The sequence below is a fragment of the Elephas maximus genome, chromosome 1, assembly GCF_024166365.1.
Source record: "Elephas maximus indicus isolate mEleMax1 chromosome 1, mEleMax1 primary haplotype, whole genome shotgun sequence".
NCBI lineage: Eukaryota > Metazoa > Chordata > Mammalia > Proboscidea > Elephantidae > Elephas > Elephas maximus.
Window position 1 is genome coordinate 115,991,734 of NC_064819.1, and position 72,089 is coordinate 116,063,822.

Below are 72,089 nucleotides of genomic sequence, written 5' to 3' on the forward strand. Positions count from 1 at the left end.
TTTGGCTTGGTTTATATATATATACTCATCTTTCCCCCTTTTCTGAAAAATGGAGTGTTTTCCAGACTCCACTATGAGGCATTGCTTCCATTCTGAATTTTTTTTTTTTTAATCGTACTTTAGATGAAGGTTTATGGAACAAACGAGCTTCTCGTTAAACAGTCAATTGTTTTGTGACATTGTTTACCAACCCCACGACATGTCAACACTCTCCCCTTCTCGACCTCGGGTTCCCTATTACCAGCTTTCCTGTCCTCTCCTGCCTTCTTGTCCTTGTCCCTGGGCTGGCGTGCTCATTTAGTCCCATCTTGTTTTACTGGCCTGTCTAATCTTTAGCTGAAAGGTGAACCTCAGGAGTGACTTCATTACTGAGTTAAAAGGGCATCTGGGGGCCACACTCTCAGTTCTTCTCCAGCCTCTGTCAGGCCTGTAAGTCTGTTTTTTTGTTGTTTTTTTGTGAGTTAGAATTTTGTTCTACATTTTTCTCCAGCTCTGTCCAGGACCCTCTACTGTGATCCCTATTCCATTCTGCATATTTTATCAAAGATTACTGTCCATAGTTTCAAGATCACAACTGGAAACACTTATAATTATATTAGGTTGTAATTCTTCTAGACTTAGATGCTTGAACTCTTTCAAAGTGACTAACTAGGTACTAACAATTAATATGATATCCTCTTCCCCCAAGCTGTATTCTTATCCTTTCTTTGTTTGCTTTCTTCCAAGATCATATTCCTAAAAACTTTTTGTTGTTGTTGTTATTGTTAGCATCTCTCAAAGGATTGAGGTCAATTCTCTAAAACTTACCCCAGAGAGCTGAGATTTGGCTGCAACCTGTTCAGAAAAGAACACTTGCATTTTAAACTTTTCATGAATTATTATTTGATGCTTTCATAAATGTCAGAAAGTCCATTTTTAAGGGACAGATTTGAACCACCCGGGAAAGTCTCCTCTGTTTATAAATGAGAAAACTGAGACCTGGAAAGTTAAAGGACTTGCTCATGGTGACATAGCTGCTAAAGGAAAAAATGGTCCTATGTTAAAGAAATAAAAAAAGCCATAAAATGAATATCATTCTCTATTTTTATTAAGATGTATAAACATGAATTTTAGAAAATAGTTCTATTGTAATGCTAATTTCTCCCAAATGTCCCTTGTACTTAAGAGAAACTTCAGCTCTGATGTTATACATTGTACATGTTTATTCATGCTTTAAAGGTTATATTTCTGCTCTATACCTTTCCAATTCTTTATTTGCAAATTTTTCCTCACAGATATGTATTGGTCTGTTGGCTACATTTTGAAACCAAATTGTTTAGTATTCTCCCTCTTTGAGATTGCTCCTTCTTAAAGCAATAGCATGGAAAATGTCTACAATGATGGAAATACCTGTCCCCCTCCCTGCCCCACACACATTACTCATGGCAGGGAAGACACACACCTCTCACATTTCGTATGAGAAATATCCATTGTATTGGAAACAATTGTTCTGTAGCTGTGTGCATCACTTACTCCAACCCCTCCCCACCTTCCATTCCTAATCCTCTTTACGTTCATGAGATAAAAATTTGAAAAACCATTTTACCATTATGTCCTCTTGTCCACTCCATACCCCCACAATTAAACAAAAGAGGTTAAGACCTTCAGAACATCTAAGATACCTAACGGAATTCCTTACCAGTTACCAGTTGCCATCAGGTTGTTTCCAACTCATGGTGACCTACGTGAGTCAGGGCAGAATTGTGCTCCAGAGGGTTTTTTGGTAGTTGATTTTTTAGAAGTAGATAGCCAGACCTTTCTTCTCAGGTGCTTGTGGGTAGACTTGAACTTCTGACCTTTCAGTTAGCAGCCAAAATTCCTACTGGTCTTCAAAAGTCCAAGAAAAGATAGGAGTTTTCACAACTGGTTATTTTTATTCTCACAATGATTTCAAGTAAATACTGCTTTACATATTCACAAATGTACCACTGATTAAACCTTATGGGTAAAGTAAGAAATGCTGTTTCCTTTTTAGTGTTTGCCTTAATCTATGTAATTACGAAGAGTCAATCTAGAGATATTTCCAATCTCATTTAATTTTTTTGAAAACACTTTTGTGCAAACATGGTGCAAATAGTTAAACCCTGAGCTACTAACCAAATGTTGGTGGTTTGAACCCACCCAAAGGCTCTTCAGAAGAAAAGGCCAGTGGTCTCTTACTGCCAGAGTAAAGGAGAATGAAAAAAACAGAAGACTCAAGGAAGCACTCAGTCCGGTGGACCACATGAACCACAGCCTACAGGACCCTGAGAGCAGAAAAACTATAAATGTGCCCAGCTACTGCTACTGACCACCCTGACTAAGATCACAGCAGAGGGTCCCAGACAGAGCGGGAGAAAAATTGTAAAACAAAAAATCAAATTCACACAAAAGATCAGACTTATCGGCCTGACAGACTGGAGGAACCCAGAGACTATCGCCCTAAGACACCCTTCTGAATAGGAACTGAAGCCATTCCAGGAGACCACCTTTCAGCCAAACCATAGACAGCCCCACAAACTAAACAATAACATCTGAAAGAAACATGTTCCTTAGAACAACCAATTATATGAGATCAAAAGGGCGATATTTGCCCAATAGCAAAGATGAGAGGCAGAAAGGGATAGAAAATCAGGAGAAAGGAAACAGGGAACCTAGGAGGGAGATAGAGTACTGACACATTGTGGGGAATGAAACCAATGCCACAAAACACTTTATGTATGAACGATGGAATGAGAAACTAATTTGCTCTGTAGACGTTCACCTAACGCACGATAAAAATTAAAATAAATAAAGAGAAGAACAAAGGCTTGGCAATTGCTTTCAAAAGGTCACAGCCATAAAAACCCTGTGGCACTCAGTTCTACTCTGAAACACTTGGGGTTGCCATGAGTTGGAATCAATTTAATAGCAATTGGTTTGGTTTGGAATTTTTATAGTGTAAACATTAGGACTTCTGATTTTGTTTCCCCGTACCAAGATCACTAACACTTAGCCGGTATCAACGTGTATAAATTTGAGAGCATATGCATGAACTGAAATCCCACACAGCCAACAGTAGTTTTTGTTTTTCCAATCTGGTGTTAAAAATACCTAACTCAGCTTCTCAAAAAATATGATCATGAGAAAGCTTCAAGACGGAACGATGTTAGGAGAATAAGAAGTTGGTCTGTCACAGCAAAAATTTGAAAGGTTGTGTTATATCAATCAACCAGGTCAACAATGATGGGCAAGAGGTGGGGGCAGTTCGATATATAGAATCAGTCAGGGCCCCTTTTCCTCTCTTCCTTCACCTGCGTATGGAGTCCCTAGGTGGCATACACAGTTAAGAACTCCACTAATAACTGAAAAGCCTATCAAGAGGTGCCTTGTAAGAAAGGCCTGGTGATCTGCTTCTGAAAGGTCACAGCCTTGAAAACTCTATGGAGTACAGCTCTGCTGTGGCACACAAAGGGTCACCATGAGTCGAAGTCAACTCAATAGCAACAGGTTTAGGTTTTGTTTTGGCTTTGCCTGTTTGTAAATTCAGATTAAAGATAACCCTGGAAAAGCTGAATAATTCAAAAATACTGTCTTCTTAATTTCAGAAGGAAAGAAGAGGGCATCATGGTAGTGCAAAGAAAGCCCTGAGTTCTAGTCAGAAGACCTAATTTAGGATTCCCACCTCTACTTTCTAATCAGGCACTTATGAAAGGCCCCAATTGATGGAGACCTCCACTTCCCTGACTCTCAGCTCAAAATGCCTCAAGGCATTTCCCTGTATCCAAAGCAAAAGATGTTTGTTGCTTTGTAAACAACAAAATTTCTCTGTTTACAGAGGAACATTATCACATATATCCTTCCACCAGGCTTATTTTAATGAATTCTCACCATCATTCCCATTTCATAGCTCAGGACATCGAGGTGCAGGCAATTAAATAGCTCGCCCAACCATCCAAAACCGAGAAGGTCAGGACCAGGACTTGAATTAGCATTATTGAATCCTAATTCAAAGTCTTGGTTTTTCTACTTTATTATTTTTGTGTTTGGGGAAGAGGAGAAAGGGAAACCCAGGCCAACCGTGTAAAGGAAAAAGAAAAAACGGTCTGTCAGGCAGTTGCAGAGATAGCTGTAAAGCCTTAAATCATAGGTGCCAAAGTGGAGGATAAGGGAAGGAATAAGGAATAAAGGAAAGGCCTAAGAAATTGTGATAATTCTTCATTATATTTTGAGAGTAATAATTATATTTTGAGAGTGCTAATAGTTGGCTTTAATTTAATGTAGTATTTTTCCAAATATTAAAAGGGGGGGACCCTGGTGGCACAGCGGTTAAGCGTTTGACTGCTAACCAAAAGGTCAGAAGTTCGAATCCACCAGAAGCTCCTTGAAATCCCTATGGCGAGACTCAAGGGCAAAGGTTCCGTTTTTTGGGCTTATTTAAAAAAAAAAAAAAAAAGTTTTAAACCTACTCCGCCAATCGCCAGCAGAGGGCTCTGTGCTAGATGCATTTGCTTTCGATTACAGGCTCCTACATTTATCCTAAAATATTCTGAGGCTGAGAAAATGAGGATATCATTAACCTTCTTATTTGCTGTTATAAATCGAAATAAATATGAGCGACAGGGGAAAATACTACGAATATAACTATCTGGAACGCCGCCGCTGCACTTCCACCTCGGACCGTGTGCGCGTGTCCTGAAAGAGACAAATGGACGTAAGGCAAGACGAAATAAAACATAAAATGATGATGAAAACGCGTGTTTTGCCTCGTTTAGCTTCCCTTCGGAATCCAAAGTTTGTTTTGCATGTGCGTTTGCATTTATTGAGCTTTTGTGGAAATCTTTTCCTAAAACACGCGATGGAGGTTACTGTGAAAACGCAAATAGGAGCTAAGCAAGAGTCCGGAGCAAGTTAGGGACATGTTCTTAGTAGAGGAAGAGCTTTTATTTGTACATTTTTTTGAGGCGTTTGAATATTTTATATACGTGGATAGTGTCACAGATTAGCAGTAATAATAACAGCTGAATTTTAAAAATGCTCTCAGCAGATTTTCAAGAACCTAAAGAAATCTCCGAACACTAAATCGAGCGGTCGTGCAGGGTTTGCTTGTACAAAATCCCGACAGAGGGCGCCGTTGCCCGTTCAATGGCTTACGGAAGGCTGCTTGGACAGGTTTCCCTTGCAATTTCTAGGATTTTTCGAATAATGCCCAAGCTGAAAAATTGACTCCGGTTTAAATTATTGTTACATATTTATTTGGATATGTGTATAATATTTTAAATTTTATGCTTCATTCTTAATAAAACCAGATAAATCAGATGTTATTTTTCAGTTTTCCTAAAGAATTTAAATAAAATGTAACCAATATTTCAAGATGTTTCCAATTTCCAAAAATACTTAACATTAGCACAAAATAAAATTACATATGCTAAATTTTAAATTATACATGTATAAAAGGCTTTAAAATCTACTGTCACAATATATGATACGTTTTAAATAGTTTTGTATACAAAATTATCCCTCATGAGTTTTTGGGGAGGTTTTGTTTGTTTTGTAATTCGTTAAGCCTTAAACTTTATTTACTTTAGACTAATCAATAGTATACCAAAAAGATTTGAAAAAAAGATGTTAAAAGCTTTTGGCAAAATGTATATATATATATATATATATATATAAGATTTTCCGAATGCTTTTTATTGGGGTGGGAATGATTTTTGGGTAACAAAGATAATGGAGTTATTGATTTAAAGGAAAAGGACAATTATTGCCATTAATAAATTTGTGTCTGGAGAATCTGAATTTACAAGTCTATAATATTTATCTTGCGGAAGTAATGACCTGGAACCGATTTTAGTGGTGGTGGTGGAGGGGGATACCGTATGTTTCCATATCCCGCCGCACAATAAGGTTAGGAAGAATGCCTTGTCAGTCATTTCCCGACTCCAGACTAGCTCTCCGGGCAACAAGGAACATGTTTGCTAGTGCTCATAGTGGAAAACCTGTATAGATTCTGTACGGTTTAAGGTGTTAATATTTAAAAGAAAGAAAGGGAGAGTGGGAAGGAAGGAAGGAAGGAAGGAAGGGACCAAGGAAGGATGAAAAGAAGGAAGGAAGGAAATGGGGGAAAGAAAGAAGGATGGAAGAAGGGAAGGAAAGGGAAAACAAAAATTACAAGAACTGGAGATGAAGAAAGGAATTATTTCTGAAGTTTCTTCTGAAGCGCCTTCTTTGTGTTCCTTTGATTTGACTTCTTGGAGGAAATTTTTAAAACCTGCAGAATTTTTCATTCTACAATATATGAAGCATGTCCTCGATTTTCATGGACTCGCTATCCACCGCGGTTGTCCGGAACCCTCTGCCCCTGCAAGGGCGTCCGGCACTGTTAGCACACCGAGCGCACAGAAGTCGTGGGTTTAAAGGCAATCACCCTTTGCTGACTCCCTCTTATCAGGTTTAATAACGTCCACCCCAGATTGCCCCAGTCCCTCCTATTATTTATTTTCTGCCCCTGGGGCAAGGATCCTCCTCTGGGCTACCCTTCAGGCTGCAGGGGACTCTTCTGCAACTCTGAAAAGGGGTAGAAAAAGCAGAGGATGTGCGAAAAAAAGGAAAGAGGTGAATATTCCCTTCGTGATAAAATTCACAAACCCTGTGCCTTCAGGGAGCCCATGTTCAAGGTTTGGTTAACTTTGTTCCTGTTGTTAATATGTTTTCCTTTTTAAAAAAAGAGAATTATAAAAAAAAAAAACATATTGTTAAGAAAAAAGGAATTTCAAAAAAAAAAAAAAGCCTTGCACATCCTAAACCATTTTTCACTATCTCTTTGCAGAAGTCCATTTTGCTGAAATCTGCCAAGGATTTGGGTGACCATTTCCTGACTCTCCGTGATTAAAGGCTCTTACAAGTTACAGACAACAGATGCAAATATAAAATCTCCTATGCCTTTGCAAAGGAGGTTCAAAGTTAACACTGTGTGAATGTATGTATGTGCTCTCAACATCCAATATAACTTCATAAAATGGAGACCTCAGTCAAGAAGAAATACATGGAGCCCACTGAAAACCCACACAACTACTCCTAAAATGACAAATAATACAGACTGAGGTGTTCAGACAGTATTTAAGTTCCCAATTGTGTTTGGCAAAATGGCCAGAAAACATTAGAACTGGTCGCTGTGATGAGGTGGCTTTTTTTTGTTCTGCAATGATAGAGGTACAATTAAAAAAAAAAAAAAAAAGTCATGTAGCCATCAACAGAGAGATTGCCCTTAAAATTCCAAAATCCAGCTTTCAAAACACCCTCCCCCTAAACACACATGAATAGGAGCTTTTGTGTTTAAAAATCTCAGTAATGGTCCCCTTTTTAAAATCTCCATAGAAAAGAGAGGACTAATGGCCCCCTGGTCTTTCAATATAAACAGTAAAGACTTTAGTCAGTGGCTGCAATGATTCATCATTTTCAATATAGAGGTTTTAAAATGTGTGTGTGTGTATAGATACATGTATATGTATTAATCACCCTGAACAACTCTCTCTCTTTCAAATGCTCCTTTAGAGCCTATAGACGCTGTTGGACTCAGGGGTGCTTATATAACTAAATGTGGGTGTATGGGAGTAAATACATGTTTATCGTTTTTATAATATATATGTCTGTGGGTTGCATCTAACTCCTGTGTGTGCAATAATGTTTTTCTCTCTGCTGAGGCTTACTTCTCCAGCCTATTGTTTGAGACAACAGATATAAGTTGCGATGGGAGAGGAGCGTCGGATTTGGTGTGTATCCCCCATTTCCAATTATAGATGGATCATTACAGACAGCGGAGTCCTGAGAAGCCAGACATCTGCTCCTCACATGAATGCACTCACCTCCTAGAGACCAGGCTGCCATCATGCTCTGGAAGCTCGTGGAGAATGTCAAGTACGAAGATATCTATGAGGTGAGCCGACACCCCCAGACGCATCTTAGGGCTTTGCAGATAGAGAATTTGAGCTTCTTGACACCCCAGCTGATACCTATTTTTAAGCTATTTACTCGCAGTTTTCCGGTCGGTTTTCTCAGCTTTCTCTAACTTTAAGAAAAGCTGGCTTGGGGAGATTTCGCTACTCTGAGGGAAAAAAAAAGACTTTAAGGTTGAAACCTGGCAACTTTAACTTAGGAGATTTCTTTTTTTTTTTTTTCTTTTATTTTTCACTTTCCCTCGACACTCCCCTCCCCTTTAGGCTCTGGTAGGGAAAGTGGGCAGACTGCTAGAGAAAATAAGACTAGGGTTAAGGCAGTGGCACTCCCCGTTTCGAGTGTGAGAGAATTGGGTTTTCAAGACTAATCCGTAACAGTCTCGGGCTTTTAATTTTCAACAAAATTTCCGAAATCAGTAACAAACGGATCCAAGTAGAGAACAGAAAATTAGAGGAAAAGGGTTAGATAAATAGATACAGAGTAGATAGATAGATAGATAGATAGATAGATAGATAGATAGATAGATAGATAGATAGATAGATAGATAGATAGATAGATAGATAGATAGATTAGATAGATAGATAGATAGATAATAGATAGATGGATGATAGGTAGATAGATAGGTAGGTAGATAGATGATAGATAGATGGATGGATGAACGTAGAGGGGGCACAAGCTAAGGAGCCATAGAAGACAATTTATTATTTTCTGTTTTCGTGTGTTTTGCTCTTTTGAGGGCTAGTGCGTCCAAACAGAGATCTCAGTCCCCCGATGTTTTGGCATTTTTAACGAAATTTTCTGCCCACGTTTAGTGCGCAAGTTCTCCAGGGCTGAAGCTGGCGCAACTCTTCCTTGGGCGAGAGAAGTGGCGCCCAGCCCTGCGGAGGCCTGCCGCCTGGTCGGGGCCGGGGACCGCGCAAGGAGCGGGCTTCCGTCTCCCGCGCGGACAGACGCGGCGGCCAGGCGGCTCCGCTAGTAGCCGGCGAGGCAGGCGCCGGGCGGGGCGCGCCGCGCGACGGGGAGGGGACGGCCCGCAGGCTCCGCGGAACCTCGCTTGTGAGCCGAGTGGCCTGGGAGAACGCGAATTAGGTGCATGGGGAGCAGGGGAAGCGAAGGCTCGGAAGAGACGGCGAGGGAGGGGGGGAAAAAAAGGAAGAAAAGCTTCAAGAAAAGAGAAAGAAAAGGCGAAGAGGAGTTAGGCAAGTGGGGAGAGGTCGAAGCGGGCAAGCGAGGTAAAGAAGACGGTAAAGACGAAAAGTTGGAGACGCGGGAGGGAAGCAAAGAAAAGTCCTGGGGCGCCGGGCGCAGGCAGCGCTGGGTCGCACGAAACAGTGGCGCTGGGGACGCAGAGAGGCTCCCCAAACCGGCCGGGGAGGACGCGCTACCCCGCGGCTCCTGAGCAACTCCAAAAAGCCCGGCAGGAAGCCGTCTTGCAGATATTAGGAGATCCGCTAGGAGATACTAGGACTGGGCAACACTCAGAGCGGCCGGCAAGGTCCTGCCGGACGCCGCGGGCCCACCTACAGGACAAATTGGGGCTCCACGGAGCTGGCGCAGGTCCCGCCGCCTCCTGGCAGCGTCCCGCAGGCAGCGCTCGGGCCCAGGGTCCCCCGGCGGCCCGAATTTGGCTCTTAATTTTGGAGTGTGTGTGTGTGTGTGTGTGTGTGTGTGTGTTAGAGAGAGACAGATTCGTCTTTCTGTGGAATGATAGTTGGGGTTTTCCTTCCTCTTTGTGGCAATGTATTGACTGTAACGAAAAGCCGCGCCTCCCCGCCTGGTGGGGTTTGTTTCGGTTCTGCCTCCTTTTCTTTCCTTAACTAGCAGGATAATGGTAAAGTCGAAGGCGCTAGAATTACCCTAAAGAATGTGTGAGCGCCCGAAGTGGGCACAACACTGGTGGGGATGAGGCCACTGTGTAAATAGCTCAGGGAGGGTGTTTGGGTGTTTTTTTTTTTTTTAATACATAGAGGAATTTCGGGGTTCTAAAATTAATCAGGATAAAACTCGTTCTTTGATTAAGAAAAGTAAACTGGCCAAAAGAGAAAGGAGGGAGGAGAGAGGGGAGGGAGAAGAGGAGGGAGAAAAGGAGGGAGAGAGGAAGAGGGAGGGGTAGAGTGGCGAGGAAGAGAAAAAGGGGAGGGAGGAAACAGAGAGAGAAAGAATATTACAGGTATTCCTATCTTGCCTAAATTTTCTGCTCAGAAAACAGGAGAACCGGTGGAAGGAGCCTATTAAAGTCGGGAGGAAGGTTGAACTTTAACAGAAATGGCAGTCAGGCCAGTTGAACGGGTTCCTGAAACATCCAAAAAGGTTTTCTGTTGCCTCTGGCTTTGCCTGGAAAGGATAAGTTTAGTGGACATGAAGATTGATTACATACATTTTAAATCGAGGTAAAAATCTCAGGCTGCGTGAGCACTAAAGATGGAAAGTCTCCGCCAGGGATGACAAGCCCCGGTCTCGGCCCTGTCCTTTAATAAATATGTGCAATCTCCACCTTCAGGAAAAGTCTGCAAACGTCAGTGTAAGCCACGGGGCCCCACCGGTTTACTTTTCTCTCCCCTCGAAATGATAAGGCAACGCCTTTTTAATTTTGTTTTCTTAACCTGCACACAAAACACCCAGGGCAATCAATTCTTCCCATGAGGAAAGTCCCACTGCAGGTTTGAGAAGGACGTCTCCGTTCTGTCCAAGCCCCTAGCGCTGCTCTCGCTCCCTGCCTGGTCCAAAGGAGCAGGGGCATATGCTCTACGGGTGTCCCCAGCCCAGTTAATTCAAGTTCTGCCTCTTTCCTGCTAAACTTTTTCCCCAGTCTGCCTTTGCCAGCCCCCTCGTCTGATTACATCTAGTAATTCTCCACTGAATGAACGCCATTTACAATAGTAGGGAGCTCGGCGCTGGCTGCTGCTTCACGCTCCATTTGTCCTCCATTCTCCCTTTAAAGTACTCGTGTAATATTAATAGTCATGAATATCAATTATTATGAGGCGGTGTAGGCAAGCGGAGGGAGGAAGGGGCGCCTGAGCAGTCTGAGCCCAGCTTCGGGTGGAAGAGGACTGCATCTGGAGCCCCGAAGAACCGCAGAAGAAAAGAGGCCAAAAAGACAGCAAGAGACAGTCAATGAATAGCTCTGTGTGTGACAGGCATCACCAATCTTGTGGGGGGGGGGGGTATTTTTTTTTTTTTTTTTTTTGATGGCTTGTCCTGGAAACACCTCAAGCTCAGCTCCTGTGTCCAGCTCGCTTTTCTGCTGGACTCCTTGATTTTTTTTTTTTAATCATTGTTTGATTTTGAGCAGTAACCAGGCTTTTTTTTCCAGATGTTAGTCCACACCTATTCATCCATGGTGAGTTTGGATTCACGTTGTACCAGAATTGCATGCTACCTCCTCTCACTGTCTCTCTGTGTGTGTCTCCTTCTCTCCCTCTGTCTTCCTTTGAGTGCCTTTGGCTTGGTAATTTAGCACCATAATTGGACGAGGCTGCAGCTGCTTCTCTCTGCATTGTGTTCTCCGTCTGAGCTCCAGGAGTCAGCTGGGGAAGGGGGAGGTCCGGCAGAAAACTTTTTGTGTGTGTGTGCCATTGTAGTTGGGAAGTTTAGGTTTCTGCACAGAGAACTTTGGGGACTTTACCACGGCATTTCCACAGAGGAGAGGGAGAAATTTAAAACATGCAACATCCCTCTCCCTTCTCCTTTCACTTAGTTACCCACTCCAGATAGGTACAAAAATAAGTTGTCTGGGGCTTTTTCCTCCTCCCAATCTCTCGTCCTTCATTTTCACACCCTGGAGTGTAATAATGCTGGCTCTAGAAAACCAGTATTAGAAATAACTCCTAGAAACATCAATCCAACTTGATTTAACACGAGCTCAGGATATGATTTCGAATGAGATCCGTTTCAATCAAACACTACTCATTTAATTCTTTTCCGGGAGGGAGGTGTGATGGAGCACTCAGGTCAGGCCGACTCGTCTGAGCTCCTGGAGTTACTGGGTTATGTGCGGGAGCCTGGGCAGTGGGCTGCCTGGCCAGTGACTGGCAGAAGTTGGGCTTTAAGCAGGAGTAGGACTTGGGAGACTATGGAGTTTTGTTTCACTTGGGCCTCTGGAAGAGTTAGAAGAAATGGTTTAAAACATCCAGAAGAGCAAACACCCTATGTAAAAGTCCTTAATTTTTAATTAAGGCATTTAGACTCTCCCCCCATACACACTCACCTCCTTTCCCCTCACTCCTTTGGCCGGCTTTGCATTTCCAATAGAAGGCTCAGATATTGGTTAAGTGGGTGATCCTCCCCCCGCCCCCATTTTCTTTCTCCCCCAAATCTTGCCTTTGGAATTGCTGAAATCATGTGGCCCTCGGAGCCAACTTGGGGTCTAAATTTCAGACTCTGATCTCCCCTTTCTCGGGAAGCGTGTACGGAAGTCGGGCTTCTCCATTTGTCGCCTGTATTTTTTTTTCTTCCTCTTCTCTCTCTCTCCGCTTCCCAGGACCGTCACGATGGCGTCCCGAGCCACAGCTCGCGGCTCTCCCAGCTGGGCTCGGTGTCCCAGGGACCCTACTCGAGCGCCCCACCGCTGTCCCACACGCCTTCGTCGGATTTCCAGCCGCCCTACTTCCCGCCCCCCTACCAGCCGCTCCCCTACCACCAGAGCCAGGACCCCTACTCCCACGTCAACGACCCCTACTCCCTGAACCCACTGCACCAGCCCCAGCAGCACCCCTGGGGGCAACGGCAGCGGCAAGAAGTGGGCTCGGAAGCCGGTTCTCTCCTGCCCCAACCTCGGGCCGCCCTGCCCCAGCTCTCAGGCCTCGATCCCCGGAGGGACTACCACTCGGTCCGCCGGCCGGACGTGCTGCTGCACTCCGCGCACCATGGCCTGGACGCCGGCATGGGGGACAGCCTCTCGCTGCACGGCCTAGGCCACCCCGGCATGGAAGACGTTCAGGTAACCGCAAACAAACAAACAAATGAAACAGACAATAAATAAACCAGGAATGCCCCGGGAGGGGGGAGGGGCGAGGGGCGACAGAGGGGCAGCTCTCCTCTTTGGGGGAGTTCCCATCTTTCGAACAGGACCAGTTGGACATTACATATATAACCGTGTACGTGTCTAGGTGTATATGGCTCTATAGTCGTGACTTCTGGGGGGTCCAACTGGGAAAGCCAGAAAGGTCAGAAATTAAATCATGAAGGAAAAAATTACGTATGTGTGTTTGGCTAGTTTAGGATCATCAGAATCAAGGCTAGATGTTTTTGCCTTGCCTTGGCTACCCGACTCCGGGGTATTCTCCAGCGCGTTGTGGTACCCTGATCCCCCTCCCCCCAGCATTCACACCCACAGTGGGCCTGCCCCGCTGACAGGGCAGGTGAAGACCCGGCTGCCTGGAGGCAGCGGCTCCAGCATAGAGCGCCAGGTCCTCCTTGAGTTCCAGAGGTTTCTGCTAGATTTGAAAATATTTTGCTAAGCGTGACAGTGCACAATGGAGGAAAAAAAAAAAAAAAAAAAGGACCAGCGCTGTGTTCGTCCAAGCCAGGTCTTGGTTTGAACGTCGGACAGGCCACAGAGCCCTTTTCCAAGATAACTGAGTTCCAGAATCGCCACCTAGGAAATGGAATATATGTGGGGGAAGAGACTCATAAAACCATAACTGGGGTCGAAAATCCATGAGGAACATACTATTCTGGAAATTTTTAAAAACTATTTTTGGTCCATTAAATGACTGTGTAGCAATATTCTCCAGTCTTCCCCCTCGGTTAACACTTGTCCCTCCCCAGGGCCACCATCCGGGTTGTAGAGGAATCACGTGTTTATTTCTTAAAACAAAAGGCTCAAAACACTCCCCCACCCACACATACACACACTATCCCATCTGCAACCTGCACAATGGAGCCCGATTTGGTTGAGAATACTTTGTTAAACTAAACAAAGAAACATCAAAGAATTGATTCCTAAAAACTGTCTGGGTGATTCTGAGCAGGTCTCCTTTTTTCCTCTAATTTAAATTGTCTCCAGAAAGATAAATATGGTTGAAAGCTATTTAATTGACACTTCAGTCTCATTGGCATAGTTGTGTATATTATGCATCATTTTAAACATGCTTCTGAAGAAAAGGAAAATGAAATAAGAAAGAAAACAGTGCACAAGTCCTTCTTCTTTACCTTGCTGGGAAATATATTTTTAAACAGTTAAAATGTAGTGACAGCATCAAGTGCTGTCTGTGTGTGGTCTATGGTGGTTTATTGTTTTAAAGGAAATTCACAGTTATTTATTATTTTTAAAGAAAATGAATCATTTTATTTTTGGCCAGATTTACCCATAATCAGAGTGATAGTTTTGTTGATTTACCTAAGCATGACTCTTCCTGTCTAGAGAGATTGCTCATTTTGGAATATCATAAAAGAAATGATTAATAGTATTTTTAATGCATTGGGGTAATATGTGTGGGGGGGGGTTAAGTCAGCCTTTCTGATTAAGGCTGTAAGTGCTGTGTAATGAAGGTGGGTCAACTTCTCACCAATACTATAACAAACAAACAAAACTATAGATGAAGCTAGTATCAGCCCTGATACCACCCTGCAGGCCAGTGGCTCAGGCAGCCAATCCAGGAATTCCCCTAAAAAGAGGTGGCAGATTTTTTTAAAAAATCAGTTTTAGTTGCTTTTGTTTGTTTGCTGAGATATAATTGTGAGGGTTTTTAAGTGTTTGGCCAAAAGTGGAGGATGAAGAGAATCAGGACCAGGTTAGTCAGCGTTTGAGAGGACACCCTGGTCAAAGCATCGGAAAGGATTCAGTGTTAGTGTGAGCAGAGCGTGGCAGGCTGAGTTGTTGCCGTCAGGAATATAGACAACGAAGGTGAAGAGAGCCAAGAGAGAATAGTAGCCGTCGGGCCCTGACACGTCTCCCCGCCCCACTGTCCCCCGAATTGCCGCCCCCCCTCCACCGTATCCCAGGCAAGTTGCCTGGTGAAGTGGGGGGTGGGGGGGAGGCCCGCTGGAAGGGTCGCAGAGGATACACCAGGCGGTTATCCCAGTAGGGAGACAACTGGAGACTGTATATCTCAGCCTCAATGACAGGCTTGCTTAGATCAGGATGTGCTTGACGTGACACAGGGCAGGTGACAAAGGGAGGGAGGTGGAGATGTACCTAGGACCAAACCCCGAATCCAGAGGCTGCGCTTCATCTGCTGTGTCGGGAGGATTCAAGCCTGAGTTAGGGAGCTGGAGCGTCGGGCTAAAGTTACGAAAGACGGCCTGGGTGGTTTCGACGTTCCAGGCATCTATGCTGGGTTGATTGCCTCCATCCCGTCCTTAAAAGGGATCAGAGAGTGCCTCTGCCTGGGCGTCCGATCTCAAGGGCCTGCCTGGTGTATCACTGTTCCGAATCCACTTGAGCCGCGGATCAGAGTCCGAGGGTGTTGCGGGGTCTGTGGGCCACCCAAGCGTGGGGCAGTCACCTTGCCGGGGGCGAGGGGGATGCTATGCGACCCAGACACACACTCTCGGGGCCACCGCCCGGACCGTGAAAGAAGGAGAGCTAATTAACCAAATGCTTCTAATATTTTTTTAAATGAAACTATAAAACCCTGTCAATTTCTATTTCAATTTACTCACAGGGGCTATTAAACTAGAAAATCGCTGTTTGGGTTCTGGGTATGCTACATTTCACCCATTTGTGTGTGTGTGTGTGTGTGTGTGTGTGTGGAGAAAGTTGAAAACTCAGAAAAACAGCATCAGAAAGACGGAAAGATAGATGACAACTAGTTAGGGATTTGTTTAGTTACTGTGTACACGTCTTCTTCCAATCTTTGCTCTCTAACCTCCCATCACCGCTACCAGCTATGAGTATAAGCCTTTAAAGATGTTAAGTCAACCCCCCAACACAGATACACACACACACACACTCAAATACGCCCTAGTGTCTTAAAGCAACCCCTGGTATCACTTTTAACTAAAGAAGTCTAGTAATTACGAGTCTGAGTTGTTTTTCTGCGCTTCCGCATGAAGTCCTAATTAAATCTTTACGATCCTCTCTGTGACGATTAAGCGCCAGCATGCTGCGTGAATATCCTGTACAAAAACCCAGCAGGCGGCCGTAATTAGATAGAAAATCAGACAAGAGCCTTCTCATTAACTACCACAACTACCCCACGTCGCTGATGAGGCGTATATACATATTTACGTACGGACGTGAGGGTGAGGCGTGGGGGCGCGTGGGCCCAGGACCGGGTGAGGGCCGGTCTGCCCGCCCACACACAGAGGCCAATGCTTCTGTCCTGAGTGGACACAGCGCCACTGTAGACACGTGAGCAAAGAAAGGTGTGAATGTGGGTGTGTGCCCCTGGGGAGTTTCGAACATGAAGTTGTTGTTGTTATTGTTTTTTTTTTATAACTTTTTACCCATTTCTTAAGGTATACCTGGCATGTTGCAACATGGAAAACGGTTCTTATGGAGAATAACAAATTTGCTCACCTTTCCGAAGGCAAAAGTGACTATTAAAAATAAAAAGTAATAAATTATCATGGCTCTTCTGTGATTAGATCATCTCATTTCGAATGTGCTGCTTGTTTGGGGTAGACAGTCTCTTTCTTGTGATGAACACACACCCTGTCTGGCGATGCAGTACAAGTGGGTGGGAGGCGCTGTGAAAATACCACCTTCCTCTCAGGTCCTTGGCTTTTCACTTCTCTATAGAGTGGGTGACAAATTGGAAAGCCGAGAGACCTAGCCTTTTCATGGGCACCGCTGTCTGTATGTCCTGGAATGCACAAGCAGAACTCTGTGCGTGCGCAGCCTGACAGTAAGTTTCGCGCTCCAACAGCTATTTTCCCTCAGAAGTGCCGCCAGGGCCGGGGGTTGAAACTTAAAGCGCAGGGTTGAAACTCTCCTCTGAGAAGAAACTGTAGCCCAGAAGATAAACGCTTCTTGCAATTGCCTGGGAGGATCCGGGTGTGTGTGTGTGTGTGTCTGCGGTTACTGCCTTCCTAACAGGTGTGCTCCTTGCTGGGAGGAGGGGGAGTAAACCGTGCAGACTCGGAGGCCTCGCCGTTGTGCAGTGAAACGCTCACACGCGCCCAGGAACGTGTATGACTGCAGTGGGTGTGCGGTCCTGGCTGCTTGCAAACGTGTTCCTATGTGTTGCTGTTTGCATTCCATTCAAGACTGCTCAGACTTTAATTAAAATCCCATAATGTAAACTATTATGTATATATAAAATGGCTTTGGGGTTAAGACGCGCTGGGTTAGAATAGAAAAGAGAATTGCTCTTAGGAATATTCATGAAAATCTTTTCAGCGGTTGCCAAATTTTCACAATTCATAAGAGCAAATAATATAAAAGTTTATATGTCTGTGTTATATATGTGTTTTAGATAACAACTAAACCAATATTGCATCCCAGATGCCTCAGACAGTTTCCTTTTCCCCTCTCTTCCACTGGAAGAATTTACAATTTGGGTGAATTTCATTTCTATGTCGATTTGGAGGTAATAATGATAATAATAAAACCTCCCTTTGTGAATGAATATAAATGGAAATAACAGAAACCCCAGTTTGGAATGACATGATTTATGTGTGCTATTCTTTAATATCCAGTCAATTTGAATAGTGATGTTTTTATATTCACAGTCAGTTGAAGATGCCAATAACAGCGGCATGAATCTATTGGACCAGTCTGTCATTAAGAAAGGTATGGATTATTCACTCTAAAAGTAAGCAAAGTTTTATTGTGCATTAACATCTTTATAGTGAGTTTTCAGTTTAGGGGAATTCATTATTTTCTAAGACACGAATGTTTGTTCACAGTCATAGGACAGCAGCTGTTGGACTGGGTGAAAGGGTATGCCATGTTTGGAAGAAGGAAATGGGGTTAGAAAGGGAGAATTGCAGATGGAAACCCAGATGAGAGACACAGAGGGACGGAGACTGTTGCCATTTTCCTCATGGTACATTTGGTAGTCCGTCTAGGTACATCTTACGTAATTGTACCAGCATCATGTGTGGAACTGGCTGGGGAAAATGGGTTTTGAAAATGTGTTATGATTATTTCGTTAATAACGAGAGTTTGCAGAGCTAACCCCTCTATCGCTGATAGCCCCTTCTCTTCTTGATTTTGTGGGGTTTTTTAGTGGTAATTTTGTTCCCGGTCCTCTGTGTTTTATGAGTTGTTTCTTACTATTTTTTTTTGTGTGTGTGTCAAATGTGTTGCTAAATATGCGCATCCCAAGAAGCTGAGGCAGCCTATGCACATTTCTAGATCTTCCTACATATGCATTCATGATTTAGTGTGACTGTGGAATCACCCCATACTGTTAAAGGGCATGTGATATTAACAAATGTTTGCAGTCTCTTGTACAGCTGTAAGCAAAATAATTAACTAATTAAACTAATTAAATGTAATTACAATAACTCATTTCGGGCGTATTGCAGCTGCTGAATTTTTCCCCCCTTCTTTGACAGTCACTGAGAGAATGTTTGGCGATTAGCGTGTCTGCTGAAAGGCCTGAATGTCACTCACATGCCACAGACTTAGGAGCTTCCCTATGTAAGCAGTACAGTCTTCAGTTGTCACAGGACTGGTGTTTGGAGATACAGTTTTAACTACTGTACCTCTTCCTTAGCAATGCTGGAGAAGGCCTGTCCTTATACTCGATGTCAGTAATCCCCACCTTCAGTCATTTATGATTCATTTGAGCCCAATGACATTGATGAAAATAATGAAAAGATGTTTTGGAAAGTGATCCACAATCAGGCTGGGATAGTAAGAGGGCTGTGGAGTAAGGATTCCAAACAGGGTGGGGTATTCTAAATTTCCTTATTTTACCAAGCGAGAAAGATTAGCTTTGCGGATGGATGGAGGGGGAGGAGGGTCTCAACTTGAAATTATGTCGTTTGGCTTTGGAATGTGAGGTTTGCTATGAAACTACTCATTTTATGTATTGCTCCAAACATCTCTCCCTCTCTTCTTTAGATAGTATCTTTTTGGGTTTTAATGTCAGCTAAAACTGCTGGGCCAGCCATGGTCAGTGCTTAGACTTTCAACTGTGCTCACAGCTCACTTTCCCCATTTCCTCATGGGTCTTCTCTATTGGTTAATTGCTGGGTAATTTGGGATAAGGGGTGGGGGAAGCTTCTCCATTGTCTTGATGGTGGTGTTTTTTTGTTTTAGTTCCCCTCCCTTTTCATGGAAAGCTAGAACTCCATAGCTCAGAGTTCTACATCCTAGCAACATCATCTGGACTAGCAGTGGGATATACCCAATCAATGAGCCCCCAAAAGCTTTTCGGAAAAAAAAATGTGCAGCTTAAAACATCTAAGTGGCACATAGTCACTTCAAATGATTCAGGGGGTATGGTATGAATGTGAAATGTTAGGTCAACTCTGCTAGTGAATATTTGAGATGTTTGCTTTATTACCTGGAGAAAAGATCCTAATATCACGTTTTTATCTTTAGAGAGCCATGGGCAAAATGGGAATAAATGGTTGATTTTGTTTTTCTAAATCACCGTGAACCACTTAAAATAAGGTTCTGCGTTCATTAGCCCCTTCCCTGCCCTCCAATCCCACATCTTTGTCCCTTCCCTCCAGCCTTTAAGAGGGATGTTTCCAAGAGATTAATTGTGTAAAGGAGGAGGTGAGAAACTTTTCTGAACTAAATATTCTACACTTCAACAACTGGCAGGAGACTGTTGCTTCTTTATTTTCTAATGGACTTTTAGATAGGTTTTCTTTTTCCTTTTTTTTTTTAAATTCTACCTTATTAATAAAAGGCCAGCAATTAGCTGGGCTTTGAGAGTCTCTGCCCCTGGTTATGAAGCCAGAAGACTTGGCCATAAAGGGTATACATCTCTATCTCTCTGTCTCTCTCTTCAATTGTGGCAGGATGCCCCTTTTAAAATTTAACCGGTCCAATTTTTCACCCACATTGATATCACCCCATAGATTATAGACTCCCACTCTTGTTATGTTTGCTATCTGGGCTTAGCTGACATTTCTGAAGTAATTTAGTTAAGAGGAAATGAGTTGTTCCCAGTAGAGAGAGCAAACGAGTGGAGTGAAGGTAGCCAGCGTGATAAATGGCTCTTTCATTTGAAGATCTCCAGAGCTCGTTTACGGCTAATTTTCTGTATTGGCCCCCTTTGAGCTATTAATGCAATCGGCGGGGACCGTGGCCCCTCTCCTCTTAGCTGCCCCATTAGAGCTCCCATTAAGCTGCCGAGTCTCAACTCCATGGCAGAAGTGAGGGGGGGGGTAGTAATGAAAGGTGCTTTTTAAACTCTCCTAATCTAAACCGGCAGAGGGTGGTTAATACGATTTGAAGGGGGCTGGTCAATGAGCAATCAATAAAGTAATAATGAGAAGGATGCGGTACATTAACAGTCTAAAAATCCAACGAGACATTAAAAAATCATTCTTAACTCTCAGTTCCATTAAGATTAGGAATCTTGCAGGGCGGGGGGGGGGTTGCCCAGCTAATATAAATGATCACTGCCACCATCATACAGCCTAACTCAAACAAAACAAAAAAGGCTCACCTAGACTTTAAGGAAACGTTGTTGGTGCTGTCAGAGGCCAGTGTGCAATCCGTTTGACACCTTAGACAGCAGAAAATATGCTGGGATTTCTTGGAAAGGCTAGCGTGGCTGAAGTCCAAGGTTCAAATGTTGTGACTGTGGGGCATTTTCATTGGTCTTAGGGATATCCTGTTTGGTTAGTTTCAGTTCAACCTCTGTTCTCTCCTACTCCCCCTCCACCCCTTAGTTCTGGCCCCTTCCCCACATAAACACTTTGATTGGTGTGGATGTTCTTTCCGGGGAAATAAAGAAATTGCCAAATTTCAATTACACTGGGTTCTGTGGGAGTCTTCCTTCTGACTTAGGTTAAAGAAAAAAAAAGAAAAAAGACCCTGAGATACATTCCAGCCACCCAGGGGGTAATCAGAGTTCATAGAATTTGGAAACTGGAAAGGTTAGACACTATTCTCCAATTCCCCCAAGTTTAGAAACTGAGGCAGACAGAAGATAAATGATGTTCTCAAGGTTCTACCCAGCAAGTAAATGACGAAATGCAACTCAGTTTCCACTCTTAAGACATTTGCGCTAAAGGATGCCAACACTAGATGTTTGTAGTTTGATTTTTACATTTTACCTTTCTTTGTGGGAATTATTTTTCATTCCAGTATCTCAATGCTCACTTTTATACATATGCTATGAATGTGATATAAAATTTATCGTTCAGATAGATGAGAAATTATGCAGTTGTGAGGAAAGGGGTACTCTGGTGGTGAAAATAATTATTTCAATTTTGGAGACCACTCTGAACCAATGTTAAACCTCTCGATGGCTTTCCAATGTAGTTGATGTATTTATTTTGAAGTCTGTGTGCATTTCAGAGAAACGTACCCCTTGAATGTATAAGGTGGGCTCACTTCTTCCCTTTTCTCCACAAGCAACTCAGACCCACAGTCAAACACAAAGATCTCAAAGCTACAATTTCACACTTGAAGTTTAAAGAGTAGAAATTAAAAGCTATTTGGATTTATAGTTCACTAATGAATAATATTTTCTTAATCATTTTCCTTCCTTTCTCTTAAATAAAACTCCAGTCACTGTAATGAAATATTGATCGGTTGTTAAACCTTTTTTTCTTTTTTATCCTTCTCCCCAACGTGACACAGAGAAAAGGGGAGGGGAGTAAGTTTTGTGGGTGTTTTACATCCAGAAGTTGGCCATGCCATCCAACTGAGAACTGAAGGGGGGGGAGCCACCCAGTTTTAATGTATGCACAGAAAATTGTAAACATGTAAAGAACTGAAAGCTTCACGCTGAGTTTCGCCATGCTCCATTTCCTTACCATTTCCTGCTGTCGCTTTAAACCTATCTCCGTCATCTCTGGGTTCTGTGAGCAGGAACAGTGTGCTCATAATTACTAACAAATCAACCGGGCCCTGTTGCGTCCTCGGTTTATTGATAAGCTGGAGAAAAGCAGAAGGGGAAAGACAAAGAGAATAAAATTTGGGGTTAATCAGCTGAGCTAAGGAGGTGTGCGAGTGGAAGGGAGAATAGAGAATAGTGGAGCAATGGACTTAAAGTGAAGTTGGAACAAGAAATGTGTAGGGTCTAGTCTAGGGGATCCATACCAGGGCTGGAGTAGGAGAGAGGTTTAGAACCTGAGATGAGAGGGTAGAGAGTGTGACCAGGGTTGTGACACTTAAATTAGAAAATGGAAATAAAATCAGAAGTGCATCTGCTCTAATAATAATCAAAGAAACAAACAAACAAACAAAAAAAAAAACCCCACAGAACTCCCCCCAGACTGCAGTGTGCTGACAGAACCTGACTGGATTGGTGGTATCTAGGTGATAACGTGCAGAGAGGTACAGCTCCTGGGAGTGGGCAAAAGGAAACAGCTCTTCAGCTCTTGTCAGGTAAATCAGGCAATTAACAATTGTGAAATGAGAAGGCAGGTTATAAAGTGTCTCAAAAGGCCTGGCTTTTCAAGAGATTTGGCATCTGGGACTGTGAGAAGCAGGTAGAATTCCAACCCTCAGGGAAGCAGGAAGTGAATTTAGTATTTTCAGCTTATTAGGATTTTTTGCTATCGTTATTAAAATATTCTCTCTAAATCATTTTCTAAAGATAAAGAAAAATTTTTAGAGTATCAAGGATGAGATTTTTTTTTTTTTTACAATTGATTTCTATAGTTCACTTCATGTCGAAACTAAAAAGGACCATCTACATCTTGGGGAAAGTTTCTCCAAGGCTACCTAATGCCAGTTCGCAAGATCTTAAGTTATTTGTTTATGGTGCCTTGAATATGAATCTGAAATATGGAAATCAGGACTGCTGTGAAGAATACTACTGATTAAAATAGATGTGGGTCTTGTGTTCTCACCCCAACACTGTCTATTAAGTGACTTTAACTCCAGTGCCTTTGATTCTCAAATCTGCCTAAGACGCACACTGAAACTTTTCTTTGGTTCACTCTTAAATGTGAAGCAGCTTTATTGATAAAAAAAAATATGATGAAGGGAATCAGAAAGAAAAAAGCTCCCTCTTAGCACCCCCATGAGACTGCAGAAGATACACTTGTCATTCATCTGCCTGGGACAAGGGCTTGGGTTCCCTGGACAGATCCAGAGACCTGAAAATATCTACCAAGAAGTAGCAAAAGGGAGTGCTTCAGTCCCCCCATCCACTCCCCTAGGAAAGCCTTTTTCCACAAGGTGTTTGTAAAGGGCCAATTGCAATTCATATAAAATTCATATAAGATTTGGGGCCTATCTGTCTTTTAGGAGTCTCTTTAAACTATCTTGGAGGTTTGAATGCTGAAATCTGTAGTAAAGAGAATAAGCCGTTAAAAATATACTCAGCATTGGTTAGTGTTCCGCACAAAATGCAATTAGCAATTTGACACAGGGTTACAGCTGCTAACCAAAAGGTTGGCAGTTCGAATCTACCAGGCGCTCATTGGAAACTGTGGGGCAGTTCTACTCTGTCCTATAGGGTCACTACGAGTAGGAATCGACTTGACAGCAATGGGTTTATTTGTTTTTGGTTTTATAGGGTTCTTGGCCCCAGATGGTATGAAAAGCATATCTTTGTACTACCAGAGTTATAGGGTGGGACAGAGTGTTTATTAAATGGGCAGGGACAACAGCATTATTTTTCACACCAGATGCATGTTTCAGTAGGTTCCCTGGACTGATGATCAACAAACACTGAAGATTTGGGGGCTACATATCCCAATGGAAGAAACTAAGATGTAGGGCAAGTCAGGAGGAGAAGTCACCTTCCCAGTGTCTTTAGAGCCTACAGAAAGAAAATGGGTTTCAGCAGTATAGAAATCTAAAAGGGAAGATCGCCAGGGAATTGGGAGGTTGACTGATCACTGTTTCTCATTCCCAGCTTTCTGGTTCCATTGAGCCCCGCCTCTTCCTGACGTGCAGATGACACTGAAACACAATTAAACAGAAATACAGGCTGGAGAGGCTGAATGCGCCTGGGTAGCAGTGGCAACCAGCTGTCAGCTCTTATTAACTTCTGCATAAAACATACCTTGAGTGCGGTTTGTTATCAATTACTTGCCGAAATGAAACAACTGGGGCAAGGCAAGAGCACCGCTCATATGAATTAAAGTGATTGCTTGATTGATCAGGGCACCTGTTGTAAATCATAACTGCTCCAAACAATCACCAGCCGGTACTTTACGTTAATTTGTAAACAAAATTCATGTCACTGCAGAATTGCTTTCACTGGAGACAAGTGTTTTGGTTAATTTCTAAACGAATCTGTTGTTACTATGCAGGAAAGAAAGAGACTCACTTTAATGAACAACTCTTTGGAGCCCAACTTCCCAGCTCAATGGTATTACTTGGCTTGATCATAGCATCTGATGGAACCCACCCTCCTAGTCTTCTCTGTTAAGAGGAGGACCACAGATTTTGGTGCAATAGGAGAGGAGGAGGGGTTTCCATAAAGAAAATTGTTATTACCGTTTTATATCACTGAATAATCACCTTTGGGCTTCTGCACCAAATGAGAAAGACATTATTATTACCCTCAGGGGACAGATAAGGGAACCAAGATTGAGAAAGGTTGAGTGACGTGTCCAAGGTCACACAGCTACCAGGTGATGGGCTGGAATTTGTCTGGCTTTGCAGCACAATCCAAGGTCTGGGTTGTTGTTGTCTTGACTTGTGTAGTGAGTGGGGCTGTGGCCAGCGACACTCATAGGCCTGCACACATGGAGTAAGTTTCCAGAGCAGTGATGGCTTTTCCGTTTGTTTGTACCCAGCGCTCTGAACGCGCCGCAGCCCCGTGGGAACAAACAGCTTCCTCCCTCAGCTTTCCACCTGGCGCCTGTCCCGAGGCCTCGCCCTGCGCACGCACTGACACATTCTATCAGCCGGTCACCGGGATCGAAACTCGGTCACCTTTACGGTATATTTTTTATTTTTTTTTCCTCTAGTTCCGGTTCCTCCCAAATCTGTGACTTCTCTGATGATGAATAAAGACGGCTTCCTCGGAGGGATGTCCGTCAACACTGGAGAGGTGTTTTGCTCAGTCCCGGGCCGCTTGTCACTGCTTAGTTCAACTTCAAAGTACAAAGTAACTGTGGGGGAAGTTCAGAGACGGCTCTCGCCCCCAGAATGCCTCAATGCGTCTCTCCTCGGCGGCGTCCTTAGAAGGTAATAACCTCCAAACCGGCTCCAGTTTTACTCGGGGAGGGGGCGACGGGGAGGGAATGGCTCGGGCGGAACCCAATTCTAAACCCGATGCGGTTGCCTAGCAACCGGGCAACAAGCGCCTAGCCCCGGCGCAGCGCGTGCGGGGCGCTGCCGCCGCCACGTGCTCGGAGCCGCGTGCGCAAACGCCGCCGCCCTCGGACCTACGCCCTGCAGGCCTGCGTCGCGCACGCGCAGCCTTGCTCTGCTGCTGTTTTTCCGGACCTGAGCCGATTCCACACTCCTTACCCAGCTCCCTCCAACCCCCGGGACACGTTGAGTGTGTTCTCTAGCCCACAGGGCTTGACACTTTTTTTTTTTTGTTGTAACCACAGTTTTGAACCCAAGAGTGCGTTCCAGACCTTGCACACTCATATACCTAAGATAGAATTTTCTTGAAACAGCCCCTTTATACACCTTCAGTGCACTCTTTAAAAAAAAAAAGTTTTCTCTAACTTATGTTTTAAAATCAGTGAGCAACTAAGTTGATCTCACCATCGACTAATGTATTGTGCCCACGGTTTGAGAAACTCTGTTCTAGACCTGTGGCCTCCTTTCTTTAATAACACAACCACCATCACTAATAATACCAATAATACCATTGTATAAGCATTAATAGTAATTACTTGGGACCATTCAGGTGTCCCCCAATATTGGAGGAGGACAAGCCATTGATTCCTCTGGGGAAATGGGGAAGGACCTGGCTTTTAATTTAGGATTTAAAGCCTCTCAAAAAGTCCCTTCCAGCGCTTGAGCCTTTTGTCAGTGTTTCTGATGTGAAGGTGACTTTACATGGAGCAAACTGTCAAAGATCACCCATCCAAGCTTGGGGATTAAAAGTTGCCTTCTTTCCTAAGAGTGGTTGTGTGAATAGTACCACGAGAAAGGACACAGGGACTGTTCCCACCCGCTTGTATTTTGCCCAGATTTTGTCATTTTGAATCTTCTTGCTCCCCTCTTCTTCGGTTCAGTTTTCAACTCTGTTGAGCCTAGACTATGGAAGTTCCTTTCTATCATCCCCTGGGTGTTTAACTGAACTATATTATATGGTGACTCTTGGCCCCTTTTCCAAAGATCCCACCTGTTTCAGCAAGTGCCTTGTTTTCTCAGTGCCACCAGCTCCTTTTTTCTGCTGGGCTGTGCTTCCGGTTTTTGCTCTTCACACTCACTGCATTGCAAAAAAGTGTATGTGTGTGTTTTTCTGCATGTGCAAATTTTACCTTCTCTGGACTCAAAACCTATACCCTAATTATTCCCATCTGGTATCATTTTTTTTCCTCAGGAGATAAAAAAAAGAAAATGACTCTTTTTTGTTTGTTTATGCTCTGTATTGCAGAAATTAAGCAAACCTCAGCAAACTATCAGCAAATAACCAAAAGGAAGAGGGGAAAATGTGCTAACCTCAAGTTAAAACCTCTTCAAGCTCCACTGGGCTTTAGATTGCTAAGTCTAAACTTTGTTTCAGGAACACTCTGAGGTTAATCAGAATGTTAATTCTTGCAATTTCAGAGCCAAATCGAAAAATGGGGGGAGATCTTTGCGAGAAAGGCTAGAAAAAATCGGTTTGAATTTACCCGCGGGCAGGCGCAAAGCTGCAAATGTCACGTTACTCACCTCCCTGGTGGAAGGTAAGCAAGACACATGGCCATTTCATGAAGGAGCTGAGCTTAACTGTCGGCTGAAGGCTGACATTTTACACATTTCATGATTAACAGGAAATCATTGCAATTGTTGTGCCCTTATGAGTTGGATGTCAAGCGGCTGCTTGAGAGAAGTTCAAAGGTCCTTTTATATACTTAGAGGGAGCCAGCAGTTATAGGGGGACTAAGGGACATGTGCAATGGTCCTTATGCTCTGAAGAGTGCTCAGGTCCAGACTCTGAGCCCATTCAGGGGTCACTTCTACCCCGATACACCCTCTGTATGAACTTTTGCAAGGATAACTCTGTAAGCAACAATCCATTCTGTACCCTTCCCCTCCCAGATTTCACTTCTGAATCATCAGTGCTAGAAAACACACTGTGCATTTATAAAACTATTATTGTAGAATGATAATTTTAAAACTCATGTCATTCCCTGGGCTCTATCAGCTGATTACTTGGGTCTTACTGAGATATAGCTTAATAAAGCCAGTGACGCCTGGGAGAAAATTGGGGTGGTAGCAGTTAGGAAAACAGGGAGGAGAGCCAGGTATGATCTTTAATGTAGATTCATTAGTTGTGAATTAAAGGGCCATAATTATAATAAGCACATTCTAATTTGCTGATCAGTTTTGGGCTGGGGATGATATTTATGGTTTGTAGTAAACAAGACTGACTACACAGTTTAGAACAAGAAGATCTGCAGGTGAATTTGTGGAATGGGGAAGGGATAGGAAATGCAGCCAGATGGTCCTAATGGAGAAAGTTGTAGAATTATTTCTAGGGGCATGTAGGTCTTTTTTTCTTTCTTCCTTTCTTTTTCCGTCCATTTTTATGAACGTGATGTTATGGCACTCTTGTGCAGAGTTGGTTTTAGAGGAGGGAATCTTGAATATTTAAATAGCAACTATAAAGTCATCACAGTTAAAGGCCTTGTACTTTGCCATTTTTAAGGCAGAGTTACCAGGCCCAAAGCTACTCTCCAGAAGCAGCAAAGAATTTCCAGACCATGCTTATTAATGGTTGACTGTTAGCCTGGAGTTTTCACTTTTTGCCCTTCAGGGAATTGCTAATATTCCAGTCCTCATTTTGAAAAGAAGTAAAAGTAATCTCAGCCCAAGACAGAGATTTGGGGTGAAAAGTAAAGAAACTGGAAAATGCACTGAAATTCCAATATTTGGTTGGCAGTTTTCAGCTTGATAAATCATTATAAGCCTGGAGTCTTTTGTTGTTATTGTGATAATGATGATTAAAAAGTAAGTCATCCTCCTTAAAAGTAATGTATCTATAGGATAATTCAAGATACCTATTTTTCATGTTTAGGATCTTCCCCCACGCCCCTAGGGCTGTGCTTTAAAGGGTTATAATTCCTTATCGAAAGGAGTTTCCACATAAGCTAAGGAATCCTTCAAATGCTCAGGTTTTCAATAGCTGCTGTGTCATCTTTGTGTTATAGGAAGTCCTTAACTGGGAGGAGGATGACAGGAACCTCTGAAGGGAGAAACCCGAAACCTGACTAGCAGGAAAACTGACAAGGAGAATCATTTCAGTGCTGGCTAGTCTTTAATATATGTGGACATATACACACATGGATTTGTGTTTATACATATTAGTTATTAATAAGATATTTTTCTTAATACAAATATAGGAAAATGGGGATAATGTCTAAATTTCATTTAAAGCAGGTATAACAGATGCTTTCAAAAGGAGGAGGATCTGGCTTGAACATCCAGCTCAAAGTCTAGGTTTAATTGTAAGGGGGCTCCTAAATTTATCAGCTTACCTTCCCCTTAAAACAAAGCTTGGGGTGAGGGAGACCCGAAAGCTATTCAGGGAATGCCAAACTATGACTTGGCTAGAAGGACGGTCAGGGAGAGGCTGTGAAGAAGGGCAGGTGGTTTGTCCCTTCAACTTGAATTACAGCCTCAGAGCCATTTTTCATTTGGGCATCTGTCCCACCTTTGCCTCTCTGTAAATACTAAGAAAGTGGGCCAGGGAGGGTTGCCTGCCCTGGGGTGTTTAGAGACTGAGTGCTGGTTATCACCTCCACTGCTGTCTTTTCAGGAGAAGCTGTTCACTTAGCTCGGGATTTTGGGTACATTTGTGAAACAGAGTTTCCTGCCAAAGCTGTTTCTGAATATTTAAACCGGCAGCACACGGACCCCAGCGACCTGCATTCCCGAAAGAATATGCTGCTGGCCACCAAGTGAGTGCCCCAGACCCTTGGTGCTCCTCCCTGCCTCCCACCACGCTGGGCCACACCACTTGGGAGGAGGCGGGCTGGAAGGAACCACGTAGGCTTCCCTTGTGGGGCAGAGAAAGGGCACCAGCTCAGTGGGGTGCCTAGCGATAGTTCACCTCCTCAAATCCGGGAATGTTGGGCAGACGTTTTTGGGGTGGCTTTCTTGTTCTAGCTCTTCTCTGAACCCCTAGGTGCATATTTCTGCCTGGGTTTCACACCTGCCTCCCTATCATAGCCACACAGGCCTGTGTGTACGCTCAGAGTATCTATATGTCATCCACATGCACCCATCTCAACCCACAGCTCTAATTACTCCGTTTATAACGTTGCTGTTTGTCATCTTCCACAGACTTGCAAAATTTACTACAACTCCAGAAGGGAAAATAGTAAATCTCTGGCTAAATTTAGGTCTAGAGCTCATTTGAACTTTTACAGTGGGTTTTCTATTTATTTGATTTACTCCTGTCTTTGGCTTCCCTGTCATATTGTTGGTGTTTTATGGCCGGCTCAGGCCTGCAGTGGGAGGCGCTGCGTGCACCCGCACGTTTCTCTCGCGGGCACGGCCCAAAGAGCGGCGCTCATTTATTTAGTGCTCGAGGACCCGGTTTGTTCCATTGACAGCGTAATTTAAAGAAATATATGGAAGGCTGAAAAATCATTTGCTCAAATTTGTCCAGATGTTTTTGAGACGTGATTGGAATTTGATTGCCCCTTTCCGCAGGGTCAAAAAATATTAATGTCCCAGAACTTTAATTGCTTACAGACCCTGGTTTGGGCTTTGAAGATTTAAAATGTTTGACTCTAAGCATTTGTTCTCTCCAGTTCAGAATTTCCTTTTTTGGCACTTTGGTAATGAGTACAAACTTAAGGGAAGACTTTATCCATCTCTTCCAATGATCAAAACCCAATACCCACCCTCTTTTTAGAAGGTTTTCCTCTGATGCACCAACTAGCAATAAAATAGATCTTTGTCAGTAGATTGCTCTTCTACCCTCACTCTGGTGGCTGGGGACCTGTTGGTGTTTTATAGAAGAGAAAGGGGAATTTGGAAACAACAGGAACAACAAAATATATAAATCAGATAACAGGGTTCCACAAATTACTCTGTCATTTCCCTAAGGGATGCTTATAACTGCACCCTGTCCCTTTGAAACCTTGGGGCTTCTCTAAGGCAAGCACTTCTTAACCTGAAATGCGTGTCAGCATCACCTAGGGAACTTTTTCAAAGTATCTACCTGTGGTTTTAGCCAGCCCCAAATCTCCTGAATCTAGATCACTGGAGGTGGGGCCTGGGTATGTGCATTTGAACACCTCTCCCCCTTGCCCCGGTAATGCCACAGTTGAATCTGAAGTACCCTCTGACTAAGAACTGCCCTACTTGGGTCCAAACTAGTACCCCTATTTCTTCCTGGTTGGGAGCATGTGTGCATTTCAAATGAGAAACCAGAGGGTGGACAGAAGGTACCTGTTAGTGTTCTCTGCTCAGCAGCCCTAAAACCAACAACCTTTCAGCTGTTAGGGGCCTGGGGGAGGAAGGAGGTATTTCCCATCTGGTTTAGCCACTACTGCTCCCTAAAGTGTCAGAGCCATTGGAATGCACACCCATAGTATCCCACATTTGCCTTTAGGCACATGCCCTGTTTACTTATTGGATAGGCCAAGTGTTGCCATGTGTCTGCAGGCCATCCTATCAGGGGTCTGGGGCTGGAATGGTTCACCCCTTAGGCCTGGAGAGAGGCAGGCTGATAGGAGATATCAGCTGTGGTCTTTGTGATGCTCTGCCCGCCAGCAGAGCCAAGCTGTTTGACCTTCAGGGCTAAAACTCTTCCCTCCCTCTCCTATATTAAAAATTCTCAAATAAGCCCAGTCTTTTTTTTTTTTTTATAGCTAGGCAGGCGGGATTTCTAAGGCTGGGAGATTCCTCTAAATTCTAGGTGCCTTGAGGAAATAAAAACCTTCAACAAATAAAGATCTACCCTCCCCAGTGTCTTAACCATCTATCGTTAGGTTTTATTTAAACAATCATGGGAATCCTTTTATATTGACAACAACCGCTGTTGTACAAAGATTTTCCAGTAGCTTAGGCTTTTTTTAGGCTTAGAAGAAAGAAGACACCCCCACCCCCAAATACTGCAGGTAAAGGGATATTTGCTTTGAATGGACTCAGCATTCTCTCCCGGAATAAACAGTCGCTTGCCCTAGGCTATGCAAAGCTCAAACAATCTGCTCTAGTGCCAGGGACAGGCTTGTGGCCGAAGGGCCTAAATCTTTCAGGGCTTTTTGCCTCTGATGACCGTGAGGCTGGAGAGAAAGGGGAGAGAAGAAAGGGGCTTTAAAAAGAAAATGCAGGGTAAAAGATCAAAATTATTAAATATTCAAAATCAAACTCTAAAGCCTGGCAAATTTCCCAAAGCGGAGTCTATGCGGCCCTAGAACAGAGAGGAAAATAATGGCAAGAGGTGGAGGGGGGAGGAGGAGAGGAAAGGTTTTGAGGTGAAAGGCTGCGTTACCTCCCCACCCCCGCTTTCCTTCCAGTCCCAGCTGCTCTGGAAAGGAGAGCGCTGGGAAAGGAAACAGAGCGGAATCGCCCACATTAGCCTCGCTCTTCGGTGACCGGTCGCCTCTGGGCTTGTGTGAGTGTCTCCTTTCTAATGCCAATGACAACGGCAACGAGGGTGATTTTCTGTTTCTCCCTCACTCTCCTTGCAGGCAACTTTGTAAAGAATTTACGGATCTGCTGGCGCAGGACCGGACACCTATCGGGAACAGCCGGCCCAGCCCTATTCTGGAGCCGGGGATCCAGAGCTGCCTCACGCACTTCAGCCTCATCACGCATGGCTTCGGCGCCCCGGCCATTTGCGCCGCGCTCACTGCCCTGCAGAACTATCTCACCGAGGCGCTCAAAGGCATGGACAAGATGTTCTTGAACAACACCACCACTAACAGGCACACGTCTGGGGAAGGCCCAGGTAGTAAAACTGGCGACAAGGAGGAGAAACACAGGAAATGAAAAAAATTAAAACAAACAATAAATAAATGAGATGGAAAAAAATGTTTTAAATACAAAAGGAAAAAAATTAATTTTAGCTTTAAAATATTGGATTGGCTTTGGAAGAATTATATTAGGTAGAATACACATACAATCGAAATTTAAAAAAAAGGAAAGCTAAATAACATTAAAAAAAAAAACTGAGGCGTACAACGGAGCAACAATATCTGTTCTCAGTGTCTATTTCAAGATACACTTGGAGACAACAGCCCGGATTTTCCACTTCGGTTCTTTCGAGCTTAGTAATACTGATAATAAAAGAAAACCATGGTTTTTCCCCCCTTTGGAAAATAAACATAAGACTAAACATGAGAAAACACTAACTTATTGGAAGAAAATCGGAGAAACATTGTTGGTGTCAGTGCTTTGAGAGCTGTTTGACTGAGACGCACGAACTTTTTAATTTTTAATATTTTTTTAGGAAACTCTCTCGCAGTCCCCGCCCTTCCACCCCACCTCACTCCTCTCCCAGCCCCCTTTTTCTACGTTGCCTTCCCTTCCAGACGCTGTTACGGGAATCTTCCGGGATGCAATGAGTGTGGTTAGGCCCTTTTGTACTGTTTCAGTCCCCTCGGTACCCCCTCCCACGCCCCGCCCCGCCCTTCCATCTTAACTCACTGGTGCCCAACTCCCTGGCCATTTGAATAATTAGGGATGGCAAGGGCGGGCGGGGCGGGCGGTCCGCGCAGATGCAGGCGGTGGTTTCAGCTTTTGGTGCGGACCAAACAGAGGCTCCCGCGGCTGAGGAAAATCCGGACCAAATAAGTTGATTCAGACTCATCATCAGTACCTTTCAGAAATGTTACTAGTTCCCAACCTTGCCAGCATCTGCATACAGAGAATCTTGCATTTGTTATAATATTTGTGTCATCTACCAATTTTAAGAACTATAGTAAAAAAAACAAAAAACAAAAAACCACAATATGAAAACGTTGATTAGTATGTAATTCCTTCGGAGGGGTATGTACCATTTCATTCTCTTCTGTTTTCCAAAGCTTTTCCCGCATGGTTTATGAGCTTCTTCAAAGAGGACTTGGGCTTCCTACACAATCTATAAGGTACAGAGAAAAAAAAAAACTGATCCCTTTTTAATCAAAGCCTACGTGTCAGAATTCTGCAGGTGCACTTCTTTAAAGAAGCTCAAAGGGAATAATTTAGAAAGTGGCCAATATGAGATGGAAGGAGCTTTGAATCTAGTTGGTAACTTGACGTCAACACCGAAATTACGGGTGGGGGAGGGGGAGGGGGCTGCAAAGTGAATTTGGAGGGAGAAGAGGAATGGTTCTTGGAGCCCAATACTCTTAATAGTATTGTCTTACCTTTAACACGGATTCGATTTCCGTGAGCTCTCTGGTGAATGCTGTTTTCACGGAGAAAGAAACAGCTTTGGGAGTGGGCAATGGGGAGGAGGGTGGTGCAAGCTCCTGTGTTAATGCAATAATTGCTTTCTTACAAGATGCTTTATGAATGAGGCATTTTTTTCCCTCCCAGACGTGCACTTGTTTTGGCATATAATGGTAAAATAATGCAAAGTGAAAGGAGATGTATTGGAGCTTTGAATTTTACCGTCTGGATACACTGAGGCTATTCCCAGTGGATAAAGTTCCATGCATTTAATATCTCTTCTGGCAGTCAAGCTCCTTTTTCGGGCTCCATCTGAGCATTATTATGAAATAAGATCTGGAGCCCATTGCCCACCCCTCGCCCTGCAAAAAAAAAAAAAAAACAGTGGGAAGTAGAAAATCGTTGAGCGTAGTTAGAGGCACCTCCTTAAACAAAGTAGACGGTAAGGATCTTTGCAACATGCCTTAAAAGACCCTGATGTTCTGCAAGATTTGCTATTAGGACCCGCTCAGACCCCGCAGCTCTGCCCCCTTGGATGGGCCTTGATCTTGGAGTGGGGGTGGGGGTGGGATTTAGAAACCGGCTGAAGTCATTGCGCAGACATTTGGAGTGAGGGGCTGAGGTTTTGGGACCTGGTTTCAGGTCACCAAGTGGGTTCCGTTGAGGATATGCCCCACCCCATTACTTATGCCCGGCTCCTTTGGGGCCTGTGGGTCTGCAGGACCCAGGCTCTAGATGTTTGGTGAGCAGTGCAAAGGCGGAGGACTGGGCTTTATGCAGCGTATAGACACCCATCTCTCCCCAGCTTAGACGCCCTCACCTTTGTCCAAGGGCCTGGCCGCTTGCATTAGGTGTATTCTGATTGCACAGGCCGGGAGAAACCACACTGAAAACGATCGTCTCCTTTCCTTGCAGGGCAACGCGCCCCACGCGTGTGACGTGCGAGAGGCGTGATGGACGCGCCTTGCTCTTACTGTGCAGGTCCTGTGAGCGTGTGGGCCACTCGGGCCCAGTCGTGTTGAGGACATAGAATCAGCAGCTGGAGGGGCCGCTGGCCGCTCGGGCCCTTCCCGCTCTCGGTCTCACCCTAAGGGCTAAGGCGACCGAGAAAGCCCCATCCTCCAGTAGGTAACGGGGCGGCGCCCCGGGGCCGCAGGCGGGGAGGGGTCCCAGCGTTGTCAAGGCCCTAGGCTACCAGCCGCCGCCCCGGGCGCCTGTTTCCGCAGCGCGGCCGGGAAATGTTCAGGGTACCCACTGGAAGCTCTCTCCGCCTCTGCCAAGACCGCAACTCTCTCAACCCTCACGCTCCTAAAGGCGGGTGAAAGGATGGAAATTGTCTTGCTTGGTTCTTCAGGGAAGAACCATTCGTGCATTCCTCCTGCGCTCCAGCTAGAAAGAGCCTCTATGTGCCGCCACCCTTAGGTCCCCTCCCCGCCGTGGAGAGAGCCCCCTTATTACCCCCCTTCTCCTTTCATGTAGGAACCACACACACACACACACACACACACACACACACCCCCTTTGCTTTCGTTAGCCAGGCCCCTGCTACGTTTATCTGATAATTGAGTTATTAAAAGATTTGGTTTCCTTGGGTCCATAAATCAATAAACAGTAGGATTAACGCGAGAGTTTGCCTTTTAAGTCAAGGGAAACGTTTAAGGCAAGCCCTTTTGAGCTTTGTTTTCAAACCAAACAGGTCGGTAGCAGCTCTCCCCCCACCCCGAACTCTTTAGGCATTTTAACCATGTCGCGCGTACCTCCATATCCCCTTTCTTAATGCTAGTCCTAAACCAGAATAGCTAAAGATAGAAAGAAGGAGTCTGGAAGTGGCGGCGTTGCGCTCAGACTTTCCACTTTGGAAGTTTCTTTGAAGGTCTCCTGACCATTCTGGTACGTTTATTGTGGGTCTCAGGACAGTAAGGAAAGGACTGTTCTGGGAGAGGATTACAACTTCGAAAGGATCTTCAGCTTCTCACCTGAACTGGGAAGGTAGCCTTCTGCCCTCACCAATCATCTTACATTTTCTTTCCTTCTCTCTGACCTCCACCTCCTTAGCTTCCTCCACCCCCACATAAAGAACCGAAGAGGCTTTCAAGGACCTGGCTGTTTTATTTTATTTTATTTTTGGCCAAGATAACAGCTTTCTCTCAAGCAATTATTTCATATCTTATGAAAACTTTGGTGGAATGGAAAACCTGAAACCCCAAACTTACCTACACACTGTTCCTCCAGTACAAAGCCTGACTTAAAAGGGCAAAGCGTTCCTAATTAGAGTGTTGATGGAGAATTTGTCATCACATCAGATATCCTCTATGTGTAATACATTATGCCGAAAGGAAATAACCTCAAACCATCTGATGTTGCTTCAAGGCCCCAAACACTGTTTCCCTTTCTGTACCAATGTATGCTAAGCTATTGGGGGTAGAAAAAGAAGAAATATCAAAATTCATTTTTTTTTCAAAAGTGGAATGAACGCTATCTGTCTTTAAATGCCAAAACTGACTCCTCTTTTGAGTTGGTCACTAATCACTAACATTGTTTTGCCACACCATCGAGAAATATCAGTCTATTGACTCTTCATGAGAAGAGCTTTGGAGGGTATCCATGTTAAGTTTGTATATATTTATTTATGTTTAATTTAATGGGAATGTGTAAATATGGCGAGCAAGTAGTTTGGGATTATTTATCTGTGAATCTATACCTCTGTGAATGGGTGGTTAAAAAAGAAAAAAAACCCGCTTGACCCTAGGTAGAATCCTGTCTGAATTCTTCTGTTCTTTATAGACAAGCAGTTATGGTAATGGGTAGAAATTGGTTTATTGTCCAGTGTTGATCTAATTTACATAAATAAAAAGATTGTTGTGTTTTCATCTTCAGTTGCTCAAATATGGGTATTGTTTAATTCTACAGACAGATAAAAAAGTACAACCAACAAGTTTTTTTTGTTTCCCCTCTCCCCCCAAACACAGGCAGTGTTTTTGTTACGACAGAAATACAATAAAGTTTGCTTCTGAGAAAAATGGACACTTTTATTTTCACTAGGGGGTGTATTTGATTTTTTAATTCCAAATTGACACTTTTCTCTCCTATTTCTAACTAGATTTGCAATAAAAGATCATGTTAACTGTATCTTTTGGTTTATTTTACCTTTTAGAAAATGAAGTGTCAAATTCATTTCCCAGGTAAATAAAAGACTGCTCTGGGTCCAAGTCAAAAATGATCCCCCTCCACTGCTAGTTGGATGGCCTTCTGGGCAGCATTCCCTGAGGGAGATGGCATAGGAGAGGTGCTCATGGGGCTGGGTGTGGACTCCTGAACTCCATGCCTTGGGATCTGGAGGCATTAATTGGCCCATTTCAGGAATAAACGGGATCTTGGCCTTTTTTTTTGGCCTTATTAGAAGTGTTACCCAGGGATGAAATGCCCAATAAGCAAGGTATGTAGGGGCTTACTTGTGTTTACTCACTATCTGTAGTGCACAATTTCACATGGGTTGATGTAGCGAAACCTGTGTGAAATTGTGCACTACAGATTAGTAAGTAAACACAAGTAAGCCCCTGTGTACCTTGCTTATTGATTAATCCACCCATGAAAGGCCTTCCATAAACAAAGGAGTAAAAAGCTGCCTTGACCCAGAGGAGGAAAGAGGCACTGGTGTCTTAGAACATCGATTGATTCTTACCTTAGGCTCCGAGACTGCCTATGGAAGCTTTTCCCACTAGGGTTAACGGGCTGTGGCCCAACCCTATGGGCTGCTGTGATCAAAGATCTTCTCAATCTGTATTTCATCCCAAAACTTGGGCATCTTCCCTGTGAGGCCAGGAAAGTGAAGTTGTACAAGTTGTTACACAGTTTGGGTGAGTCACTGCTTCTCTTTGGGCCTCAAGGTCATTATCTGTAAAATGTGATCCTCCTTTCCAAAGTCAACACTGCCTAGTTAATTTAATTATAAAAAGCAGGAACAGCAACCTATATATGCATTTTAGGAGAATAAACAACATTAAATCTTGATAACCTCAGATCATATGAGAGTGCTTAGTATAGCTGGTGCTCAGTTAATTAGTGATATGCACGCCATATTCATCTCCTGTTCTTCAGGTGAATTGTTCCTAGTTGGAATCCCCCACAGGGAAAGGGAGTAGGGACAATGAAATCTGCTCGATGTGAGATTTTCCACTTCTTAGCTTCATTATTAATTAAAAAAGGGGGGGGGCGGTGGGGGGAGAATAAGTGCCAGAACTATAAATGATGGAATCAAAGGAAAAAACAAACAAAAAAGGACAAGGCTTAGAAGGAAGCAAATTCAATCCAATCCAACAGAAGTGTGATTGTGAGGGTGTGCAATCCATTTATCTAGAAAGAAAACAGGTATGTGCCTTAATGCCTGGCTCAGTTGTGTTACATAGAATTTCTTTTTCATCTGCTCTTTGGAGAGTGAAGGGCTGTTATCAGTAGAATTATACAAAGGGATTGGTGGTAATTTCCACATCCCATGGCCCAGCCCTGGAGAAACCGACCTGCAACCTGCTATCTCATAGGTAAGCTCCAAGCCAGCTCCCCAGCCCTAACCCCATTTGGCAAGGTTTGGAACAATCCCCTTTACTAGGCAAAACCCAAAGTCCTCTGTGAAGGGCCTGAATGTTAGAACTGGAAGAAAGATCTAGAAGAAGAAACAGGAAAGTGGGTAGAAGCTGGAGATAGCCTTGCCTAACTAAAGGGCCCTGGACTGCTTGTCACAGCTCCCCAGCCCTTTTGTTACTGTCTTCCAGAGATTGTGGCGTGACTAGGGAAATAATCTGCAGCTAGATAGAATGCTAGGCAGTTGACTTTGACCATCACCTAGCCGTGACCCTACAGGAGGTGTCACTGTCGCCTCTACCGGCCAGGAGGCCAGTAGGCCAGGTGCACAGCTTACAGTATTCTAGAAACCCACTCGCCTGGCAATATTCCAGGCTAAGAGACCTGACTGAAAATAATGCTAGGAGGAAGACCAGATTACTTTTTTATGAGGTCACATTCTTTTTCTTCTTTGTAAATAACAGCCCCGTGGAGTCCCTCCCCAGGGACCCCGTGCGCCAGAGCTTAGAGCAACCACAGAGATGCTAGCCTGGCGGGTCGTGTCCCTTCCTGAGGGCTCTCAGGGCTCTCTGGCGCTCTCTGCCTTCTACAGCTTGGACTTCGAGGGCGGTTGTCTGTCACATTGAAGCCTCAGAAATTAAACGTGCGGCTCACAAGTCCATTAATTTTAACTTCCCATTAATCTATTTATAAGTGAGCCTGCGCTGGGTCTATAAATACAGTCCTATAAAATTGAGCTACTTCCCATAAATCTTCCAAGTTGTTTATTTACGTGTATTCCCTCGCCCTCTAACGAGCCTCCTTTAAACTTGGAGAAGACCTGGGCAGGCCTGGCCCGACAGCGTGAGCTACTCCCTCCTTCCCTCCACGCTGCAATGCATGGTAGCTTCCTGGCGGAAGGAAGGAATTGTACGGGGGCCTGGGAACGGGATAGAAAAGGGAGGGCGCAAACTCATTTTTCCTTCTTGACTTTGTTTCCTTGTTTGTATCCCAAAGTCGAGCTCTCCACCTTTCCTATCACAAACCCCACATTGATTTATATCGTCATAAACAGCATTCTTGCAACTGGAGATTCTCTCATAGCTTGGGGTGAGCTCCTTTTTCAATTCTTTGGCAGCCAGTACTTTTACATCAGGCCTCATAAATAACCCCACTGGCTTCTTTAGGGTGTCAGTTCGATGTCTCCCCGGGTCCACTCCCTTGCCTTTAGTCTCTCATTTCCTCCTTCCCACAGTTCCTGGGTTCGCGCAATCCCACTGCCTCCCATTCTCCCCCTTCCCCAGGTCTCAGAAACACTGCCGCCGGCAGCAATTTGGGAACTAGGCACCAACGCAGTGACACTCTGACACCAGTCTCTATTTCCGCGCACGCCCCTACTACGCGTGCGCGGCCCCAGGCTGCGCCGAGGGGACCCACGAGGCGCCAGCTGTCCGCGTCTGGGAGCGCTCTCAAGGTTGCAGGACATGGTGTCCACGAGCGCGCGCACGCACGGGCCGCTGCGCCCCTGGGCGCCACCCTAGCCCCGAAGATTGCTCAGAGAGCCGCGGCCAGCCTGCCAGCCGGCCCTCACGCGAGGCCTTCTGTAGGGCAACCTCGGGATCAAGGCCTGGAGTTTGCAAATACTAATTATTATTAATTTTTTTTTTTTTTTGCAAGCTGTTTATGCTCAGGTGGAAGGAGCAGTTTTAACACACAAGTTTAACACGTTCCATTCTGGTCGCAAGCTAGTAAGGTCGGGAGGTGATTTTTCGCCTATTTGCATGTAACCTATTGGTTCCTGCCCACCCTGCTTTTTTTCTCTTCCCCCCCAAGTGCCGCAGCCTTCTGGAGTTGACTCAGGAGAGACGTGTCCAGGCCCAAGTAGGGTTCACACCTGCTGCCAGGAGAGTCTCTGCATAAAAATGCTCTTTAAATTTTTTAAAAAGCTGCATAATGGCCAATTGACTTAGCACAGCGTGACTTGCCCAGGCCTCACGCAGGGCAGCTCTGGCAGTCATCTGTGACTCGACCAGTTAGCGCCCCGGACGTGACTGTTCGCGGAGATATTTGCAAAGGTTTCAAGGATGTGACCGTCAGATGTCATTAGCCGATGCTTGTTCACCGGGCCATTTGCTTAACTGGGAGGAAGGCATGGCCAGGGCATATGTGCATAGATATTCTTTGAGGGTCAGAATTTGTCACCTGTAACAGCCAAATGTCCCGAATTGGACAGACATTTATCAAGTAGCCGGAGAAAAGAAGCTGGCGCAGGAGCAGCGGGGTAAAGACACGGAAAGGGAAGAAAAGGAGCTGGACTAGGACTGGACATGCAAGTCTTATTGGGGCTGGAAATCAGACCCAAATCTGACGGGTCTCCTAGCTGGGAAGGGTCGAAGGATTGCATCGAACGAGAAGAGTTCCAGCGCTGACGGAGGGAATCTTCCCGTGCTGAGCGCTGGAACCAGGCGTCCTGACGTGGAATCAGAGGCCTTGCAGCTCGGCGTGCGGGCTTCGCCAGAAGCGCCTGATTACATGGAAGGGCAAATGGTCATCGGTGGGCAGACAGGACGATCCCTAATACAAATTCTCGGGAAATAAGGTTTTAGACAGCTTCTATGCTGTTGTGATTTTTCCTGCTAAACTGCTGACTGCTTGTTCTAGGTTTGCAAGGAGGCGAGCAGGGATTGTACAAAATGGCTGGGAACAAGTATAAAACCCAACAAACCTCAGGGCTCCATTAGTTGGCCCTCGATGACAACAGCAACAACAAAAACCCTCTGAATTCTAGATCAAGATATCAATTCTGGTTCAGGATAAATTTTGTGTGTATGTTATCCTCCCTGATAAATTTTTTGCTAGGTGAATAGATGAGAAACATTTTTGGGGGGGATTAGAATTAAGGCTATTTACACACACACCCACACCCACACACACATGCACACAATATTACAGTATGGAAACTCGCCTAATACTCAGGCTAAGCAAAATACAACCACAACAAAACAACGTTAACCAATGTGAATTTTTTTTTGATGTGAGAGTGCCAAGGAATGGAGGGAAGATTTTTTCATTTCTTGACTTCTGGCTCTCTTGCTTTTAAGGTACAGTTCTTTCCGCTAGGAGTTTGGAAAGATAGGGAACTGTCAAGATTTGAGGGCATTTTACTCTTTTTAGGGATGTTTCACAAACTTTCCCTTTTGCTCTTTTTAGGGGTGAGGGACATGAGCCCTACCAACAATACAACTCGGACTCACTGAGTGACTCATTCACTTTTATGTTTAATCTAAATATTCTTTTCTTTTTCAAAGATAACGGCCATTCAAGACAATGGGGCCAAATAATCCAAAGAGGGATCAAGCTGATCCGGGTTTCTGTGACCTTTTCCCCTTCCTTTAATTCTCAACAGTGAACATCTGTGTTTGGTGGCCAATGTCTGAAAGTAATAAAGACAATTAGAGTATTTTTTTTTTTAAGGGGGGATTGGGTGCCAGTGAAGAGAGGTTAGATCTTTGTTTATGACACTGCTTTACAGGATGAAACTAGGGGAATAACAGCCAGTAGGCCTTGCTGCTTCTAGGCCCTGTGGAATTGAGTGTAGTAATTATGTACACTGAAAAAAAAAAAAAGCTGTAGGTAATTCATATTGCTCCTTTCCTCCCCATCTTTATTGGTCTTAGGGCAAATAAAAAAAAAAAAAATCCTATCACCTCTACCCCAGAAAGATCATGTCCACCTTTCTTCAACCTTGTTCTTCCAGCCCTGAACACAGTTAGCTTCTTGAATACATTCTCATTTTCCCACCAATTTTGTGAAGATACTTCTCTCTCCCACCTAAAACCAAAGATCACACCAAACTCAAACAACTTGACAAAACCCACCAAGTGTTCATCGATTTGTTGAAAAGAATCTTAGGCTTCAGTGCATAAAATTGCGAAGTCCACCAATCTTGAGCACATTTGAAAGACTCAAAGACTTGAAAGAATAAAGTATTCCAGAGATAACCAATTAAAGAAATTTATCTCCAAAACAAATGTCAAGAGTGAAATAATATGTTTTCTCATTAAAAAAAAAAAAAAAATTTTTTTTTTTTTTCTCAGTGCATATTGTCCTTATGGCACTCTGCTATGGGTTTTTGATGATTCGAAGCTTGTTTTTTTTTGGAAAGGACACACATGATCTTGAATGAGCAAACCCATTACATATGCATCTGTGAAATGATACAAGAGTTAAATACTTTTGGGTAAAATTAAGGTTGAAAAATGAAGTAGATAGGTAGGTATATAGAAAGAAAGGGAGAAACAGAAAGATAGGTAGATAGATAGCTAGATTGACCGATTGATCAATCAGTCGATTGATGGGTCCATCCTGGAATCTCAGTTGCAGTAAAATTTTTTTCCTGATGCAGTTCATTTGGAAAAGGCTTCCTATTTTGAATGTTTTAAAATCTGTAGAAAGGCATGTCTAAGTACCACAGCATGAAACCTTAAAATGTGGAGTTTTCCTGCCAACTGGATGGCTGCTCTGTATGTCATCATCACGCTTAACATGTACACAGAAACACAAGCTTGTGGTTGAATCATTCTACATTTACATCACATATGTGCACAGGCGCACACAGAAGACCATTTTCATTCATCACTTCTCCTTGATGTTAAACATGTGTTGGGAATTTTGGAACTCTGACTTCCCCAGCTCATATTTGTGACTTTGTTCTTACACACGAAGTTTAGAAACATACAAGGTGATAACTAGGTTATTCTTCCTCTCTCCCTTTTTTTGCTGCTAATAACTCTGTCCTTCTTCCTTGTCTCTCCCTCACTGGCTCCCCCCTCCCCAGCATTCTGTCAAGCAATAGGCTGTAAAATAGTTATCCAGACCAGCAGCCAGGCAAGTGCCGTTTGAGAGTAATTTCTGCCCCAAGCGTTTAGCCCAGGGCAAAGCAAGCGTGCTCTCTAACTGATCAACCTGGATATTTCATTATTCATTAATTTACTGTTTAACCAAATCCCACTCATTATCAGAGGCAACGCTTGGCAGAGCCCAGCGAACAGTAGCAGTTGGTGTCAGGCGTGGAGAATTGGCCCATTTGATCCTGGGCTGTTTTATTATTCAACACCACTGACTGAGAAAAAGGTCCATGAATAATAAAGAGCCAAAGCGTGTTTGAACTGAGAAGCATGACACAGCCTTACAAAACAGCAGTTAGAAAATTAAAGGCAAGGTGGCCCAGACTTTGCATTTTTTATCTTGGCTGTGGGCACAGACATTTATGTCCTTACATTGTTTTCAGTTTTTTTTTTTTTTTTTTAAGTCCTTAAGACAGAGGCATTTGTTTCAGTCAGTCGCACCCTTTCAAAACAAGCCATTGAAGAACTCAGGAACAAACTTACACAGCAAGAAACAAACATGCCTCCAGATGGGAACTTGAAAATGTAATTTCTAACCTTATAATCAGTTCAGTCCTTTGTGGCCCTTTGCAGCTATAGAGAAGATTTGGGTGATTTTAATTTTCCTTTGGACCTGCCATCATCCATACACCAGGTTGGTTTAATAATATAATTCACGATGCTTGAACAAAAGCACTTTATATTCCTTTCCTGTCTAACTGGTTCCGTGACAGATCTTTGGGTCCATAAGCACCTGGCCACACAAGGCAGATAGCAAAGCTTTTAGGGATTCTGTTGGCAATACCTAAAATCCTGGGTGTCATTCATTAACATGAGGGAAGGGCCTTTGAAATATATAGGGGTGGGGGTAGGGGTTTACCCTCTCCCAGAAACACTTTTCTGAGTTGACACAGGCAATAGCGGTCATGAATTCTGCCAGGCTTTGGTTTGGTTTGTAAGTGTACTTTGAATAGATTGAATTTGATGATGTTGGGCCTGGAAATATAACTGTCTTTAGGACCGACTTATCGGTCCTGACATTCTATTCAGGTATCTTTTTTATTCATTAGTTTGTAATCCTTAAATAAATACAATGGAACCTAAAACAGTAAAGAGTACCTTTTGTTTGTTGCCTGGTGCTGCCTAGCAGCCCCTTCATTTTATCCGCACACAGTCTTCATTAAAAAAAAAAAAAAACTTTTTTTTTTTTTTTTTAGGCAGGAAAATTGAGCGCACGAGATGTGGCTCTTTAATTTAGATGAACAATAGCTGTGGAGGAAAAAGTTTTAGGGACCAATGAAATTCACATGGGCTGCCCACACTGATCAAAGCTTACGTGTGAGCATATATATATATATATACAAGATTCATAATTTGATCAAGGTAGAATGAGCTCAGGACTAAGATACTTACAGTGACAAGTAAATGGCCCTTCCCAAAGGTGGTGGTGGTGGGATTAGACTTTAAGTGATTTTGAATGTTGGCATCATAAACGAATGTTGAAAAAACTAAGGGGATGCTTGACTTTTTCTTGCCTCAGGATATTCTCTTGCTTACCTTGAATGCATTTGGAAACTGTAGTTAATATGTGGAATTTAGAACAGAATGTTAGCATGGCAAGGGCTCTTTTAACACCATCAACCTAAACACTGCATTTTACATACGCTTAGAGAATGTCTTGTCTAACATCATGCACCTGGTTCCTGGCAGAACTACAATTAGAACTCTGGTTTCTAAGTGCTCCTTCCTCAACAAATAGATCTCAGGGCTTGGGTTTTTCTTCTTAGAAATTAGTGACTTTAAAAAAAAAAAAAATCAGCAGTTTTTAAGGAAGAGGGCTTAAAAAATTCTGATCCAAAGGGCCGAAGTACAGTATTTTTTAAATAGCTGACAACAGATAACTCTTGGTATCGTACCTTTTGGTATTATTTGTTAAAAAAAAAAAAAAAAAAAAGGTGAAAATTATTTCTCTAACTTGATTTGGATTGGAAGATCAGGATAATAAGATAAAGAACAGCATTTTTTTCCTTTTCAATAAAGTGGACCAGGTTAGTCACTTATTATTATAAAAAACATAAAAATTAACACAACTCATTGTGAATATGAGTGAAACATGACAGATAAGATAATACCCTGACTTTTCAGAGCATGCCAGCTGTCATTAAATCATGTGTGTCCACTAGACCTTGGGTATAGCTGCATGTGAAGCACTCCCAAAGTGGAGAAAACTAGATGATATCAGGTAGTTCATCAACTTGAGAACCACAAAGTCCCTGTTCTCTTTTTTTTCCCCCAGCCTTGCTCCAGATTGAGATATTGAGTCTTACCCCCAAGTGACATGTGACTTAGGCCCTTAAGACTCTCTGATCCACTTAAGTCTGGAATATAGAAGAACTTCAAGGATCTGGTTGAGTGAGAGGAGCTGGCCTTCATAGTCCCTGGGGAAGGAGACTCACAGAAATTTGGAAAGGAGAAAAATTGTACCATTTTTCTGGTTTCAATGGATCCTAAAGACAAACAGGCCAAGTATAAAGATCACTTCATGAGAAAGCTTTCTTTACTCTTACCTCTTTTTTTTTTTTTCTTGTCATAATCACTCTTCTAAAAACTTTGCTGCTGGTTCTCAACTCTGGCAGCACGTTAGAAGCAACTCCCCATTGCCTCTGAGGGATTCCAACTCATAGAGACTCTAGGACAGAGTAGAACTGCCCCATAGGGTTTCCAAGGCTGTATCTTTACAGAAGCAGATTGCCACATCATTCTTCTGTCCATCTTTCACTTAGCAGCAGGGGGCTTAACTACTGTTGTACCAGGCTTCTAGAGAGTTATAATCAGGGTTTAGAACCAGTTTATTCCATTTTGAACCCTTGCTGAGAATTTGCATTTCTAACAAGTTCCCAGTCCATGGTAATGCTGCTGATTAAGGACCAACTCTGAGAAACAGTAGCAGAGCCACCAAAACAAACAAACAAACAAACAAACAAAAACATTGCCATTGAGTGGATTCTGACTCATAGTGAGCCTATAGAACATGTGGCTTCCAAGGAGCACCTGGTGGATTTGAACTGCTGACCTTTTGGCTAACAGCCATAGCTCTTAACCACTACAGCACCAGGGTTTCACTAGCAGAGCAGTGATTCTCGAAATTTATTATACATAAGAATCACCTGGGAATATTGTTAACATCTAGATATCTGGTGTAAAAATACAAATTCTTGGCAGGGGTTTGAACCGGAGCAAACATGTTCAAAGCCCTGGTTAAAATACAGATGCCTAAGTCTCACCCTCTGATTTATTTAATTGAGGGCACTGGTATTTCTTTAAAAAAAATTACCAGGTGATTCTTATGTACAACTAGAATTGCAAACCACTGCTTTATATTCTAAGAGGACTTTGTTCATAACATGGCACTTACCCCATTGTCCTGTACTTATATAAATGTCTGTCTCTCTGGCTGCCTCATATTATAAGATGTAAAGATCATGTCTTAGTAAACGTACGTGAAACATGGAATATATTAGTTGTCATTCATTTATCAGACTCTTACTGCAGTCTGTAGAATCTGGAGATACCAGAGTAAACAAGACAGACCTGGTCTTTGAGCTTGTGAAATTAACAGGTTCTGTCCTTGAGGGCAAGTATGTTGTCACTACATTTGCTAATCTGTCTTGGGCTAGCTGATAGTTTACTAAGAGGCATCATAGCACAACAACAAATAATTGTTGAGTGCCTTCCATGTGCCAGCCACTGTACTAGGTCCTGGGTACATCAGGGCAGATAAACTTGGATGCAGACCTCTCTGTTTGCACATACTGTTTTATCTGCCCTGTGGATTGGCTCACCCCCGTGTTTCCTAAACCCTGCCCATTTGTGAGCTTTTCATGTTAACCCCACTTACCTACATGATAAATTTGAAAAGATTTCTAAAATCTAAAAAGATTTCTACAGATCCCTAAAATATCTTTGATTTTAATCCCTAACTCTGCACTCTAGATGGTAAATAGAGTGAATAATGATTTATAGATTGCTTCCATTTATTTACTCTAGTTTAACTGCAAACTAGGACATGGTATATTTTTCAGGCAATAGTGAACTTGCAATTTATATCTGGATATGTTAGTATGGTATGCTTCACCAATATTTCCTTCTATATCAAAGACACACATCTGCTATAGGGAGAAAATAATTATATTTACATTTCATTTTATGAAGTAATTTCATTAATTTAAATAACATCATTTGATTTGATCCTTCCTTGCAAAAAGTTTGAGCTGTAAGATGAGTACAAAAGCACCTCTTTTTTTTTTTTTTTTTTTTTACAGGTGAGGAAACCCAGGCTCAGATTGAGACCCAAGCTCACCCAGTAGGAAAGTACCAGAACTGGTAAGTTCAGTGTTCTTTCTATCACTTCACACTGAGCTCGTATGATTATGAATGTCAGTATGTATCCATATACATCACACAAATACATAGGTATTAAGTTTTGTTAAAGCAAAAACAAAAAATCTATCAACATATTATAGCATTATACATATTTTGGCAGTGTGCTAATTTATATCAACTGGGTAAAGACGTTCATATGTTTTCTGAGAAATTTGGAATACAGAATATTAAAAAAGGATGGACTTTTACATCTTCCAAGCATATAGAAGAAGTGGATTTGCAATAATCACAAGTTTCTTTTAGAGGTCCTTGGAATGCCTACTTTGATTAATATATTATGTTTTGTAATAATACTCTCAACTATTGGTTTGGAAATGATGCTCCTCAAGTGCTCGAAGATACTAAAACCAGAGTGTTCTCTTCAACAGTTTATACACTTTCCTTGTAATCCTTCTCTACACTAGCAAATGGTTCAGCAAGTCTTTTTCCATTGATACCGTAAAGGCAAACTTCTACTCAGTCAGACTTTCGGTAGACCAGAAATTCTGATTTAAAAGAGTTCTGAATTAATGAAGTTCTACTTTATTTGTAATTTAATAGGTTTTGCAACCATGTATCTGCCTTTACATATATACATAACCCAAAAAACCCAGAACTTTAAATAAATATATTTTATACATTTAAAAATATCCTGCAGAGCTACTGATTTGATTTATCAATGATCCTGAGACATTTTAAATCATTTTATAGCTTCTTAACAGAGATTTGCCTTAGTCCATCTGTAGCAGTGGAGGAAAAATTCTGTTTCCTTAAGTCCTTTTATGAGGGTGCCAAAAGGTATAAAAACATGAAGCTATTGAATAGCCAGGCTCTTTGAAACTACCAAGCACACACAGTGTGCATGCTAAGTTTAATCATACTGATGGATTTACATGTAATGTCTCAATTCCAGACTCCCTCATTAGTGCAGTCAATCTCAAAGTTCTCCCCGGTGAGTGAAGGGGGAAGGTGACTTAAACACCAGGGAGAGGACGGCTGGATATTGCAACATCCAGAAAAAAGACAGTAGGAAAAAGCTCTACCATATGAGGCTATAATCCTAGCTGTGGTCAATGTGTTGAAAGCTTTATATTTCCTGACCACAGGATCTTTCTATAAAATGAACAGGGAGGAGGGATAGTCCTAGGATTAGCCAGCTGGCTATTTCTATATGCTTATTAAAATTGCTGGAAGAAATGGTGGAACCTTTAAACCCTTTTAAAATAAGATGACTGCATCCGTTTGAGAAATCTTAAGCTTTCCCGTCCCCCAAACTATTTCATGCAAGAGGGCAGGCTAAAATGATATGTTCAAACATGAACTCTGACAGTTGTGGCAAAGAAATGGGAATATGGAAAACGGTAGTAAAATCAGCAGTAAAAGCAGAAACAAGGAGAAAATCCAGGTGTCACCTTTGTAGGACATCTTTTTCTCCTCTAAGGACCCGCAGGTCAAGCTCTTTTATTTTGGACAAAACATACTTTCTTTCTGACCCATGCCGGGTGTGGGTTTTGGAGGCTGCTTTTGGAACCTGCTGCCTCTTTGTATTCAAAACCCACATACTCTTCCCCTAGCTTGCTGAGTGAATCCCTGCACAATAGTGGCATTGAAAAAGCACAGGCAATGCATTTGGATTCTTTGTTTAGGGAAGAAAAACAAGCAACTTAACACTTAACATTCATCAAGAATATTGTAGAAGTAGCATCAGAGTTTGGTCCTTTATACAAGAACTCCACAGAGTGTTTAATCAGAACTGCCAGACTCAGGGGTATTCTGTCTTATAGTTTCCTCCTCCTCCTTTTCTTCTTCTTGAGAGATTTAATACATGAAGCCAATATACAGAGAATATATAAAGGATCCTCTTCTTCATTTTCTTCTTCCTCTTCTTCTGTTTTAAATAGATCACAGAGCCAACCAAATCTTCACTTTCAGATGTAGAGTTTCCAAGATATACATAGAGGAAAGCTAATATACTTCAGTATCTTTAAATTTTATCATTTCAGTACAGACACTATGTCTTTTTCTTCTAACTGACATCTTCAGAACCAAACGCATATAGATATATTAGATCTGGGCCTTAAGCAAACTCAAAAGAAAATCTTTTGTTGAAAAGTACAATGAAAATAGGAGTTTATACTTGTTTAGCTTTTTACAGTTAAGGTGTGCCTTCACACGTTTTGTTTCATTTAATCCTCCAAGACAAGTACTTGGAATACTATGGCCGCCAGAGAGTCAGTTGAGTAAAGGGAGGCTGGGAAAAGTTAATAGTCTTGTCTAGGGACACACAATTAAAAAGAGATTTTCAGCTGACTGTCTGGAAGTCTTCTAATTGGCAATGGACATTCTGCCACACTAAAGAGTTCTCTAAATTATAATAGAAAATCCACATTGATCAAGTTGACTACAATAATTTAGGTAGATTTTTTTAAGGAAAGAATGAATTAGCTGATTTTAAAGGTGTGTGTGTGTTTATGTGTGTGCACGTGTGTTCAATCTTCTCATGCCAAATGGGGGGTTGTATGTCCAGGTCTTGGGTGGGGGTGCAGGAGGAAGAGAGAGAACTGGTTTTTGAGAAAGACTTCTGCTTTCTGGCATCTAAGCATCAGGACTGGGAAGCACAGGAAGACAAGGGGTAGGTTAAATGTGCAAAGGGGGAAGGGATAAAGGCAAGGATGAAAAAGAAAAACAACAGAAAGACAAAAAGAAGTAATAAAGGAAAGAATAGATCAAGGAGTGGGTAACTGAATGAAAAGAAGCCCTGGTGGCTCAGTGGTTAAGTGCTCGGCAGCTAACGAAAAGGTTGGCAGTTCAAACCCACCAGCTACTCCATGGGATAAAGATGTGGCAGTCTGCTTCCGTAAAGATTTACAGCCTTGGAAACCCTATGGGGCAGTTCTACTCTGTCCTAGGGGGTTGCTTTGAGCTGGAATTTGACTCGATGGCAATGAGTTTGCTTTGGTTTGGAAGTGAGTAAAATGGCTAGTAATGCCGCTGTTCTTTCTAACTAAAAGCCTGATGTTTAGGACCCTTAAATAATAAATTTAAATTAGGGTCAGCCAGAAATTTAATAAGATTCTGAGAAAATAAAATGCTTCCTTCCCCTTAAATATCTCTTCTACATGATTCTTTATGCCAGAAATTTCTTTGACATAAGGTAAAGTTTTTCAGTTCTCTATTACAAATTCAAGATTTTAAAACACAAACTTACAGGTAAAGCAGTCCATTAGTATGAATGATTTTCAGTCAAAGTATAATGATGATTATAGCTTATTTCTTATTTGGATATGGGGAAGGATTCAAAATACCATACTCTTTGTACCTAGGATAATGGGTGAAGATGCTATTGAACTGAAATTGAAAGAAGAAAGTCACTGGAAACCCTGAAGATATATTTTACTGATTTCACAATTTATAGCTGGTCCCATCCATGCCATTGCATACAGGCAAATAGGGTATTCATAGAAGTGTCTTAGCGTTGATGTAGGTAATAAGGCTGAGTCTACTCTGAAGTGGCCTGTCAGATCTTCTTTCAAAGGCATAGATCTCAGATACACAGTCAAACGATGGGAGTAGAGGACAATGGATTTTCTAAACAATAGGGAAACTTCAAACCCTAGAAAAAAATTCAGAAACTTTACATCATGCCGTTGAATACTTTTATAACCTTGAGCAAGTGATTCACTTAATTTCAACATAAACTCTACTATATATAGTGCAATGCACTAGCTACTGTGGAGGATATAAAACTTAAAGAGACACAGCTATTCCAAAGGAATGCAGGGTCAAATTGAGAAATGAGATGTCAATTCTTAGGTTGGATGATGAGAAATAAAAAAAATAATCTATCATTCAAAGCTAAGTTTTCCTTCCACCCCTTCTCTTCCTTTCTTTCTCTTCTCTATTCTTCCCTCCCCTCTGCTTTCTTTCCATTTTCTCCCCTTTTCTTCCTTTCTCCATACACTTTTTTTTTTTTACTTACATATTTTTCCCTTGGGTATCAGCTTTCTGGCTCCTCAAAGCAAATCAGCAAGCCTGGCATGTACCTGTTTAGCAGAAATGATACTTAGTTCCCAGAAAGGATGCTCTTCTTGCCGTAGTCCATCATGAAAACAAAGTCCTAACATGCCAGATTTGTATACTTGTCAAAGTATCCAAGGGGAAGAAGGAATACATGAATCTTGAAGCAAAAAGCACTAGGTGGTTAGAGACAGGCAACTTGACTTTAAGTCTAGTTACTTGCTATTTGTGACTTTAAGGGACTCTGCCTAAGTTTATTCATTTATAAAATGGGCATGTAAGCACTTCTCCTAGGGTTGCTGTGGTGGTTAATTGAGTCAAATATATGAGCAAGTGTGAAGTTGTAGCTCTATAATGTTAACTTACTTGGAATTTGAATTTTTTCATTTATTGCCATTGCATATTTTACAAAATGGAAAAAAAGTGACTAGAACTCCTATTTTGTATGTGAAAGGAGAGGAGCATAAATTGATTTGGTTAAGGTTACATATAAAGCCAAGAGCAGGAAACCAAATAAACTTTATATTTCCCCTAGTCTTGGTGGCAGTAAAGACGAACCTGAAGAATACTGTTTCTCAATGGGCGGCCAAGGACCACCTGCATCAGAATCACCTAGACTTCCTGTTAAAAATGCAAATGCCTGGGTCTTACTCCAGGGCTACAGAATCAGGGTCCCTGGGATGGAGCATGTGAATCTCATTAATCAAGTACTCAGAAGAGTCTAATGCATGCTGAAGTTCTTTTTTAAATAAAAAATTATTTTATTTTTGTTCTTATTGTTGAGAATATACATAGCAGAACACACACCAATTCAACAATTTCTCCATGTATAATTCAGTGACATTGATTACATTCTTTGAGTTGTGCAACAAGTCTCACACTCCTTTTCTTAGTTGTTCCTCCCTTATTAACATAAACTCACTGCCTTCTAATCTTCCTATCTAATTTTTCGAGGTACTGTTGTCAATTTGATCCCATATAGATAGTTCTTAATAAAGCATAATGCTCAAGGGAGACATTGTTTACTAGTTAAGCTGAACTGTTATTTTGTTTTAAGAAGACTGCTGAGGATATTTTTGGTTTAAGGTTTAAAGATTATCTCAGGGCAATAATTTCAGTGGTTCATCCAGCGTCCCTGGCTCCAGAAAGTTTGGAGTCCATGAGATTTTGAAATTCTGTTCTACATTTTCCCCCTTTTGATCAAGACTCTTTTATAGAATCTCTAATTAAAACGTGCAGTTATAGTAGCTGGGCACTATCCAGTTCTTCTGGTCTCAGTGCAAGGGGGCAGTTGTTCATGGAGGCAATTAGGCTCACATTCCATTTCCTCTTTTTATTCCTGACTCTCCTTCTTCCTCTGTTGCTCCAGTTGAACAGAGACCAATTGTTGTAACTTGGATGGCCATTGGCAAGCTTTTAAGACTCCCAGCACTAAGCAATGAACTAAGGTGTAGACCCAAACCCACTGCTGTTGAGCTGATTCCGACTCACAGTGACCATATAGGATAGAGTAGGACTGCTCCATATGGTTTCCAAGACTGCAATTTGTACGGAAGTAGACTGCTACATCTTTCTCCCACAGAGCAGCTGGTGTATTTGAACCACTGACCTTTCAGCTAGCAGCTAAGCCACTTTGCAACCACCATTGTAAAAATTGATTTAGGCAAGAATGATCAGGGAATCCTCAAACTAATGTATACAATTTGATGAGTAATAAGATATTTATATTATCTGAAGGTATATCCCCAATGATTGATTATTAGTTACAAAGGAGAAAATGTTAACTTATCAGTGGGGAAAACTGGCTACCACAGTCTTAATTAGCTCCTGATGTAAAACTGTGAGAAGGGGACAATGTCTCTTATGTGGTATGCTTGCAAAAAATGCGTAACCTGAATCTGATCATAAGGAAACATCATATAAGCCTAAATTAGGGGTGTTATACAAAACCAGTGGTCTGCACACTTCAAAAACATCATTGTCATGCAAGATAAAGACTGGCCAAGCAATTGTTTCAGATTAAAGAATATTAAAGAGGCATGCAACTAAAAGCAATTCATAATCCTGGATTAAAACCTAAATCAAAGAAAAAATTTCTATAAGGATTTATTGGGGGAAATTGCTAAAATTTGAATATATTTAAAAAAATAATATTGAATCAATGTTAAGTTTTGTGATTTTGATAATTGTACTGTGGTGAAGGGGTATGATGTGTGTACATCTTAATTCTCAAATGGTTCAGGAGAGCAAGAAAGAGGGAAAAAATAATGGGGGGCATAACAAATGTGGAAAAATGGTGAATTTGGATGAATATGTGGGAAATTTGTTCAATTCTTGTGACTCTAAGTGTGAGTATATTTCTACATAAAAAGTTTTTAAAAAGTGGAAAATCACTCTTTTTTTTAAAATAACTTTTTTTTTTTTTGCTGAAGAGAGGAAAATTGGATTATATATTTGGGCTGTGTTTCTGCAATAACTTTTTGGCTCACACTGGTAGGTAAGAGTAGCAGGTTTAGATAATATATGTCTTCACATTAAATGCAAAAAGTTAGGCAGTTTTGAAGGTTCAGTTTGGTCAGACAGCATAGTTCATACATTTGTAATATATGAGATAAAATCATGTTCTAAATAAAAGGTATAATGTGGGATGCAGCCACACAGAGCTAGACCTAAATCGAACATTATTTTGTTAAATGTGCTTACCGGACACAAAGATCTTGATTGAAAAATAATATGGGACCTTTTGGTTTCCTTTTTTAAAAAATTGTGAAATGGGCAAAAAAAAAAAAAAAAAAAAAATTTGTGAAATGGAGTTATTTGAAATATTCGTAAAGATACTTCATAAAGGTATGAATATATTAATTAAGAACAATTAAGAGCGTCACTGCTCAATGGTTAAGTGCTCAGCTGCTAACCAAAGGGCCAACTGTTTGAACCCACCCAGTGGCTCTATGGGAGAAAGACCTGGAAATCTGGTTCCCTAAAGATTAAAAAAAAAGATTACAGGTTAGAAAACCCCGTGGGGCAGTTTTGCTCTGTCACATGGGGACGCAATGAGTGGGAATCAACTGTACAGCACCTAACAACAACAAACAACACATAGGTAAAACAAGGCTTTTGGGTGGCATAAACTATTTGTATTTGTCTACTAACCTAAAGGTTGGTGGTTCGAACCCACCTACCAGCATCGCAGAAGACGGGCCTGGAAGATTTGCTTTGGTAAAGATTACAGATAAGAAAACCCTATGGAGCAGTTCTGCTCTGTAAAACATCAAGTTGCCGTGAGTCCGAATTGACTTCACAGCAATGGATATTTTTTTACAATTTTTTTTTTTTTAAATAGGTAAAACTCAAAGTAATATTTGGAAATAATGGTATTGTGGTTCTGTATTTTCTCTCAATTTCTTCTTACCAAATCGAAGGGAAGTAGCAGATGTGGCTAGGTATTTGTTTTCTTTATTACCCCCTGGTGTCCACATTGATCCATGCCCCACATTGATGCATTCTGTCTTATAGTGGTCCTTCTAGGCTTGGCTACTTATGTACTAGTGTCAGGGCTGATAGACGAATTATAGAGAATTCTCGGTTCCAAAGTTAAGCATTTGAAGTGCAAAACTTTTGTCTAATGACCTTCATGGTTTTTGCTATTTTCATTCTATCTTCTACTGTATAAATTATGTCAATACTGGAAATGTGACTAGCTTCCTGCTTGAAACTTGCTTACTTCTCCTACAGCTGCCTAGAAATATTGTTCCTTTGCTGTAGCAATGGAGAGCTTTTGAAGATTGTCTTGGATTTTAGGGGCGGGAAACAGAACAAATTTCAGGCTGAGCACTAGTTAAAAAAAGTCTCCCCCACTACTCTGAAGTAATTTACTTTATTGTTAACTTCCTGTGTCTTGCTATCAACTACCCCCCATGACATCAGCAGCCCTTGGTTAAAAGCTGTTAGTTTGCTGCCTTGACAGACTTTGGCTGTTTAACTGTTTAATGCCCACTTAAATATGTGTCATATATATGTGCCTCCTAGTGATTTTGGTGGGTTTCCCACGGCATAAGTCTTAGGTCCATGTTATAATTACCAAGGACATGTCTGTTTTAAACATGATCAGGTTTAGAATTGAGCTGTAGGAAAATAATGGCAAATGCGCAGAACCTGTGGAGTTCTCCTCAAATTCTTAGCTGTCAAACTTCTGTCATAACACAGGACACAACTGGATAGCAGGAATTTGGGGGTTAGGGTGTGTGTGTGGGGGGGAGAATACGGTTTTTCTACCTCTGTATAAACATTTTGATCCCTGCCTCGCTCCCAGAAAGCTAAAGGTTGTACACTTTCCTAAACCTTCACCACGGTGATTTCTGCTGTATTGGAGTGCATTCTGTGCTGACATCAGTCAGGATGCCATTAGCAAGAACTGTCAGAAACATGGGGGCACCCATGGTAAGTGAGATTCTCCCTTTAGCAGCAGCAGTTCCTTGGGGTCTCTATAAACATCGCCTCCTATCAGGTTGGCTTATAGCTTGCCATGGTGTTTACAGATTGTCCTGAAAATGAATCGTCATATGAGGGGATCCCGGGGTGCAGTTCTTGAAATGAATTCAATATGAAAAATTAAAGTGATGTATAAGTCAGAAACCTATGCAGAATTGTAGATGAAAAGAAGTTAGTACTGTAAATTATGTTATCATGGATGAGGAACATTTATATCAATCATAGGGCTAGGGGATGAATTTATATAGGGGTAATTGATGAGTCACATTAAAAAAAGCTAATGTAGATAATAGGTGAGTAGAGAATAATACCTCCGGAGTTTGGGTCTGCAGCTGTCCTCTGGGTCACAGTTGCTAACAGTGGGGAAATTATTTTTAACCATGTATGTAAGAAAATGCTGAGTGCCTTTTCCTCTAGACATCCCTGAACATCCTGTCATTGCAGGTGCTAGAAGCCATGTAAGGAGTTTAAAGCACAGCTTACAGATTCTAGAGGAGAAGGCTTGTGTGGTCTGTTTTACTGCAGGCACAGTAAAAATCAGCGGGCCCGATTTCTTCACTACTCATTCGGTGGTAGAGATGGATCTTAATTCCTGACGTGCTTTAGGTGGTGCCGCTATTATTGGGAAATTTTTCTTTTTTTTCCTATTAAATCTTCATCCTAGGAGTTGTATTTGTTTGGCACTAAGTTAAAAGGAGAGGATGTTGTTAAAGGAAAGGGACCACTTTCCTGTTCCAATAATGCAGCATCTCACTGCCAACTGCTACTAAAATCCAATCGATTCAGTCTCTGAACCCCGCCATCAAACGGCAATTAGGACACAGTTCGAATGTACAGATATGATTTTTTAATCTAAAAATGTAAATCAGGGTAAGATGGTCGAAATTTTGTACAGCACATTTGCCCTTTCTAGGTTTTGGCAATATAATATTAGTCATATAATTTTTACATTTTATTATTTTTTCTAAATATGGAATATTTTAGACTCACTATCCGAGAGGTACAAATGCCTTGAAAAAAGAAAAAAATTCTACCCATAAAGAGTTCTGTCTATACTGACAAGTACAAATGAGAACATTTCAATTTGGAGCAGATGATGAGTAATATCTGAAGTAGCAAAAATTGAAGTGGGTTATAAGGATTTATCTGACCAAGCTTTAAAACTGAAGTAAGAGTACAAACAAGACACTTAAGGAAACCAAAAGAGATACTCATTGATGCATTCTCTTCCTGGAGATTTATAATTTAATTCCTGATAGTTCCTCTTTTCCCAGAGCCCCAAGGAACTAATGTCATTTATTTAAATATTTGGGAACATTGTATTATACAGGCATAATTGAGTGAACACTCCCAGAATACACACTCCCTTTTCCTTTTAGATCTAGAGTCTAAATAGATGTTTCCTTCTAGTCTGTGCAAACGTGCACTAGGATATAGCATCCACCCTCTGTCCCTGCCTAACTCCTCTGCTCATTTAAGGGACTCAGAAAGACCACCTCTGGTATTGACCTATTTCTTTTTTTTTTTTTTTTCTTGGTATTGACCTATTTTGATCTTATCCCAAGTTTCAGATTTCCTGTGAATACTGGAATTTAGAGCTATTAACTATGTTTGAAGGTACCTGAGAAAATCAGGTAAATATCGTAGTTAGTTTAATTTCCCCACTTGTCATAGGCATCCTGAAGTTGGGGAGCTATAGCCACTCAGGGTGCTCTAGTTAACTCTAGTCCTTACTATCTAGGGTAAAAAGACTATTTTTAGACTTAATTTTGGGTGCATACTATATCATTTTGGCTGTCAGCCCTTTTTTTTTTTTTTTTTTTTTTGCAAAGGGTGTCAATGCAAAACAAGCAGTTTTTCTCTCATTCAGCCACCTTGTTTTGGTTTTGTTCCTGGATCCTCTGAACTAGGCTACCCAAATTGGCTGTTCTGAAGCTTGATGTAGGGACTGCTGAGCTCACGGCTACTCCAGAGACTTTCTTGCCCCTATGCATTTCCTTTCTAGCTGTTCACTATTGCTCAAATGTTCAAGGCTATACAAACATTCTTCTTGAATATATGACTTTGTTTTTATCGCCCACCACTGAAGTCTTGAGTAAGAATTCAATTTATTTTAATGGAAAAAGAATTCCTGTTATAGGTCAAGGGCTGTGCACAAAAGCAAGGACATGATAAAAGGGAGGCAAGCTGCACCCATGAAATAATCATAAAACAATATAGAAAATGAAAATGAGATAGCTGGTATGGTCAATATATAGTTTCGTTTTCTTAATGTGAGGTCTTTTTGAGATAATATGGACTAAGTCTTACGACTATGATGTTAAGAAAATGGGGCCACAGCATTTATATTTCAGTGACATGACAGTTGTTTCAGCGGCTATGTGAAAGAACAATGATATGTGATTATTAGGTATAATTAAGCTCTTGAGAAAAATAAAACAAATCACTATGTTAAATCTCTAAGATATGAACGTAATGAAATAGTATATTAGAAATTACTTTTATCAATGTGAGAGAAGACCTAGGTCAAGTGTCAAGATACTTGGGCTCCAGTGCTGGTTTTGCCTCTAAGGAGCCACATGACCTTGTTCAGCTATCCTAACGGCATTGACCTTGATGTCTTCACCTATGCAATGAGGGACCAGTTGGGCTGAATGGACCCTTTCAGCTCTGATACTCCAAGTCTTAGGAAGGCATTTTAAGAAATAGTAATCATCTGGCTTTATTCTTGTTTAAACAATAATATTTTATTCTGTTTTAGGTGAAAGTCTACACTGCAAATTATGTTCCCTTTTAAGAATTTTATACAAATTGTTCTGTGCCATCGGTTATAATTTTTACAACGTGTCAGCATTCTCATTATTTTCATTCTGTTTGTTCTATTTCCATTGACCTAGCTTCCCTTCCCCTCCTTGCCTTCTTATCTTTGCTTTTGGGTAAACGTTGACTGTTTGGTTTCAAATAGTTAATTGTTTAAGGAATATGGTTCTCATGGGTGATATTATTTATTTTATGAGTCAATCTATTATCTGGCTGAAAGCTATCCTGCAGAAATAGCTTCAATTGCAAGTTCAAAAGGTATTTTAGGGCAATAGTCCTGGGGGTTCCTCTAGTTTCTATTTTTTTTTTTAGGAATTTGAATTTTGTTCTACGTTTTTCTCCCATTCTATCCAGGACCTCCTATTGTGTCACTGGTAAGAACAGTGAGAATAGTCGGTAGTGGACTGGCCTTATTCTTTAAAAAAAAAAAAAATACCTGTTGGGGTATGTACCCAGGTGACAGCTGGAGGCTCTGTTCAGTCAACTTATTAATGAAAATATTACTGAGTTTGTTCAGAAGGTCTACAGATATGCTAATTGGCAGCTGTTCCATTATTCTCAGGGAGTAATTCCAAGTGAAATATTTGGAATTGGGTTTGAAATAATTCTTCCTTATTCCTGCCTGGGGGATTTATGCAAAAGAATAAAATTTTACCCTAAGTCAGAAGATTCTCTGGTCTGATCCACCTCTTCCAGGACTTTATGAGCAGGAGGGAAAGTTATGGCAGTTTTTCATTTTCTATGAGAATGTCAGAGCTTGGAACAATAATGAAGTCTGGAATTGCTCTTCACAAAAGTGTATGAAATTATCAGCAGAATGGAAGGGAAATGCAGCAGGTGAGATCAGAGATATAAAAATAATTTTCCTATTACAAAGTAGTTTTCTTTCTTTAAATGGCATGCAGGGCTAATCCACCCTGATATCCATGCTATGTATTTATCTGTTAATACATTTCTTTGAAAATAACCTCATACTCTATTGTTATTGTGATAAATTATCCTCTATCTGGGGCTTTCCCAATAGGTGTAACACCCTCAGCAAAGCTGCTTCTGTCAAGGATGCGGGTGACCGCGCACACTCCTAAGATAGAACGCCAGACCATGGACGAGGTGCTCTCGAAACATGACATTCAAGTGGCTAATAGAAATCACAAACTTTAAAAGTCTTGACTAAGTTTGCAAGAGAAATGGGGATAAGGCAACTCAAAGATCTCAGAACAAGCCAACCACAATGCCTGGGAGGAATTGGTACTCATGTAACTCTAAGAATGTGAATTGAATAATAATTTTGTAGACTTTAAAGCCACAGCAGATGCCTGGGGCCAATATTAAATGCAGAATAAAAGAGATACTGTGCTTAAAATTCTGTTTTAGAAACTTGAAGACTTTGTCAGATTTCCAAGGCTTTCTCTACGCGGCAAAAACATATTCTGTTGAGCACATGCATGATATATTATATATGCAGACATTCTAGGGGTTTATGGGTGGTGGTAGAGTGAGTAATTATGGACTGCTGTTCAGAGAAAAGGCAAGAGAGAAGACAGAATTGCATTTTAATGTCAAAAATATTTCAAAGACAAGCTGAGACATTTTTAGAAAGGGAAGAAGCTGAGCAGGATGGATGCAGAGCCGTCTCCAAAGAGATTTGCTCAGAGCGGAGAGCCCTCCTGATCGTTCTCTGGAGAATAGTCTTAGAGTTAGAAAGAATCACTGAAGACCTGGAGCTTAAATTTCATTCTCTGTCTGGAAATGGCACTTCTCTTTCAGTGTTTGCTTTTTCCCTTTTTAAGGAAAGATATCAGCCCTGGCTATTTATTCCTCTTCAAAGAGTTTCTTTAATGTATAATGTTCACCGAAATTCTTTACATTCAAAAGTCTTTAAACCAGGCCTATTTCAATCAATTTCCATGTAACTCAATTTAATTCAGAAACAAGGTCTGTGTTTCTAAATGTGGGTATCAATACTGGAGCATACAAGGATTGTTCTTCTTGTTGCTGTTACTGAGCTAGCTTGATGCCACATATAATGCTGTAGCATCCTTGTAGAAACAAAGCGCTCACTTCTCATTGATGAAAAATGTGATGTTAACTCAAAGTTTGGCAATAATTTGCTGTGACTTAGGAAAAAAGAAAGCTGAGCAGCTCGTTGTAGTGAAAAAGAACACATACTTTCGAGTCAGACAGGGCTACCTGACTCTGTTGTTAGTTGTTAAGGAGTCAATTCCAACTCATGGTAACTCCATATGTGCAAAGTAGACTAGCTTCATAGGGTTTTCAAGGCCGTGTCTGACTCTACCATTTCCTAGTTGTATACCATTTACTAATTGTCTTGGGAAGGTTCTTTAAAATCTAAGTTTCTGTTTTCTCATCTGTAAAATGGGTTTATAGTGTTTATTTTATAGGAATGTTCCAAAGAGTTAAATGAGTAAAAGGAGTAGGGAGTGTAAATCACTTAGCAAAAACCCTGGCAAATTACAGACATTCAAATCAGTATCAGTTTAGCAAATCCTCCCTTGCTCCCATCCTACCTCCAACCCCTACCAAATAAAACCACACTCACATTAAAGGGAATGTGTTCTACAAGTTATGCCCCTCAGCAACTGGTGAATATTGGGTTCTGAATTGTGGCGCTCCCGTCTTGGTGGGCAAGGCTACTAACACCTGCCACCTTTTGTTTTCTTATCAGTGTCTGCCTTTTCCATCTCCATGTGGCCTTAAATTAACGATTCAGAGGAATAACAGGTAACCCACTACCCACTAAGCTATATCCTTTCTGCATCTTTCTTGTACTTTTTCCTGTAATTTAAATTTCAGTTTTACTGTCCTATTGTCTAAATTGCTTACATTAGTCCTTTATACATTTTTGTAATAATAACTATAAATATGTAAAACTATAACATCGATAGAATTGTACTGGCACCAAAATTTTCATAGTTATGCATCTTGTTCCCTCCATTTAAATGTAGGCCTGTGGCTAGGGATTTGGTTTGGTAAAGGGTCAGAAGAATAATACCTCACTGAGGCTGTGGTTCCTCCAAACCGTTGCCACGTATGCCCCTAAATCAGCTGAAGACTGGAGACAGTATAAATCCAGCTGATGTAACTTGATTATGATGCCACAGCTTGAATTTGGCCAACGCTGTGTTTAAAATGCCGTGTTGAAATGTAAAATGTAAATGTAAGATTTACATTTAGCTATAGTTTTAAATGGACAGTGACATTTCCGGAGCCTGGCCAGCTCAGGCCTAGATGGCTTGACCACTCATGATCAGAGTCAGGGCTTCATCCAACTGATTCACTGTGCCAACTTTCCGGGACAGCCTGAGGCCACAAAATGTTCCCAGAGTGTGTTCGTTACATTCTGTGATCTGCTAACACACGTTTTCTTAGCTTACCGGTAAAAACCAGGTGCCATGGAGTCCATGCTGACTTATGACCCCATGTGTGTCAGAGTAGAACTGTGCTCCATAGGTTTTTTTTAAAAAATATTTTACTGTATTTTTGGTGAAAGTATACACAGCAAAACAGGTTCCCATTTAACAATTTATATACATAATATTCAGTGACACTGTTTACATTATTTACATTGTGTCAACATTCTCATTATTTCCCTTCGTATTCTCACTGGCCCCTCAACCTTTTCATCCATGCTTTAGAGTAACTGTTGTCCATTTGGTCTCATATAGATAATTTTTTAAAAGAGCACAGTACTCAAGGGTGAAATTCTTTACTTTTTGAGCTAACTGCTATTTAATTAAAAGGTGACTTCAGGGATAGTTTCGGTTCAAGGTTTAAAGAGTATCTCAGGACAATAGTCTTGGGTATCGCTCCAGTCTCAAAGGGCTCAGTAAGTCTAGACTCTGAAAATTTGAAGTTCTGTTCCACATTTTTCTCCTTTTCTCTCAGGATCCGTCTATTGTGATCCTGAGCACAATGTTTAGTAGTAATAGCTGAGCACTGTCTAGTTTTTCTGGTCTTAAGGTAGAGGAGGCCACGGTTTATGGAGACAATTGGTCCTGTAGTCCAGTTCCTTCTCTGATTCTTGGGTTTCCTTCTTTCCCTTTTACTTCAGATGAATAGAGGCTGTTAAGGATTGATGTGTCCCCCTAAAATATACATTGTAACTCCTAACCTCTATGCCTGTGGTCTAATCGGATGAGGTGATCGGTTATGTCAAAAAAGTAGCCCCTATTTGTTTATAGGATATATATATCGAGTCATTTCCAACGTATAGTGACCCTATATACAACAGGATGAAACATTGCTGGGTTCTGCTCCATTCTCATGATATTGTTATACTTGAGTAGATTGTTGTAGCCACTGTGTCAATACATCTCATTGAGGGTCTTCTTTTTCACTGACCCTCCACTTTACCAAGAATGATGTCCTTCTTCAGGGACTGGTCCCTCCTGGTAACATGTCCAAAGTATGTGAGATGAAGTCTTGTCATCCTTGCTTGTAAGGAGCATCCTGGCTGTACTTCTTCTAAGAGGAATTTGTTCTTTTGCAGTCCACCATATATTCAATATTCTTTCTCAATGCCACAACTCAAAGGTATCAAGTCTTCCTTATTCATTATCCAGCTTTAGCTTGTGTATGAGGTGATTGAAAACACCATGGCTTGGGTCAGGGGCACCTTAGTCCTCAAAGTGACATCTCTGCTTTTTAACACTTTAAAGAGGTCTTTTGCAGCAGATTTGCCTAATGCAATGTGTCGGTTGACTTCTTGATTGCTGTTTACATGGGTGTTGATTGTGGATCCAAGCAAAACAACATCCTTGATAACTTCAATCTTTTCTCCATTTATCATGATCTTGCTTATTGGCCCAGTTGTGAGGATTTTTTTCTTTATGTTGAGGTGTAATCCAAACTGAAGGCTGTAGTCTTTGATCTTTATCAGCAAGCGTTTCAGCAAGGAAGGTTGTGCCATCTGTATAACACAGGCTATTAATGAGTCTTCCTCCAATCCTGATGCCCCGTTCTTCTTTATATAGCCCAGTTTCTCAAATTATTTGCTCAGCATACAGATCGAACAGGTATGGTGAAAGGACACAACTCTGATGCATTATCCCTTTATTCTGTTTGAAAGACTGCCTCTTGATTTATGTACAAGTTTCTCACGAGCACAATTAAGTATTCTGGAATTCCCATTCTTTGCAATGTTATCTGTAATTTGTTATGATCTATGCAATCGAATGCCTTGGCATAGTCAATAAAACACAGGTAAATATCTTTCTAGTATTCTGCTTTCAGCCAGGATCCATCTGATGCAATCGAATGCCTTGGCATAGTCACACAGGTAAATATCTTTCTAGTATTCTGCTTTCAGCCAGGATCCATCTGACATCAGCAATGATATCCCTCCTTCTGCATCCTCTTCAGAATTTGGCTTGAATTTCTGGCAGGTCTCTGTTGACATACTACTGCAGCCTCTTTTGAATGATCTTCAGCAGAATTTTACTTTTGTGTGATATTACTAATACTGTTTGATAATTTCTGCATACCATTGGGTCACCTTTCTTTGGAATATGCATAAATAGGGATCTCTTCCAGTCGGTTGGCCAGGTAGCTGTCTTCCAAATTTCTTGGCATAAATGAGTGAGCACTTCCAGCACTGTATCTGTTTGTTGAAACATCTTAATTGGCAATCCATCGTTTCTTAGAACCTTGTTTTTTGTCAATGTCTTCAGTGCAGCTTGAACCTCTTCCTTCAGTACATTGGTTCATGATCATATGCTGCCTCCTGAAATAACTGAAAGTTGACCAATTTGTTTGGGTACAGTGACTCTGTATATTCCTTCCATTTTCTTTTGATGTTTCCAGAGCCATTCAATATTTCGCCCATAGAACCTTACATATTGCAACTTCAGGCTTGAATTTTTTCTTCAGTTCTTTCAGCTTGAGAAATGCCCAGCGTGTTCTTCCCTTTTGGTTTTCTAACTCCAGGTCTTGGCACATGTCATTGTAATACTTTATTTTGTCTTCTCGAGCCACCCTGTGAAATCTCCTGCTCAGTTCTTTTGCTTCATCATTTCTTCCATTTGTTTTAGCTGCTTGATGTTCAAGAGCAAGTTTCAGAGTCTCTTCTGACATCCGTTTCGGTCTTTTCTTTCTTTCGTGTATGATGTCCTTGATGTCATTCCACAACTCTTCTGGTCTTCGGTCATTAGTGTTCAATGTGTCAAATCTATTCTTGAGATGGTCTCTAAATTCAGGTGTGGTTTCCGGTTTTCCTAGATTCATACTTTGTTCATTCCAGGTTCTGATTATTAACAGATGTTTGCAGCTGTTTCTTCTCATTTTCAGTCATGCCACATTAGGAAATGAAGTTCCCTAAAGCTTGACTCCATCCATGTCATTAAGGTCAACTCTACTTTGAGGAGGCACCTCTTCCCCAGTCACATTTTCAGTGCCTTGCAGCCTGAGGGGTTAACATTCCAGCAGTAGTGTATTAGACAATGTCGTGCTGCTGTTCATAAGGTTTTCACTGGCTAGCTTTTTTCAGAAGTAGACCACCAGGTTCTTCTTCCTAGTCTGTCCTAGTCTGGAAGCTCAGCTGAAACCTGTCTGCCATGGGTGACTCTGTTAGTATTTGAATACCAGTGGCATAGCTTCACAGCAACATGAAAGCTCCCACAGTATGACAAACTGACTGACTTGTGGGGTATTGTGAATAGTGCTTTGGTAAACACATGCGTGCATATATCTGTTCCTATCTCTTCTATTAGATCCTTAGGATATATATCTAGGAGTGATGCATTGGTTAAAGCACTTGGCTACTAACTGAGAAGTTGATTGGAACCCACCAGCCACTCTGTGGGAGAAAGATGTGGCAGTCTGCTTCCATAAAGATTACAGCCTTGGAAATCCTATGGGGCAGTTTTTCTCTGTCCTATAGGGCTGTTATGAGTCCTAATTGACTCCAGGGCAATGAGTTGGTTTGTGTAATGGCTAATGACAGTGAGCATCTTTTCATGTATTTGTTGGCCACCTGAATGTCCTCATCAGTGAAGTGTCTGTTCATGTCCTTAGCCCATTTTTTGATTGGGTTGTCTTTTGTTATTAATTTGTAGAAGTTTTTTTGTATTTTGGATGTTAGACCCTTATTGGATATGTTGTTCCTGAAGATTTTTTTCCCAGCCTTTAAGTAGTCTTTTTACTCTTGATAAAGTCTTTTGATTAGTATAAGTATTTAATTAAGGAGCCTTGGTGACAGAGTGATTAAAGTGCTTGGCTGCAAACTAGAATGTAGGCAGTTTGAACCTACCAGCCCCTCCATGGGAGAAAGATGTGGCAGTCTGCTCCTGTAAAGATTTATAGCCTTGGAAACTCTAAGGGGGTAGTTCTACTCTGTTCTATAGGTTTACTATGAGTCAAAATCTACTCAGTGGGTTTGTAAGTATTTAATTTTTCTCCATAGGGTTTTTAATGACTGATTTTTCAGAAGCAGATTGCCAGAGCTTTCTTCCAGGAACCTCCAACCAAAGTATCCTGAGAGGCCTAAGAAGTAGTTGTTATAGAAGCAGTCTTTCCAGTCCATTCACTTGAAGAAGGACCCAGTGTCCTTGGGGCATCTATCTGGTGTGGTAAGAAACTGAAACTTTTGATTCTGCTCTACATTTAAGGCCTATAGGCTGCAATTACTTTAGGGGACTGTCTTAACTGAGCTGTCCTGAGAGCTGAGCCTAGGGTTAAGGCTTGGGGTGAGGTAGTTGATTTAGACATTTGATCTCAGGGAGCTGGAGTTTAGGAGAGGGGTTGATATGGGGAAGCAGGGAAATTCAGGGATGCCATTGGATGCATTATTGATTTGGCCATGCCCAGGCACCACTGGGGCTTAGCCTTGCCCTGAGTTTTGGGGAGCTTTTATGAAATGTGTCTCTTTTGTTGTTCTCCAAGTTTAGGGAAGTACAGTACATCTTTTCAAGTCACAGGATTAGTAAGTGGCAGAAGATGCCTTTGAATCCAGGGCTGTGTGGCTCTCTATACCCTCCTTCTAAATACCAGGCTATGATGCTTGCCTATATTCATAAACCACATAATCTCGTGCCTGTTTAAAATCCACCAATCTAGAAGACAGTTAGATGGCAGGGAAGAGCAAAACTTTCACACATTCTTAGTTATCAAGCATAGATTTGATCTCCAGCGGAATACGTTTTGAAATTGTCATGTGATTATGTATCTTGTATCTTTGATTGTATTATGCATGTATTATGTATCTTTGATTCTGTGTCCATCATTAGACTGTCACCAGAATTTGAGATGATAACAAATAGATTTGCCTGCCACCGGTAATTCTCTCTCTACCCATTGTCATCCATTTGATTCTGACTCATAGCAATCCTATAGGACGGAGTAGAACTGCCCTATAGGGTGTCCAAAGAACGGCTGATGGATTTCAACTGCCAACCTTTTTGTAGCTTGCTGTGGCTCTTAACCACTGGGCCACAAGAGCTCTATTCTCCCGTAAACAAAACAAAACAAAGCAAAACAGGACAAAACAAAACGAGCAAACCTGTTTGTGCTGAGTCAATTCTGACTCATAGCAAACCCATAGGACCAAGTAGAACTGCCCTGTGGAGTTTCTAGGGAAGGGTTGGTGGATTCAAACTGCCAGCCTTTTAAGTAATAGTCGTAGCCCTTAACCACTGCACCACCAGGCCCCACATTCCCCCTCTAGTGACAACAAATGTTGTTACAGTTAAGATCTCTTAAGAAAAGCATTACATGTTACATATACTGTTATTGCTTTCGTTTGTTTACATAGAAAACAATCAGGGAATCTAATTTTTAGGGAGATATGTGTCGATATAATGATTTAAGGGTGTATGAGATTATACACCTTGAAAAAATTTTCTTTTATGAGAATGAATAAAAAAAAAATAAAGCCCTCAAAATATTATATTGATTAATCCTAACATTAATGATATTTTTGAAATTGTGTAAGTGTGTTTATGGCCCCTTTGTTTATGTTGAGGGCAAGCTTAATCATCTGTGAATGCTGTGTTTTGATGTTAGTGGGGAAATTGTTTGTCTTTACAACTGCTTAGGACTCGCCTAACCAAAATTACAAAGGAGCAAAGTTTGTCTTTAATGTTTTAAGTCTTTTTTTTTTTTTTTTTTGGTTCTTGTTTTTCCATTCTCCACATTCTCTGATGCCAAGTACATCTATCAAGAAAGGTTTTGTTAGTCATCATATTTACAGTTTGGTATGGACTTAAGTAAGTGTATTGCCTCCTTGCCTCATTCATTATGCACCAACAACCCTAATTATCTATAGCACCTTAAACCCAGCATGCTGGCTCTGCCCTTTGCTCTACTTACGTGCCCCCTCTGTCTGTAAGAGCCTCCTCCCTCTTCTCTTGGTTGTCTCCTGCTCACCTTTTAAGACTCAGCTCAGGGATAACTGCCTGAGGAACTTATCCCCGACACTCCCCTCCTTTATAAATAGTTTAGAAGACCCTTTTTGCTGATCCTATAATGCTTGACGTAGGCCTCTATTATACTTATCATATTGTTTTACAGCGTTGCTTTTATTACACAGTGTTTGGATTGAGGCAAAGTCTTTGTTTTATTCACATTTGTTGACTTAGCACCTAGTAAGTAGTAGATACTTCATATATGCTTGCTAAATTCAATCTGAACTAAATTTAGTCTTTTGGGGGCAGGAGATCTTTCCTAGCCCCTAAAATAATATAATAAAATGGCTGCTTCTTTCACTTCACCTGGTGGAATGTCAGTATTTCCATTCTATAACATCTCCCTTTAAGGTTTATTACTTGGTGAAAAGTTAAGCTTGATCTGCATAGTTTCATTTGATTAAAATAATTTTACAAAATGGTGAGGGGGTAGAATGAGGTTGACATGGAGTAGAAAATGTGTTTCTGGATTTTTAATGACAAAAGAAACCAACTTTCAAACCAAAAGCTTATCCATTGGTTTTAGGGACACTGTGTGCCAATTCCGAGTCCTTGCAGGAGCCTTAGAATATTTAAAAAATATGCGTGCTTTATAGATGCTGGAAGTCCAGAAGGTTGCGACCTTGAACTTCCATACTCCCTGCTCATTTCCCTTCTTGCAATTCCTTCACATATGGGAAGATTACCATATATATGTAATCATTTATACTTGAACATTTGAATCTAGTGCTTAGGCATCCTACATAATTCTAAATTTTAAAGACTGCATAAATACATGCTCATGGATATTAAGGGAATTTTCAATTCCCATTTCATACATAATCATGTCATGCATTCTAAAAGCACAGTGTTGGGGGAAAATCACAAATCAAAGTCATTTATATCTAATGCCATTAGTGAGAAAACTTTAATATTAAAATGGTAAACATCAATTATAGCTATCAATATGACTGCTTGGTAGAATGAATGAAAAAATTTGGACTCTAGATAGTTTTAATGCATGTTTTGTTGCATTTTAATTATTTGGAACTCTATATGTTGAAAAGCTATTCAAACAATTACATGGGTCTACGTATGGTTCACTGTTTTACTTGTACTGCTAGTGTTGCTGAAGTGTTTCTCAGTCTCTTCTCCTCTGTTATTGCTGCTAATCTACGTTTAAAACTTACTCGATGATTTTATTTTAAAAACTGTTCTTTCCAGAAGGTTTCCTTGATTGATACTGGCTTGCTCTAATGGTTTCCTTTTTTATTTTTTTCCTCTATTATTCAGCATTTATTTATCTAATTTATCCTGCATATTTCTCTATGCATATAATATTTTGCCTTTTACAATTTTAGTGTCTTAGGTTTATTCATCAGTGTTAATTAAGTACCCAAATGTGAGCACTTAAAATCAACTGGTCAGAGACCCCAAATGCATCTGCAAAATCCCTTTATAGCAACATCTAAATTAGTGTTTGATTGAATAACTGGGGATCGTAGCCTACACATCAAAAAAGTCACTACACTACATTTACTCTCTGAGCGGGGCATGAGGTGTGCATTCATGAAGGGACTGAGTAAGAGAGTAATCCAAAGCTAGGCAAGTGCTGTAGGAGTTCAAGAGATTTGAAAGGTTATTGTTTACTGAGGTTAATCCAGGAAGGCTCCAAGCTAGATCTTAAGCTAGATGTGAAGTCTGGTAGTTGAATCTGTAAAGGAGGCCATGGGGACTATTAAAGAGAGAAGGGTAAGTGTAGGCAGATGGGTAAGGGACAAAGGCAAATGACAGGAACAAGACTAGGTTGATTGGCAGGAGCTGCAAACTCAAATGCCTCTATGAGCCAGGCAGGTAATGTAAAGGAATGTACGGAGCAGGAAAGTAAGACAATTAGAATTATGGGATGTGTGCTGTCCTGGAAGGTGCTCTGGTGATGCAGTGGTTAAAGTGCTCGGCAGCTAACTGAAAGGTCATTGGTTGGAGCTCACCAGCTGTTCCGTGGAAGAAAGATGTGGCAGTATACTTCTATAAAGATTTACATAGCGCTATGAGTTGGAGTCACCTTGATGGCAGTGGGTGTTTTTTTAGTGGTGCTGACCTGAGGAGCTTGTACACAGCTTAAAGTTATTCAAATTAAAAAGAAAAAAATAAATAAGCAAACAAGAAACACTGTTCAAGGCAATCAAAATACAAATATAAACGTAATATAAAACAAAAAACTCCAGGGTTATCTACCAGAGGCATCTATATAGAGAATGCCACTTACTAGCCGTTTGACCCTAGGCCACAAACCGAAACGAAACAAACAAAAAAGCAAAGGAAAAACCCAGACCATAACCAAACCCACTACTGTTGAGTCTGTTCCAACACAGTGACCCTATAGGACAGAGTAGACTTGCCCTATAGTGTTTCCAAGGCCGTAAATCTTCGCGGAAGCAGAATACCTCATCTTTCTCTCTTGGAGCAGCTAGTGGGTTCAAACCACTAACCTTTCGGTTAGCAGCCTGGTGCTTTAAATTTAACCATTGTGCTACCAGGGCCTCTCAATGACCCTAGACAAACTACTTAATTTCTTTGTACTTCAGTTTTCTCATTTGTAAAGTAGGAAAAATAACAATACCCACATGATAGGGTAAACAATTAATAAATGAAAGTGCTTAGAAAAGGGCATGGCATGTAGTAATTATTCAATAAGTATTTGTTATTACTGTTGTTATATATGTATATATATAACATATATATGTATGTTATATATACGCATATTGGAAACCTGAATTTATAGGGTACAAATAGAAAAAAAAAATTTTTTCTTTTCCTCTCACAACTGTTTTAAAACATGATTTGTTAAACCTTCCTTCTTCATACCTTCTCTGTATCTTGAGTAGATCCCTATCCTTTTCCCAGGTAGGTATAATTTTCAGGTATCAAAAAGTCCATTCCAATCTAAAACTTCAGTCTCATCTGATTCAAACTTCTCCCTGCCTTCCAGTTCAAGGCTGAACCACGATTCTGCAGATCAGAGATAGTGTTTCATATCCCTGTAGCTTACTCATCCATTCTTCTTCCCCCACTCAGTAAGCTTCTCTGATAGGAAAGGGGCAAATGCCTTTTAATTCACTTGGTGCTGTTCATAGATTTTCTTGGCTGCTGTGTACCCTTGGTCACTTTTGTTTTGTTCGCTGATGTATCCCAAGAGTCTGGAACAGTGCTTCACATAATAGGCTAGATGTCATGCAGATACAGATAGAGTAGAACCTGTGAAAGCTGGCACCTGTGTAAGGTGGGGGCCTGCCAGGGAAGGAAAACAAATATTTCCCCTAAAGTGAGCTATAGAAAAGTGGTAACAGTGCATCCTGTCAAAGGTGGAAAACTTGGGAGACCCTGAAGAACAAGGCAGTTCTATCGAGTTTCAGCTCTCACATGTTTCCTGAAAAAAATACGTACATTTGAATGACTGACTGAATTCATAGTATGAGTTGGAATCGACTCCATGACAATGGGTTTAGTTTTTTTTTGTTGTTATTAGGTCACCCATTGTTCTAGACTTGACAAGACTAATGCTTTTGTTCTCATATAAGGGGCCAGTGGGTTCTTTGAAAAGTTCCTGTGGGACTCCTTTGTATGGTGCCATTTCAAGACTGGCCTCCTGCCCTCTGGCTATGTATGTTTACAGTCAACTCATTCTACCAGGGAACCATCTTGGGCAGAGCCCTTTTAAGATGATTTAAATCTTTTACCTTCGACAGCATTAAAGATTCTGAATATATCAGGAAATCCTAGCATCTTCACCCCTCAAATATAATTAAAATCTGATCCTTCTCATCGCCATCACTGCTGTCACTCAGGTCCAAGGAACTGCCATCTTTACCTGAGTTGGTGCAATGGTCACCATTTAACTCAATCCGTTTTCAATATAGCTGTAAGAGTGGTCCTTTTAAAACGTTAGATAATGACCCTCCCCTGCTTGAAAACCTGCAGTGGCTCTCTATTTCATTCAGTAAAAGACAAAGTTCTTACAATTCTTGCAAGACACTGCATGATTGGCCTCTT

The 72,089-nt window shown here is 41.6% G+C and overlaps 1 protein-coding gene across 5 annotated transcripts; it reads left to right on the top strand.

Moving 5' to 3' along the window:
* Window positions 1–7,820: 7,820 nt before the first annotated feature.
* Window positions 7,821–34,758, top strand: TFAP2B (transcription factor AP-2 beta). Of its 5 annotated transcripts, none has more exons than XM_049893955.1 (10): window positions 7,821–7,933; window positions 11,270–11,296; window positions 12,437–12,895; window positions 17,575–17,635; window positions 24,916–25,135; window positions 26,681–26,799; window positions 28,875–29,016; window positions 31,762–32,021; window positions 33,097–33,159; window positions 34,361–34,758. In XM_049893955.1, the coding sequence occupies exons 1-9, from the start codon at window positions 7,853–7,855 to the stop codon at window positions 33,156–33,158; spliced, it is 1,431 nt and encodes a 476-aa protein (XP_049749912.1). In that variant the 5' UTR covers window positions 7,821–7,852; the 3' UTR covers window position 33,159; window positions 34,361–34,758. The 5 variants fall into 5 exon arrangements, with proteins under 5 accessions (XP_049749912.1, XP_049749920.1, XP_049749931.1 ...); XM_049893963.1 differs by having other exon boundaries at window positions 28,878–29,016; XM_049893974.1 differs by lacking the exon at window positions 11,270–11,296.
* Window positions 34,759–72,089: the final 37,331 nt, after the last annotated feature.

Coding starts and splice junctions, on each gene's coding strand:
- TFAP2B (XM_049893955.1), top strand. CDS start 7,853: ATGCACTCACCTCCTAGAGACCAGGCTGCCATCATGCTCTGGAAGCTC. Junction 17,636..24,915: donor CCAGTCTGTCATTAAGAAAG/GTATGGATTATT, acceptor TTTTTCCTCTAG/TTCCGGTTCCTCCCAAATCT. Junction 25,136..26,680: donor CTCGGCGGCGTCCTTAGAAG/GTAATAACCTCC, acceptor TTGCAATTTCAG/AGCCAAATCGAAAAATGGGG.